Genomic DNA, 72089 nt, shown 5'->3' on the forward strand with positions numbered 1-72089 from the left:
TTTGTTTTCCCCTTCATTTCTGCTGTATTCTGGGTCAAGTACCATTACTCCTCTGTGCACTGTGACTCCAGCATCCAGATTTTGATGTCTGTTCTCCACACTTAATCCTTTTCTAAAATTATTTCAGATGCTAGCCCTCTTATTTTTCATGTGACATTTACTGACTTTTCCATGAAGATAAGTATCACCATCTAATATGTCATTTTCTTAACCTATTGCTCTTGTACTTTATTCACATGAGGACTTCCATCCGTTTTCCTTGTCATACCCCTCCACCTGCAAGATTAACCATTCCTTACCGTTCTCATTCCCCTTTGTCATACTAACACCTCTTCAGCTTTCTCTTCAGCTCTTCTACCTACTTAATTCTTTCTTCCTCAGAAAATGAGAAAAGAAACTCCATATGCTCTCTCCCAGGCTCTTTCTGTCTCTGGAATTAGCTTTCTATCTTGATATTTTCTTTCACTTCTAATTTACTGAGATGCTTATGATGTAAGTGAATGCCATGGTATCTGTTTTTAATGCATGTAAAATTTCCAGTTCATTCAGGCTATGAATTTTTTTTAAAGGAAATCTATGCTTAGGAATCCCTAAAAAATAAAATAAACAACCAAAGTAACAAGATACAAATAAATTATATTCCTTAGTGAGAGCCTACTTTAGATAGTCTGAAGTGGCAGTGTAATTATCAGGTGTAAATATACCCAAAAGAAAGAGAAATTAAGTAATAAGCACCACAACTGACATTGTTCTAAACAGTTATCAGTTTGACTCTGCACAAAATTTTCTACATTCAATGCTATGCTTAGTTCTTTCATTAGTGAAAAAATTGAACTTTTGCCCAGTAATCGTTGTTACACTCATAATCTTGTTATGGGCTAACTGGAGCAAACCATATACATATGAAACCAAGAAGAGGACTGATTAAAAATCTTTACAATCCAAACAAAACATAACAAACAGTTATTATTATCCTAGTTGCAATAACACTAATAATACTCTTGATTTAAATACGGAAAAGCCTCATTAATAGTAACACCTTTAAATTGTTTTACAAAAAAAAAAAAAAGATAGCTATTCCTTTTTCTCTAGTGTTATGTTCACCCTTCCAATGTTCCTCTGGGTCCTACGGTCAACGATAGATGTCTTTCCCAAGCAGAGAAGTGAGCGGGAGTCGTAGTGAGTCATCAGCATCTTGGGCTTTTCACCAGAAGGCATTTGATTCTCATGATGGGAGTCGCTAGCTCCTTGGCTCCAGGGTCCACTTGGGACTCTTTTTGTAATCTTTCTTACCACAGTCTGCTTTCTTTCATTCATCCCCAACTATAATTTGACTGTTGCACAATAACCTCCCCCAGCCCCAGTTAATATAAAAGGCTATTTCTTGTTATGCAAAACCTTTACCTTACTCCATAGTCACAGAGATTAAGGTCAGACAGTTTAATCTACAGTTGTTTGGTCATTAGGAAAATTTTAAAAGAAGCTAAAACCAGTTGTGGCCAAGGTAAGCCCAGATAAGTCCAGAGCCTCTGCGCTGTCAGGTCAGTGCACCACCTGTAGTCTTCTACTAGTAATGGCAAAATCGTGTGTTGTTAGCTTAACCAATAAGATTTTTAATACAGTTTACAATGCTGATTTGGTCTGTTCATCGCAAAGATCATCTTGAAAGTCCAGGGTGCAATGTCTGCCTGTGCAGAACCACTCTATCTGACATGCCCATTCAGGAAAACAAAGGCATACTCCCCAGCTATGCTGTAAACACAAAAAGAAATGATTCAGTACAGATTCATAAGCTGCTTATGGGGAGCGATTTTAGATCTAGGGCACTAAAGCAGTGAGTCAATGCTTAATGACTGTACTATTCACTTCATAGTGGGTCATCATACACTAGGGCCAGAACTTCAATTTGTATTTTCACACCTGCTCTCAGAATAGCAATGGAAGTCACTGATATCTCCAGCTTTGAAAATCAAGCTATCAGCTTAGATTCCCAGCTTTCCATTTAGGACCTTTATTTTATATTTCTAGGTTTAAAGGGTAAGTAAGTATTGGATAGTTTTCCCCTGGTTAGCCAATATTGTTAACTCCCAACACTGCTCTTGATTTTGTCTTCTAAAGGGCAAGATTAGCATACCTTCCTTGACACAGACAGATTTTACAATAAATGTATTCATCATAAAGCAGCTAAAACCATTAAACAATAAAGAAAATGAATAGTTTAATTTCATGAAATGTTCCAGGGAATGCCATTTTATTACTGGAATACTTTAAGAAGACGTAGAAGTAAAGAGCTGCTTTGTGAATCAAGCTGGCACAAAGTTGATTGCTACCTTAAGCTTTGTTTATTACATCTACAAAAAAGGAGTGGACCTGACATGTTTCTTTTTAAAGGAAAGCATTACAGATGCAGGCAGAAAAAAATGTAGCAGAAGTCAATTACAGTGATGGAGGATTAGAAATAAAATGGAAGCTTTTACTTTTATGAATGAGATAGATTGAAGAGGACGGATAACATTTGGATAACATTGATCCAATTAAACTGTGTTTGCAAAACCAAAAATCAAAGCAAAAAATAAAACAAATTGAAATAAAACCTGGAAGAATTGTGGTAATGTATAAGTAATAAATATTAAGAAAAGCCTTTATTCATTCAGAAAGCTGCAAAAAAACAGTGATTCTGAGCTATGATTATATATTTTATGTCAACACAGAGAAAGAAAAAATAAGGAGAAGAGAATGGACCAAATGAGGGGAAAAGCAAAAAGTGGACAAGATAAAGGAAGTCTGTAGGATTAGCAGATACAAGATATCTTTGTTAATGTCCTGTTTCTACAGACTTCATGTGTGGTCTTTTGCAAGACTCAGTTTCATAGTTTTAATATGTATATCCTCTATTTTCACATTACTGGGTAAATGATAAAATATATTCCTTTGTATCTGCACTACATTCAAATATTGTCCAGTGCTGCAGTCTCTGTAGGATACAACACTTGTTAAAAGTGTATTAGGTCAGTTTTTAAAAGCCTGCTGTTCACTTGCATTAGAGCCAAGAAGCTTAGACCTAACTGTAGGGCTATTATATAAAAATTAGTGAAGCAATTACAACGTGTTTTTTTAAAATATATTTTCCATTTTTGTTATTTAAACAAGGTCAAACAAAACTGTTCATTCAGCTAGACTTAAAATTTTCCTGTCATATATTCTATGAAGTGTCCTTTATGCAAAAAAAAATATTAATAAGCCTTCATTTCTTTCAGATGGCCGTACTGAGAAGTTAATTTTACAAAATATTTGTTAGAAAATATTGGCATTGTTTTTGTTAGGAAAAGAGAAAAAGAAAAGAGAATTCTGAGACCTCTGATTCCAAAAGAGCCTCAGTTCTATGCATATTTTGATGAATGACATGTCTTTTAAAGTCATCAGATTTAAGAATGCAATTGAAAGCTTGTTGAATCAAAAGAGTTTTCTGATTGTCCTCGATATACTGTAGCAACGTAGCCCAGTATTTACGATATTGTCATTTAGAGGCCAAAGACTTTATATTGACTTATGCAGGCCTCAGGACTTGTCAGATTTTCTTTGGATTTGCTTTGGAGCTTTGTTTAGCTTTAGCAACAAATGTCTAAGGCAGGGTGGATATTTCGTTGTGCAACTTTGTAATCTAATGCTTATTGTTAGTAATTCTGGTAAACAACAAGTAGTCATACTGTGTAGAACCTAGAATAGTGTTGCATGTAAAGGAGTATAGGAACGGGGTGGCAACAGAGACCTAGAAGATGCGGCCCAGATGATATCGGAGATGATACCAGAGGCTCCACAACTGTCAGTAACTCACCTGTGGTCAGTTATTGATAGGAAAGCAAACTTAGGAACTGAGGAAAAAAAATGGTTTTAGGGGCAACAGGAAACTAAGTTTCTAACATTTTAAAAACTTCATATATAGCAAAATCTGCAACGTGGAGTTGCAGACTAATAAAGAAAAAGCAAATTGTAAAGTGTATATGTATTTAAAAAAAGACTGCTAGTGGACTCTAGGTCAAGGATGATGAAACCATCAATGTCAAACTCATGGTCCTCCTGGCAAAGACAGAAAGAGACTAATCCTGGATACCGTTTGCATACATGTGAAGGACAGGAAGATGATTGGAAGTAGTCAGCATGAAAATTTTGTTTAACCAACTTAATAGCCCTCTGTGATGAGATGACTGGCTTGGTGGCTGAAGGGAGAGCAGCAGATGTTGTTTACCTTGACTTCAGTAAGGCTTTCAACACTGTCTTTCATAACATCCTCATCCTTCAAGCTGATGAAGTTACATGAGCAGACAGTGAAGTGAATTGAAAACTGGCTGAAATGCTCAGCTCAGAGGGTTGTAGTAGCAGGAAGTAGCAGGAAGAGTAGCAGGAAGTCCAGGTGGAGGCTAGCCACTAGTGGTGTCCCTCAGGGGTGCATACTGAGGCCGATACTGTTTAATATCTTCATTAATGACCTGCATGATGGGACCTACTGCATCCTCGGCAAATCTGCAGAAGACACAAAACGAGCAGAAGTGGATGAAACACCAGACAGTTGTGCTACCATTCAAAGGGACCTCAGCAGGCTGTAGAAATGGGCAGAGAGGAATCTCATGAAGTTCAACAAAGGGAAGTGCAGAGTCCTGGAGACTTTCTAGGGAAGGAATATTACTCTTGAAGAGGAATAACTGCCTGCATCAACACAGGCTGGGGGCTGACCAGCAGCAAAGCAGCTTTGCAGAGAAGGACCTGGGGTCCTGATGGACAACAAGTTGAGCACGAGACAGCAGCAATGCAGCCTGGTGGCTACTAAGACAACCAACATCATCCTGTGCTGCAGTAGGCAGAGTGTTGCCAGCAGGTTGAGGGAGGTGATCCTTCCCCTTTGCTCAGCACTGATGAGGCCACACTGGGAGTGCCATGTCCAGTGCAGGTCTCCCTAATACAAGAAAGACATGAATTTAGTGGAGTGAGCCCAGCAAAGGGCTGCTCAAATGATTAAGGAACTGGAGCATCTGTCGTATAAGGAGAGGCCAGGAGAGCTGGAACTGTTTAGCCTGGAGAAGAGAAGGCTCAAGGGAGATCTTATCAATATGTATAGCAATTTATATCTATGCAGCTGTTTGGGGGCATAAAGACGCAGTCAGGCTCTTCTCAGTGATGTCAGCTGAAAGGATAAGAGGCAATGACCAGAAATTGAAATACAGGGAGTTCCATTTGAACATAAAAAAACCACTATTTTACTGTGAGGGTGGCTGAATACTGGAGCAGGTTGCCCAGAGAGGTTGTGGAGCCTGACTTGACATGACCCTGAGAAATCTGTTCTAACTGACCCTGTTTTGAGACAGGATGGGGTAGAGGATGGTTGGACCAGGATCTCCAGAGGTGTCTTCCAATCTCAACCATTCTGTGATTCTGAGAAATATGAACAATATCCTTCCTCAGCCCTATGGGTACTGTAAGAGTCTATCAATGCTTAAAGTACAGTTGGTGACAACACTAGGTCCAATAACATGGCAGAGTTATTGTAACTAAATCAGAGAAGTAAACCAATAATTTACAAAAGAACATTTATTCAAAGCCATTTGATCCCCCCATGCCCTTGACCTTCACCCCCATATGTTTGCAGTCAAACTTGATACATGCCAAGTCGTACTTGGCAGTACTGTTGGTGCACATGTGGAAGAGCACTAGGATGTAACAGTCCAAGGACCAGACAAACCTCTGTGATCCCTCCACAATGTCCCTGATCTGAGCTACCAGCAAGCGGCAAAGCTCCCTGGACACCAGATTGGGCTGGGAGAGGGGGAAATCCATCCCCTACAGGGAAGAATCTACCACCATCATCACTCGCTACACACACATCAAGTCCTGTGTAAGCATAAATTAGACCTATATTGCTGACTCCCGTGTTATACTAATTTATGGCAGATTAAGATTTGATCCTTTCCCTTCAGTCCATATGTGCTTGTCTTTTCTAACTAATGTTCTAATAAGTGTTTTGGTAAAACAGATATCTTATCTTTAGAGTCCAGCTTCCAGCTCTTCAGGTCTCAGGGATCTCTTATGGCCGTGCAGATTTCTTTGTTGGAACAGCAATATTCTTTGAGAGCCATGACAGCACTGTAAGAAACACAGAGCAGACTATACTCTTGATCACACTCTTAGAGAAATACTGAGTCTGTATAGGTCTGGGTAATGCAGCTATCTCCAAATGGCTGAGACTGTATGTAAGGGTAAGGCGGTGGCACCACCTGGACTCACGGCAGGGACAGATACACAAACACAAGGCACACTAGGGTCGATACTGAGCATTTATTACCTCTGCTTCTGAGTGGGGGTTCCCCAGCGATTTCCCGATTGAGGCAATAATGGAGCAGTAGAGTCCCTGGCACCTCTGAGTGTCGGTCTATGGCAAGGAACGCTGTGGGAGGCACTATGGGAGCTTACTATGGACTACATACATGTGCAGTAAGCATATTGATCTCATCACTACTTCTGATTCAAAGCCCAGGTGCAGCACCAAACTGGCACAGGCTCAGCCATGTGACTGTGGATCAACACGTCCTGTTGACGCTCCTTTTCCCACAGAACAGTCTAGCTAGCTTGCATCACCTATCTCCTTGACGTTCTTCCTCATTTTCCCATACATTTTACTTCATATTTGTATAATTTGGTCAAATTATGTAAGAGGTTTAGGAGCTCTTCATCAAGGGTACACACCACTATTTGAAGTATTATGAAACAGCAAGTGAGCAACTGCATGAAAAAAAAAGACGATGTTAATGAGATGAAACTGCAGCACTGAAATACTAGACAAGAATGACAAATGAGAGAAGTATCCTCAAGAATTTGTGACGAACATCTGCAAGAGGCAGGTCTAATCTTACTCTCATTTATAAGAATGAATTAGCAACTTCTTAGGACTGACCTGTTTCATTGCTGCCATTTTTTTTTAGAAATTGCCTTTCCAAAAACATCCATATTGTGTGATGCTAAACCATAATTCGTTCTCTGCAGTAGCTTTGTCTCACAGTATAGCAAATATTTCCTTGTTTCGTGCATTCAATTATGTGTTATTTTGTGTCTTCTGACATTTCACTAATTCTTCTCCTTATGGTATCATTTGAAGAGAAGTTGTTTCTTGGTGTTTTTGCAAATGAATCCCCAAACAGATCGTTGCATGTATCTATAGCCTAAGGCAAAATTAACACTGCAGATAGTATATGAACCTTTTTGCCCTTTTCAGTATGTTATGCAACAAGATTGGAGGCTTCTGTGGTGATCCAGGGTAGATCTATGCCTTTTTCATATATTATTTTTTTTCTCTTAAATCTGCTGATTTTTACCTAGACATTTTGATTTTTTAAACCATTTCTTTCAATCTTTTTGGAAGTCTATTTGACTTTTAAAGTTGAATTCTTTACTCACTGTTTCCATCTTTTGAGTGTTTTATTTTGGTCTACATAAAATGTTGTAAATCTCCTTTTGTACTATCTATTCCCTGTTTAGCCTCACTTCATTGCATCTCCAGGAAGGGTTGCTTCAAGAGTCTTACCAGCTGCGGGCTGACTGCAGAAGCTGCTTGCCCAGTGATCCCCATGCTAAGCAGGGAGGAAGGCAGGAGAAACCAGTCCTCTCTTTCATAGCCTGTGGGGAAGAAACCTGAGTCACTGGTTCATTAAGGAGCTTAACTTGTGAACTCCAGGAGCTTAAATTGTGAACACTGCATTTTATTTAGTTCAGTATGTATAGTCATCAAAATATTAATAATGACAGCAGAACTTGCCCAATTGAATGCTATTGTTAATTTCAGGACAAGGATTTATTTTTTTTTTTTTTAAATAAAAGAAAATACAGTGTTACCTAGTTCAATTCGCTGACTCCTCATCACTATCTAAAAAATTCATCTTATTATCTTCCTTTTATCTTTTTACATTACCTTTCATATTTTCTTTTTTCCTGGCTTGCTTATGTAAATCTGCACAGGCAGGATCTGTCTGTTAAACCTGAGATAAACTACCAGAAATGTAGTCCTCCGCAGTGTTCATAACTACAGAAAAAAATTGAAGAAGTGAAAGACTCATTATCTACATTAAGAGAATAAAAATATTAATAAAAGTTTACAGAGTCAGAACACCTACTTCTTCTTCAGTCTCCACTGAAGAATTTTTTCTTCTCCCAGTAGCCATAATTCCTAGAATAGTATCCAGGAATGAAAATTTTATATTATGCTTGAGTAAAAAGAGAATTAAAACAGAACACTGCTTTCTCACTGCAAAATGCCCATCTTGAATACCCTAATTGTCTTATCTTGTGTTACATCTTCCTCTAATTCATTACCTTCTCTCTAATTACAAGTGGTCTGTTTAGATAATCATTTTCATAAGGATTATGTAAGGCAATAGAAACAGTAATATGTGAATAAATTGACTAGATATGCAGCTCCAATAAAATTATGTGACAGCTGAATGCTCCAGTTAAAGCCATCAAAAAAACACTTATTCAGCAGTCTATTGGATAAAATTTGTATAAGCTAAAGAGTTACTGGATAACTGATAAATACACTGATAAACCCCAAAACTTTTACTAATACTCAGACAACATAAAAGCTATAGGTGCTGTGAACACTAATTCTGAATTTTTCATTAAGAACTTGTAAAACTGTTGAAAGTTGAGTAATAAAGTTATGTGCAGAATTCAAGTAAAATCAGAGGCAAAGTGCTAGAGAAAAGTGAAACTCTTTTTTTGAGGAGGAAGGGGGCATTTAAATATTGTTATCCACCACCAGTTATAAGTTACTGGAAAGGTGACAGTACTCTGCAAGATTACAAAAAGGTCAAAAGTTTTGTTTAGGACTGGAAGAGCCAAAGGAAAAATGTTATACATGGTTCATTCTAAATACTTCCAGTCATTTTATATTACAAATCTCTTCCAGGAAAATACTATTATCTAGTTAATTATTCCAAGCTCAGAGAAGTGACAGCACATCAAAATTTAGAACGGAATGAAGATAGTGAGTCAAATTTTGATGAGGAATCCAAATCACGAAAACTGCCTGACAGAACTAAAGATGAGTTCTTGATCATCTACACAGAAGAAAGAAAATGAATTGATAAATATTCAAGGAACAGTGTTCAGGTAAACATATCAGGCCTTGCTCACCAGAAGAATACGGTGGACCAAATCCAACTTTCTTTCTCAAGGTGTTAATTCCACTGTAGTTAATTGAATGCTCCCTCAAATGCGATGACCACTTTTTGCCTCCTGTATTATTTGCTTTTCTTGACATCCCCATTTAGCCTCAAGGTGAGAGTATCTCTTAGAAAGGGCTGAAAATTCTTAGCTCCCTGCAAATATTCAGATAGCTGTGTTTTCTGTAAGGAAAGAGCAACATCTTGAAGCACTTCAACAACTGCAGGGCTAAGGTTTAGCTCTTAATATCAACAATACATTTAATAAGGATCCTAGCCATTGTGCACCAGAAGTCAATATAAACCATCTTGCCTTACTTCTTCGATCCTATAAAGAAAAAGTTTTATCTCCTAAAATGCCAGATAAAGGATCCATTCTATTTTTAACCTACTCAAGAAGCTATCACAAATTCAAGTAAGATAATGTGAGGGCAATTCTCAATGTTTTACATTCCTTATTCTCTCTTTTGCTGGTATACTTATACATTTTCTTCCGTTATATGCTATGAATTGGGATTTTTTGACATATTTCATGTGTACAGCTGCTGTGCTTTACTACGCTATAAATAAGTAATGATAGCAGTGAAACAGTACACATAAATGAGAGGCAAGTTTTAGTAAGGAAAGATAAATCTGTAGAATTTTATTATATAGGAACTCTTACAACCATATCTATTTAAGAAGTCATTTACTATCTTTGGATGCTTTTTCAGACTCTTGGAACAATTGTTTGTGAGCTGGATTAATGAACTGGCCACAGTATATATGCATTTACAGATTCACAGAATCACAGAATCGTTTAGGTTGGAAGGGACCTCTGGAGATCATCTAGGCCAACCTCCCTGCTCAAGCAGGGTCACCTAGAGCATATTGCCCAGGATCACATCCAGATGGGTTTTGAATATCTCCAGCGACGGAGACTCCACCACCTCTTTAGGCAACCTGTTCCAGTGCTCTGTCACCCTCACAGTGAAGAAGTTTTTCCTCAGGTTCAGATGGAACTTCCTGTGGTTAAGTTTCTGCCCGTTGCCTCTTGTCCTGTTGCTGGGCACCACGGAGAAGAGATTGGCCTCATCCTCTTGACACTCCCCCTTCAGATACTTGTACACGTTGATGAGATCCCCTCTCAATCTTCTCTTCTCCAGGCTGAACAGGCCCAGCTCTTGCAGATTATATTTATATGTATATATATAAATAAAACCTGAAAAAAAGCTATTTTTAATTTAATAGAGTACTGACACAGCTGAACAATGACAAGCTGTGCTGCAGAGGTAAGAGAGGAAGTAGTGCAAGAGAAGAGAATAATTTTCTTAAAGTAATATTCTTATAGAAGAGAGATCAAAAAATAATTACTCAGAAAGGAAAACGTTTCAATCTAATTTTTCACATTTTCATATCACTGAAGATTCAAGAGTTTGAAGTTTTATTGAGAAGTCTTTTATTCTCACTTTATGTTTATTTAGCCTAGATTCCTATGGAAAGGCAGCTTATACAATTGCTTAGTCTACCTTTGAGTCCAGGTGTTCTCCTGTCACATCCTCCCAGTAAGTTTTTAATTACTTGACAATTCCAGCCAACGGGCTAGAAGTTTCAAAAACTTCCTACAAATTTCATGAAAAATAGATGACCAAGGAAAACACAGTCTGGGATTCCAGCATTTACTAGCTTACTTCAGAAGTCTTTGATCCTGTCAACCAATTTCTAAATGTGATAAATTTGCACATTACTGCCAAACAAGGAAGGCTAAGGCCCAGTTGGAATTAAATCTGGCAAGGGATGTCAAGGACAACAAGAAGGCCTTCTTCAAATACATCAATAGCAAAAGGAAGACTAGGGAAAACGTGGGCCCGCTGCTGAATGGGGCAGGTGCCCTGGTGACAAAGGATACAGAGAAGGCAGAGTTATTGAATGCCTTCTTTGCTTCCGTCTTCACTGCTAAGGCCAGTCCTCAGGAATTCCAGACCCTGGGGACAAGGGAGGAAGGCTGGAGAAAGGAAGACTCTCCCTTGGTGGAGGAGGATCAGGTTAGAGATCTTTTGTCCAAACTTGACATCCATAAATCCATGGGCCCCAACGGGATGCACCCACGAGTGCTGAGGGAGCTGGCGGATGTTATTGCTAGGCCACTCTCCATCATCTTGGAAAGGTCCTGGAGATCAGGAGAGGTGCCTGAGGCCTGGAAGAAAGCCAGTGTCACCCCACTCTTCCAAAAGGGCAGGAAGGAGGAGCCAGGAAACTACAGGCCTGTCAGCCTCACCTCCATCCCGGGAAAGGTGATGGAACAGCTCCTCCTGGAGGTCCCCACTAAGCATGTGGAGGACAAGAAGGTGATCAGGAGTAGTCAGCATGGATTCCCCAAAGGGAAATCATGCTTGACCAATCTGATAGCCTTCTATGACGGAATGAGTGGCTGGGTAGATGAGGGGAGAGCAGTGGATGTTGTCTACCTGGACTTCAGCAAGGCTTTTGACGCTGTCTCCCATCACATCCTCCTAGGTAAGCTCAGGAAGTGTGGGCTAGACGAGTGGACAGTGAGGTGGATTGAGAACTGGCTGGATGGCCGAGCTCAGAGGGTTGTGGTCGGTGGTTTGGAGTCAAGTTGGAGGCCTGTGGCTAGTGGTGTCCCCCAGGGGTCAGTCCTGGGTCCAGTCTTGTTCAACGTAGTCATCAATGACCTGGAGGAAGGCACAGAGTGCACCCTCAGCAAGTTTGCTGATGATACTAAACTGGGGGGAGTGGCTAACACACCAGAAGACTGTGCTGCCATTCAGAGGGACCTGGACAGGCTGGAGAGCTGGGCGGAGAGGAACCTCATGATGTTCAACAAAGGCAAGGGCAGGGTCCTGCCCCTGGGGAGGAAGAACCCCATGCACCAGGACAGGCTGGGGGTTGACCTGTTGGAAAGTAGCTCTGCCAAGAAGGACCTGGGAGTGCTGGTGGACAACAAGTGAAGCATGAGGCAGCGGTGTGCCCTTGTGGCCAAGAAGGCCAATGGGATCCTGGGGTGCATTAGGCAGAGTGTTGCCAGCAGGTGGAGGGAGGTGATCCTGCCCCTCTCCTCAGCCCTGGGGAGGCCTCACCTGGAGTACTGTGTCCAGTTCTGGGCTCCCCAGTCCAAGAGAGACATGGCACTCCTGGAGAGAGTCCAGCGGAGGGCTACCAAGATGATTAGAGGGCTGGAGCATCTCTCCTATGAAGAAAGACTGCAAGAGCTGGGCCTGTTCAGCCTGGAGAAGAGAAGATTGAGAGGGGATCTCATCAACGTGTACAAGTATCTGAAGGGGGAGTGTCAAGAGGATGAGGCCAGCCTCTTCTCCGTGGTGCCCAGCAACAGGACAAGAGGCAATGGGCACAAACTGAACCACAGGAAGTTCCATCTGAACCTGAGGAAAAACTTCTTCACTGTGAGGGTGACAGAGCATTGGAACAGGTTGCCCAGAGAGGTGGTGGAGTCTCCTTCGCTGGAGATATTCAAAACCCGTCTGGATGTGATCCTGGGCAATATGCTGTAGAGGACCCTGCTTGAACAGGGAGGTTGGACTAGATGATCTCCAGAGGTCCCTTCCAACCTAAACGATTCTGTGATTCTGTGATTCTGTGAAATATGGACATATTACTGTTATGCTCAAAATCTTGTTTATGGGCAAAGAGGAAACACAGCTTAAATATATAAGTAAACCCAAGAATTTATTGTTAGTATAGTGGAACCCTTAACATGCTACTTCAAGAATCATCATTACCCTAAGTTGAATTATTATGGAAAAAGAAAGAATAATAATGCAGTTAAAGTACTTCTATGTAGAAAAAGTTGCAAGAATGATAATAATTAATTAAAATTATAGCACACACACTTCTTAATTTCTATCCCTTTTTCCTGGTGTTATGCTTACCCTTCCCTGTTCCTCTGGGTCCTAAGGTTGGTAGTTTCATTCAGGTGTAGGCAGTGGGGGTGGGGGGTGGGGAATGTTACGGTGAGTTATCAGCATCTGGTGACCTTTGTCAGGAGGAATATGATGTTCATACTGATGGCTTCTTCTTTTCTACCCAGGATCCACTTGGGGTGACTTTCGTGTTTTTGTTAACATGCTTCTACATCTTTTCTCTTCGTTGGTCTGCAGCTCCACATTACATCCAAATTTATTATATATGGTGCCTTTTATGTTGTTAGATTCTATTTTTTATTCTCTTTATTACCCCTAAAACCAGTTTTCTCCAGCTTCATGTCTGCATTTTTTAACTGACCATAGGTGAATTGTTTATAGCTGTGGAGTCTCCAGTGCCCAACCTGTGCCCCATCTCTTATCATCCCATGCCTGCACTCCTCTGCGCCACATCCTATTCTCCATTTCTTAAGGCCTCTGCTATTGTACCAAACCTCTGTATTTCTGTGCACTACATCATTATGTTAGAGCCATAAATATCTCATTCTACATGGAATAAGTAATTGTTGCTGCTGTTTATATAAAACTGCGGCCGTACCACACAAAGATAAACAAAAGTAAAACAAATTTACTACAGATACTTGGTCAGTTAGAGAAATGTCTGTCACAGCTAAACCAAGTAAAACGAATCTACAGGTTTGAAAAGTCAGACAGAGGTCAAGAAAAGTTCAGACAGAGGAAGCTTGATACACCTCAGTGCTGAGGCCTCACAGACTCATTACAAAGCTTTTGGCCTGTTACTAGCAAAGGATAGTATATTACAGAGCTACACTATTGCATTGCAGAATGCAGCTCATGCATAAAAATCACTAATCTGGCAAACTAAACATTATGTAGTGAGTCTTTAAAATATAGCAAGATGCAAAAGATGAAACTCCAGTCACAGTGAGGACTTCTTGAGTTCAAAGAATATACACCCTTGACAAAAGTCAGATAGTACCAATCACTGTAGTAAATGTTTATGTTTCTTCCTTCTATCTCAGAAAGAATGATTTTGCCAGAAGCCATGAGAAGGTAAATTAACTTGAATTTGCCAGAATTCAAGAGAAGATGAAGAGAATGATGAACGTATAATAGCCAGAGACCCTAAAATTTGGATTAATGTCCATAATCCTTAGTCTTCAGTACTATTCTGTTTTCAGAAAGTACTTGTGAAACAGACAAGAGAAACTTAAAAGCAGTTACCACTTACTGCATTAAATCAAGTGGCAGATGTTTGATGTGATAAAAGTTTCAAACTTGATGATGACTAATTGAGATGTCAATATAATATAACCAATAGGACTTTCTACTTTTCAAATGGCCTTAAAAACAGCGGTTGTCGCCCTGTAAATGTGATTTGCAGGCGGTAGGTTTTATATTGACCTGACAGCACGGGGCACATGCGGAATTGTTTGGGATTGCCTTGGCCTGAGATGATTTTGACTTGTTTTAGCCATGAGAGCAATTGTCTGACAGTCAGCTGGTTTCAGTTTGGCTTTAGTTTATAGATACGACTTTAGTTATTCTGTATTTCCACACCATGAACTATCTATGACAGTTAAATAAAATATGACGTGGAAGAGTGCAGACATAGGATTATACCATAGGCCCCAGATGGTCTCACAGATCACGATGGTCAATTACTGGTCACTACAGCAGTGCAACTTTGTAGTGAATCAGGTAAAATCAGTTTTATCAATAACCAAGAAAGCAGAAAAACTTGGTAATTAGGAACCAACAAACAGAATAAGAACAGAAACAGGCTGCATTAAGAATGCATGAAAATGAAACCAGACAACCCAAGACTGAGGAGGAAGAAAACCCTGCCATGAACATCCCTCCTGATTAAGAACTCATGACTTTGATGGCTCGCCATAAGTTACAGCTGGATAATGGAGAAAATTACTGTCTATAGGGATTCACTTTTTTTTTTTTGGTAGAACAAAGGATAGTCTCAGTTAAAGCGGACAAGGAAGTCTAAATCTTTATGAAAGTGTTACATCACTGAAATATGAAATATGGTAGCTGTTTAATGAGGCTTAAATAGACAACTAGGACTTCAGGTTCCATGTTCCTGTGATTACATTCCCAAAGAACTGGAAGAGATGAAAGATATCTCTTCCTTGGAATTCCCAGGAGAATGTTGCATAAGTCTCCTAAACCAACATTTCATACTTAACCTCCATTGCGAATCACACACTTCTTGGATGAGTGACTGTTTTAGAAAAGTGCTAGTCTTTCAAATAGTCAGATAAAATCCATGTGAATTAAAGAGTTCATGCTCCTAGTTTGTACCTGGAAAAGTATATCTGGAGTTAGGGTTTCAGAAATAGTAGAAACTTTGACAGTAATATTTGCATCTCTATTTCACATGCATAATATGGCAAAAGTATTGGTGCATCCAGCAGTGAGCTGGGTAATCATACACGCGGTTTGTGAAGCACTGTTATAATATGATGTGTGCAAGTTCGGTACTTTTGTGTATACTCACGTATGAACTCCACTCTGTTTAATTAACTCTTTGGACAATTTTAACAGTCCTCATAGATTAAAATCTCTGTTTTGCAGAATAAGAATAGACTTAAAATGAAATTGAAGCAAAGCCATCAAGCATCATCAACTGTATAGATGTACTCTACTAAGAAAGCGTATTGTTACCTTTGGTTGCTATATTATCTTGGAAGGTTTTTCTGTCAGTAATGCTCTGTCATTTCAACATGGTAAATCCAGGCAAAAGAACAAGAACCAAATCTCTGTCAAGCAGGGAAAAAAAACAGTCCTTTGTTCCACACTTGAACAAAATCTCAGTGTTTCATTGCAAAGCTTATATTTCTTATTGTACTTACAATGAAAGTTAAGTCAAATCAATGTAGATGACAGAATTAATCTTTAGCATAAGAAAGCACACTCACACATCAAGCATTCAGGAAGGCTCAGGAATCCAGCAGTTAGAGTGCAGAGCAGTACTGCAAGATAATTGGTAATACAAATTTAAATATAATTGAAAATAGTGGGATGAAAATGGCTTCAATGATAGAGAAATATTACATGCTCAGTTTCTCAGGGCACTTTAGAATGCATAGAAAAAATTGATACAGAAATTTCAGGAAGATAGACTGACTGACTAGAGCATCTCTCCTGTGAGGAAAGGCTGAGGGAGCTGCGCCTGTTCAGCCTGGAGAAGAGAAGACTGAAAGGGGATCTGATTAATGTGTATAAGATCTGAAAGGAAGGTGTCAAGAGGATGGGGTCAGACTATTCTCAGTGTTGCCTAGTGATAGGACAAGAGGCAACAGACACAAACTGAAACACAGGGAGCTCCATCTGAACATGAGGAAAACACTTTTTTATTATGAGGATGACCAAGTGCTGGAACAGGTTGCCCAGAGAGGCTGTGGAGTCTCCTTCCCTGGAGATATTCAAAAACTGTCTGGACAGGGTCCTGAGAAACGTGTTCTAGGTGATCCTGCTTGAGCAAGGGAGTTGGACTAGATGATCTCCAGAGGTCCCTTCCAACCTCAACCATTCTGTGATTCTGTGATTTTGTGAATGAAAAGTTAGAAATTTTTTTTGACATTTCTGACCTCTGTGAATTTCATACTCCTTAAATTTTTGAGTTAAAGAGCAAAAAATCATAATGATTTTCAATTCTTCAAATTTCCATGAGATACGAACCCTTGTAATATTATCTATAATAAATTTAACACAATTAGATAAATATTCCTGTATTTTCTCTTGTTCTTGAAGACCTTGATTTTCATCATCTATATCTATTTTACCCAGAGGAAGAGATTCCACTCAGTTCAAGTTTAAACCGCATAACTGCACTTTTGCTCAATTTTTTATTTATATAGACCACTATTTATTAATATTTAAGGAAGTAAAGGATACCAGTGGCATGTCATAATTTAGGAATCCTTATTTTACTCTACTTCATTTTAAAAATCAAATGAACATCAGCTTTATTTGCAAAAATAGCAAAAAAGAGCAGTGTATATAATATTAAAATATTCTAATATATCTTATGTCACTGCTGATAGAATCATGCTTCTGGCATATTTAAAATGAGCCATCAATCACATATGGAGACAATAACAAGCACTTTTGACAATTTTCTGACCCAGATAACCTTAGAATAAAATATTAAAATAAATAATGGAAAAATTTGCATAATCTAATCATTAAATGGCTTACCATAATGCCTAATATATTGACTGATGTCTAGTGATAACACATATATGAACATGTTTTCAGTCTTTGTATAACTAATGAAATGTATTATTTTTACAAAGGATGTGTTTCATTTTATTTCTTATTTCTTACGTTTTTGTAGTTATTTTTGATATATGTGGTCAAAGACACTATAACTAATGGAGAAATACTGTTTTAAGAGTTGTTCTTAAGTAGATATTTATCACTGCATTGTTCCTGTTGTTCCTGTGTTAGGATGGGTGTACACTCCTGTTATTACTGTTAGAATCTTGAGACATTTTTTTCTTTCTTTCTTTCTTGAATGCATGAAAGTAGTGTTGTGTTCATAATAGGATTTGATATCTTCCAGTTTGAAAGTCGGAGTACCACACATAGGACATAAAGTTTCTGTGTTCTACAAGCTAATGAAAAGGAAGCCTTTTTCATAGCCATGTCCGTAAAGGGACTACAGGACTCGTTGGCTATATATGCAAAGAGGATGCTGCATAAGAACTGAAGAAAACTGACATAATAGTGTCAGCCTGAGCTTGACAAACATTTTCTCTGTGAGTTTTAAAGCTGGGACAGTTCCTTTACATGTCAAAATGAACTATTGCATATTTAATCAAACTATGTAGGAAATGAGACTGCTGTTTAAGAACTTCATAAACTATTATGTAAGATTAATTAAAACAATAGAAAAAAAATTGGGAAACCTTAAAAATAGTGAGAGAGAAGTGTGACACTATGCACTGCAAAGATAGCACTGAGATTACAGATTACCTAGTCATTGCTTAAAAACTAAATAATTTGCTTCAGTTATCCACAAAGATGATAATTCTAACCAAAATTAGAATGGCTAATGGAAATCAAAGTATGGTTATGGAACTGTACTGCATTTGACTGTAGTTCAAACAGTTCAGCTTAATCTCCTTCCCTGAATACTGAGGTAAGTGTAATATAAAACTACTGAGGCTTTTAACAGGAGAGCATAATAAATCTATTGATTTGGGTATGGTATTATCACTCTGGAGAATTAACAATGTGGTAAACTCCTAAAGAGCCTGCCTTGGGACTGAACACATTAATGTTAAAATATTTGTTAGCCTTCTTGATGCAAAAAGTATGATAATGTACTTAATTTATAACATGAAACTAGAAGGCATCAGCAAGACATGAGAGAATTGGAATATTATCCATGAAAAATCTTTAGGGATGGAATAGTAAGAGATGAAATTCAATGGAACAATGCCCAGTCATTTACTTGATTAGTAACTGGTAAGAAACTGGGGACTCATCAGATGGAAACAGAAGATGGAAATAGAAGAGAAACAAGACCAGGATATATTAACTGATAATAAGGTGGTTGTAAACTACCAGCCTGATGAAGGTACGATAATAAATAAGTATGATACTGGAATATAGTAAACATGGTATATCCAATATATCCAATATATCCAATATATCCAATATACAATACACAATATACAATATACAATACAATATACAATATATCCAATATATACAATATATATGGAGAGAGTCCAGCGGAGGGCTACAAAGATGATTAGAGGGCTGGAGCACCTCTCCTAGGAAGAAAGACTGCAAGAGCTGGGCCTGTTCAGCCTGGAGAAGAGAAGATTGAGAGGGGATCTCATCAACGTGTACAAGTATCTGAAGGGGGAGTGTCAAGAGGATGAGGCCAGCCTCTTCTCCGTGGTGCCCAGCAACAGGACAAGAGGCAATGGGCAGAAACTGAACCACAGGCAGTTCCATCTGAACCTGAGGAAAAACTTCTTCACTGTGAGGGTGACAGAGCATTGGAACAGGTTGCCCAGAGAGGTGGTGGAGTCTCCTTTGCTGGAGATATTCAAAACCCGTCTGGATGTGATCCTGGGCAATATGCTCTAGGTGACCCTGCATGAGCAGGGAGGTTGGCCTAGATGATCTCCAGAGGTCCCTTCCAACCTAAACAATTCTGTTATTCTGTGATTCTGTGATCCTTATTACAGAAGGTAATATGAATGCCAATATACAAAGCATTGGTTAAACTTGCAGAGTGTGGACAGTTGTTTAACCAGTATTCAAGGAAAATTCATTTGACCTGGAATAAACACAGAAAAAAAACCTGTTAGAAAAAGCCAAAGAAAGGAATGATTCCTTAGAAGTAAAAAAAAAAAAAAAAAAAAAAAAAAAAAAAAGTGGGACTTATTTCGTCTTTCAAAGGTAAGGCTAAGAAAGAATGTTGTTATTTTCTATAAGTAAACCAGGAATATAAATAGAAGGGAGAGTGAACTATAACGTAAAGGAAAATAAAGGCAACAAAATAATATAACCTGACCATGGATAAACTCAAGTTTGCCTCTAAGAAAAGAAAAAGAACTAAGAAAAGAAAAGAAGCACAGAATTATGAACATCATCAAATCTGGCTGGTATAGTAAGAGAGGGAATTGGTAATCTCTCACCAGAATTCATATCTGCTGAACAAAACATACAGCTATGAAGTATTCCTACTGATGGTGATTCAAGACCACCAATTCCACAGGAGACTGGCAGAACATAGATGCTCTATGTCTCAAATTGGACACACTTATTTTATGAGTGGGGCTGAGCTTCTAAAAATTGCCTTTTTTTCCCTTCCAACTAAAATCCTGAAATCAATACTGACAACTATCTACTGATCTACACAAAGTGAGCTTGTTCGTCATAATACAATTCCCAGTGGAGAGCTGTTCGCCAGATTTTAAAATAAAGCCATCAACACAACCACGCTTTTATTTCCTTACTATCAGTCTCCAGGTTTGCTGCTCAGACACTTTCATGTGCACTAACAAACAAGTCATATCTTGTGATAGACAGCTGTACAAGCAATGAGCTGATCATACAAATTCCCTGGGGGACAGCTCTACTATCAAAGGAAATAGTAATCCAATTATTTTCTTCTTGTTTGTCCATGGTTTGCTTTTACTGCCAAAAAGAAGGAGCAAATAAGAACCTACTTGATAGTCAGGTTATTAAGGAAATCTTTTTAGGAACTTATTTTAGTGAAGGGATAGGATACTGCCTCTATGTGTACAGTATACTGTATGTATAACTTGCTTACAACATCCTCCTTCTATATATATCTATATGTATATATACAGTTGTTTATTAGATAGCTAACCTAAATAACTTAGAAATACCTAGTACTAGTATGATGTGTTTTGAAGCATTTTACCATTTTGGTTACATTAAATTATTGAAAAGATTTGATAACAGAAATAAGTATATGAAGTCTGTGTCTTGACTGGAATTATTGAGTAGAGTTCAGAATGAGATGTTATTTTTGTTTATTTAAAAAATAGTATGTAGGAAAGGAAGTCAGCTATTATTGCAAGATGTAATTCAATATTGATCTTGTCTCTTCTTGAGACAAGAAGAACACCTCATTAAAAAAATTTTAGACTGGAAAACTTTCAGTTATCACATACTATTCATGCTCACCTAAAAATTCTTTGCAGTATCATTTTCTAATATATCACTACTGGCAATCATACATGGAAAATTCAATCACATAAGCTAACATAAATGTAATATTGCTTAATCTAATTTTCCTGTAACAGTGTTCAGCATGGGTGTTAGCAAAATATATCTTCAATTCATCATTATTTTGGGGAGGAGGATGGAATGGGAGGATTTTTTTTTTTTTAAATAGATAATTTTGAGGTTGTAGAAGCTTTACTTTTAATCATAAAATTCAAAAAAAAAAAGTAGAAGAGAAGTACTATATCTTCTACTAATTATTTACTTAAACGTACCAGGGAGAAAAAAAACGAAACCTTTTCTCAGCACAAACTGAACTTCCATGCTTGAAGAATGTCCTTGTTTCAGATTTAAAAAAAACAGAGTAGAACAGCCCTGCACCACTTTGTTTAAATGTCAATGAAATGGGGCAACAATATTAAATTTAGTATGTACAGAATTGTCTTTGAGGATGAGGTACTCAAGCTTCACTGAATATGGCTGCATTTGATGGATATGCTGGCCTTCCTTTCACATGCCAGAACATTTCTATTCATAACTTCACTTTGCAGTTTTGCATAATGAGAGATTTGTCATGTTCCCTGTCCACTAGAGTGTTTCCATATTTGACATCTTGCTGCTATGAAAAATTTAAAATTTAATTCTCAAAATTTCTTACTTGTTTTATAGCATGAAAGATATGAATTCCTGTTTTCAACAAGATCCCTTACATTCTTTGAAAATGAAGATATCTTTAAAAAGGAAAATTGATCTTCTGAGTTGGCTTTGGTAATGAAATTACAGGGAAAAATAAATAGGATTCAAGGTGCAGTCACATCCTGTCCCATATTCAAACAATGGAGATGGAGATAGAACACAGACTTTAGAATATGACCTCAAGGATCATCCTACTGCATTATCTCTGGAAAAGAAACTTAAAAGTTAGAACAATCTAAAAACTGTATAAACTTTCACTGTAGGTCAAGTAACTTACTGCATGGTCCTAGAAAAAAAATGACTCACAAGGGTTGTTTAACTTCATTTTTCTCCTCTTTTTTCCTGGCTCACCCAGGCACAGAGATAGCACTTAAGAATTAGAGGCTACTATAATGTAATGGTTTTATTGATTATCCACAATAATATCATCTTAAAAGTTTAAGAATTTCCAAAGTCAGCTTGTCATTGGCCAAAAGAGTTTTACTCCTAACCTCTAATTTAAGGTCTTAATAAAAAAGAGTCACTTTAAATCGGGCCATTTACTTAAATTCTTTATTTAGAATGCTGAATATTTGCCATATAATTTTGATAAATGAAAGGTGAACTGCAGGCTGAAGTTAGATCACTGAAATACAGCGAATTAAATGAAATGGTATATTATGAAACCCACAAAGACTTGTGTTGATTTACCTAAATTCTATTATTTATGAGAAGGCTGATAAAGGAAGCTGTATATTCCTTGTCTGTGGTCTTAGCTTTTTAATTCATTGTGTCTGTTGATATAGTTTAACATTGAATGCCCCCATAAAAGCTCAAGACTACTTTGAAAGGGATTCATATCGACACCTTACTTTTAGGTCATTATATGAGTTGAAAATAATTCCCTCTCCCCCAAAGAAACTTACCTGTCAGTCACTATAAATTAATTTTGAATTGGACTTGGAACTCTGGAATCTAACTGGATTCTCTCTTGTTGTGTGTCGTTTAGTGTCTTTCACCTATAGGTCTAATGGGGAATGACATTTTTTCAGTTCTAGGGTACTTATCTGTTGGTTTATTTATTTGCTTTCCTAAGGAATTAATATTACACGAATGAAGTTGATGTGTAGTTTAAGATAGTGAATTTTCAGATAACACTAAAAGGGAAGACGTTTTCTGCAACATTTAAAATGGATGTCTCCTAAAAGCTTCTGTGAGATTTAAAATTTTAGAGACATTCCAGCATGTTCCCAGACATTTTAAGATAAGGCACAGCACCAAAAAAAAAAAAAAAAAAGAACTATCAATAAGACACACTTCTTTGCACCAGTTTGAATTATTTGTACCATTCTCTAGCTAATCCATTCCTAGTTTGAAATTCTGATGTGGGATAAATCTTGTTACCTTGTATAGAATAGCTATGCAAATTCAGGGATTTCTGTTGACCTAGGGCTAGATAAATACTTGTTCGGAGTACATGCACAAAATATTCACTGAAAAAAAAAGCCTCTTGACCGTAGGAAAACTGATGAACCACAGTATGATGATGGAAAATCACCTTAGCTGGAGAGTGAATTTGAAGCTTTGTAGATACTTCTTCCAAGATTAGGTAACATATGGGTGAGGATGTATAGATGAGAGTTTCTGGCCAAAATATAATTATTCAAGTCATTCAGTACATTAGATACTTACACTGCAAAAGAAAATCACTACAAAGAGAATAAGCCGAAATAAAGCTCATTTTCTGAAGAAAGAGTTCAAGATGGCCTCCTCTCAGAACAAGCTGGTTGATTCTCTTTAGCAGAAGGAGGATGATGCTATTGCCTTCTGCTCTCTTCAGTGAGCCTAAGCCATTGTATATGAATGGAAATTTACATGCTCTTCTCAGAAGAATAGGGCTTGTAAGGTCATGAGAGGAACATGAAAAAGACAATTTCATAATTTATAATTTATATTTAGTATTGCACTAGGAAGTGGCTAAAGAAGAATAAAGTAGAAAAATGTCCTATACAGTCCAAAAAATTCTGATCAACTCCTTTTGCATTTCTTTCTCATAGATTAGAAAAGGATTCCTATACTTGTAAGAATAACAAAAGAAATCTTCTTAGAGAGAAGAAATATAACTGCTTTGAGATTTATACCCTCTCACAGGCTGGGAAACATAGACTTATGTTTCCACTGCAAGATTTGAATGTCAAAAGTGACCATTCTTTACCTGGCAAACTCTAGACTTTTGATATGCATAACAATTATGTATTTATGTCTGTAATAGCCAAGTCTGCTTAGGAGTTCTATAAACAGCTTTTAAGTATTGTGCAGTTGGACTACCATAAGAAGGAGGAAAGTCATAAATGTAGAAATGAATTGTTATCAGATTTTTTATACTACAAATTGTCTGTGTTAGGATTGGAAAGTAGGAATTTTCATCTCTGAGTGTGCCTAATTGCTGAATTAAGTAAAAATTCATGTAGATGAGAAGTGAATGACAGTAAGCAATGTCATTTTTGCATATTGTTGATTTAAATATAACTTGAATTCCCCCCTCTCTCCTGATTATTCTTTTTTTCTTTATTTTTCCTGGGAAAATGTCACATCCCACAAGTTTACATCTATTCTGGTTGAATTTTGATAAAACTTTCTCATTTAATCAAAATTCCAGACTTCAAATGTATGTGGTGGTGAGCAGTCTTATAAATGTGTATTTAAAACTTTTAAGATTTGGAGTTCTTTATAAACAATTTTAATTTTCTTTACACCTGCTGTTTTACAGATAACAATGGCATAAATGAGCCTAGCCTATGCACAATTTCTATTTGTGTACTATATATGTGTGGTGTTTATCTTCTTTTTGGAGTCTAAAATTACTTAAAGAGCAATTTTGTCTTCAGCAAACATCACTTAAAAATCTCAGGATCTTGAGATAAGATGTATTAGAAAGACGGGGTAGCTGCATCATCTACAAGTGACTTCAAACTAATCACTAGAAAAGGAAGAATTTGGATAACATTTTCAGAAAAGAATGATTAGTTTAGTTTTTATTACTTATTAAGTGGAACACGGTGAAGATCAAGTCAAATTATTTCAAATTATTGCTGAAACAGTCATGTAGTCCATTTCTTTTCCTATATTTGTATCTGATCCACTGAATGTTTAGTCATTCTGTGGAAAATAGAATACCTCTCACCATCTTTCATAAGAATATTTTTAAAATAGCTTAATCTCACTATATTCTACAGTTTTCATAAGAACTGAACTAGGTTGCCCATTTCCAATTAAGTGGCCTAATCAGTGAGTGAAAGGAGAGTGAAACAACATTTTCCTCATATGTTTTGAATAGAACTCAGTATGGGATCTGGAAAGTTGCTTAGACTGTGATCCTAGCCAGACCTTCAACACTATTTAAATATCTAGCTTCTATTCAGTGGTAAGATTTAGATAACTGAATATTTTTAGAAAAAAAAGATGCTACCATCTATGATCTTCAAGCACTATAAAGATTTGATGCTAGAAGATTATCAGTAAGTTTTTTTTAGGATCTAATTTTCACACTTAGTGCCAAGATTCAAAGTTCTTAAATGACTTCAAGCAGTAGAGGCTCTAATGCTTTTACATGGTGGGTACCTCAACATGAAAATTTTGTAGTAGATTTTTGTATGCATGTGCATGTTTGTGCGTGTCTGGTATGTGTTCACATGTACCACAGCAGAGGTTTACAAGAGCAATGTGATACAAAACAAGAATAATAGAAATTATTCATTATCAAGATAATCCTAACAAGATAAGATTATTTATTAGAAACAAGAAAAGAAAAAAAGGCCATTATATTTTGAAGAACTTTGCAACCTTCGTCTATACGCTGCATCCCACACAGCCTGAGTGGCCACATATCTGTCTCTATGAACTTAGGGATATCCAGAAAGACTCTCGCTAAAGGCTATTGCGTGGGCACTCTGCAATGCATTTAACTAACTTTTTTCAACAAAAAATTTTTCTTCAAGTACATTGTAAAAAGGAGGACTGAAGCACACGCTCATGCAATAATGCTTATTACTCACCTCATGAACAGAATCAGCTCTCATCCTGAGTTGCCTTATGCCCATCTTTGTGACTCTGTGGACAGCCAGGGAAATCCCCACCTAAAGCTACTGTGCAGGAGCAGTGTGTTTTCTATTCTCTTCTAGGCTGCACTTCCTGATCTTGTGTGATGTCATGTCAGGCATGCAGCGAGCGTGTGTCACATTCATGCTTTGTGCAAAAAGGAATTAAAACTCAGGATTTACCAAGGGTTGTAAAGTTCTAGTGGGGATGGGTCTCATAGAGGTATCACAGAGATATCTCTGACTAAAGATATTGGAATGCAGAAAAAATCAGGCTCCTGAGGAGCTTACGTGTCTATCATGAGTAGATGCCTTACTAGTAGGGTGTATGCCACTGACGGAGAAAGTGGAGGAGTTTTTAGTGGTAACTGGTTGCAGGGCTGTTTCTGTATTTTTGGTAGATAATAATTGCATGAAATAAATATTTGGAGGCAAATTGATGGAAGTCTAACACTTTGCTAGATGTGCTTTAAACAAATCTTATGGATTGAATACTTCTTAGAACTAAGAAAAAATAGAGAGTAGACATATCTAAAGCTTAGTTCAGGTAATAATGAAGAATAGCAAGAGCTATGGACCTATTTTCTCAGGTGCTTTTGCAGCCACGCTTACTTTCAAGTGCTTAGGAAACTCTCAGGTTGAGTAAGAAAGCTGCCAAACATTTTTTTCATTTCTGGAGAAAGTGAAAACTGGATCAGTTACTTAGACATCTCATTAGAAATAAATATCAGCTTGGATAAAAAATAGCTGCTTTAGATGCTAAATACCTGCAAAGTAAGGAAAGTCCTTAGGTCATTTTTTTGATCTGTCCTACAGTAAGATCCAGAACCTTTTCAAATCCTGAAACCCCTGAAAATGATGATCCTTAGGGCCGGTTTGTAAAAAAAAAATGTCCAACAGAGTCCTGCAGCTCTGGCCACTTGTAAGCCTAGAGACCCTAAAACCTGCAGCCTAGACTGTTTCCTATGATGCTTGGCGTCTGAAAGCTCACAGCATTCATCTTCTGCTTGAAGTTTAGTTCATCCCTAAATCCCTGAGGAAACTCCATCTGGAGCGACTACTCCCAGAATTACTAAGCCTGTCACTGCAGATCACACTCTCAAATTCCTAGAAGCTCTTAGAATCTATAACTTCCTTTAAGTTCACAGAAACAGCCATAAACATGGGAATCTACCATAAAGCTAAATAAAATCAACATTGTCATCAGGTCCGCTAATGCTGTTAGCAGTGCTGGCATTGACAAGAAGGTCAATTTCACTAAACAGCTACTGGGAAGCTTCTAGTACACAGAATTGTTTTTTTAATGGATTTCATCTAATTTTGATCAAAGGCATATGGTGAAAAATGAAATTTTCCATAAACTTAATATCTTGCCTTATGGTCTTCTCTATCCTAAATGCTGAAGCCCTTGTGACATGATCTTGAACTCTAGAATGGAAACGTCCTCTCCTTATATACACACACACGCATGCACATGAACACACAAATGGACACACACATACACACACACACACAGAGTTTTGATGTAAATAAGCACAATATCCAATATCCGATCATCTGTTTGGCACCATATTTAATATAATGCAAAAATGATAGACTGGAATGCAGTAACTCATTAGAGACACCTGCACAAATAAAAGCAGATCTAATGGGTGAGAGAAACTCAATATAGCAATTTTACCTCTTAGTCAAAGGGATATCTTTTCCTTCAGTCTGCTTTCTTTATCAGCTTTCAATGACTTTTTAAACTTACATGGCAGAGCCCAAGGAAACTCTCGCGTTCTATCACTTCTGAAGCTGGTCTGTAGGTATGCCATTAACCACAGAGTCTTCCTCTCTTCATCCTGTCATTCTTCTGTCATTCTTTCAAGCTACTTAACTCTCTTTTGTTAACTATACTTAGACAATAAGCTGTTTTGGGACAGGAGTTGTCACTACCTGACTTTATATTTGTAATTTACTTAGTTCTTTATTCCTCTATGAGAACAACATTAATATAGATTTTAAAAGTTTCTCAGCTTTTATAATTCTCACTGAAATACATCTGAGAAAGATTTGTTACTCATCAGTAAACTCCACGGTTATGTATTATCCCATTTTTGTACTGTCTGGCAGCAGCTAATCATGGTTTTCTTTTCCAGATGAGTCCTACTTTTTTATGTCAGAAATGATATATCTCTGGAAATATCTATTAAAAAAAAAGAACTCTGAGAATAAATCCATTTTTCTTAATAAAATGATGTAAATTAGGAGTAACTCCACTGAAACGTTGTTACCTGAAAATACAGTTGCTAGGTTTTTAGTTTCCTCTCACGGTCAACAGAGAGGATTCAGCTTTCCTATCAACTTCGTCAGAAGAGAATGTTTGTCAGTAAAATAATCAAAACATGATCAGGCAACTGAATATTTGAGCCATGAGGCATAATAAAATCAAGTCTATTAAACAACGTCCTTACACCGCAATATAAAAGCACAACACAGAAACAAACCCATTTTGGCAAGGCCTGAAATACTCTTAAAACACTAGCAGCAATTTTTAATTTGGTGGGAACAAATATGATGCAGTCAAAAGCTTGATTAGCAATAACATATTGTGCTTCCTAAAGGTAATATCCTCAGTGGCAGTGAAAGTCTGGCAAGGTTTTCCTGCCGTCCGTGAACCTGTAGCTCACTCATAGTTCATATTTTGGCTATCCTTACTCTTTTTCATCTTTATAGTGGCATTGTGCCTGTAAAAGATGGGTTTTTTTCCATTTCAGTGGAAGATATTTGCCAAGACAATGTGCGCTTAGAGGGTCAGTACAAATTAGTTCAAAACCTCCCTCTCATTCTGCAGAAGCTCCATCCGCTGAGACATCATTGCCCCATCATTTCAAGCACATCTCTGCTGGACAATGTTTGATTTGCATATGTCAAAAAAAATTACCTGAACAAAGAAGAAGCAAAAAGATGGAGTTTACATGTCTGTGTGGCTGGCAGTAAGACAGAATGTATTCCACTGGGCACATGGGAAACCCATTAAGAACAGTTGTGATGTCAAAACCCATGCAGCTCAAGAGTGCAGTCAGACATTTCTTTTGAGGTTTGCAACTGGCAAACAGTGACATCAGTGGAAATTGCAATATGCAGAAATCAGAATGCATATAAGCACACACACATTTACTTGACATCTATGATGTGTGTTTAAATGCATAACCACAGATTATAGATTCCTTAGGTTTTAGTTTCCAAAAACAATTGTTGATTACTTTGAAGGTTGTGGAAGAACTTCAGACTGTAGAAGATAATTTATGGGAGTCAATGGTCTAGGGTTTGGAGTAAGAAAATACAATTTTAAACTCCTGAGTAAGATGTGCAAAAGGATCTGCTGAATCCTCAGTTTGGATTAGTTGTGACAGATTCAAATTTTAGCTAAACTGTGAAACAATTACTTGCATCCCACATCCTTGTCCGTAGACTTTTACACTTCTCTGATCCTGCTTTCAGCCTTATCCAAAACCTCTCTTCATCTTTGATTTAATTTGTTACATAGGGATGATTAGACTGCACAGGTCTTTCCTAGTGTAGCTGAGTAGATGTAATTATTGTCGCATTCTTAGAAAGTGTCCCAGGTGTTGCACTGACTTGTCCACACAAGGTCTAATGACTTCTCGTAAGCTGCTTTTACCTGGTTTGAGCTGTGATGACAGCTTTGTCATGGTCAAGTGGCTATTGTCTACCTCGTCTGCAGTTGACTCTGGCACTGCCACATATGGTGAAAGATTAGCAATGCTAGGCAGCCACAGTACAACCCACACTAGCCGTTTATGTGAAGTAGGGCTGGGTAAGGCTATGATGCAGCTTTCAAAATGCAACAAAAATAAAGCAGGCTGTGATAGGAAAACCTCTAAAAAGAGACCTAAGCAGACCCCAGGACTGTGAAGAAAGTCAGCCCCACCATGAACTTCATTCTACTCCTGGTGAAGGACTCAGGACTCTGATGACCCAGCCTGACACCCCTCAGCTTGCTGCTCGAAAAATGCTATCAACATTAGGACTCAGAAGGAGATTAGACAGGTGAGCATAACACCAGAGTAAAAGGGAAGAAACTAGGATGTTTTATATATTTTTATACACACACACACACACACACACACACACACACACACACACACACACACACATATAATATTATATATTTATATATACATACACACACATATATAATGTGTGTATATATAGGTGGATGTATATAGATATATATGGATGTAACAGTTTTAACTATATTATTAAAGAAGCTTTTCTGTATTAGTTTAGACTAGGGGTATTAGTATTGTTGGAATTGGGCATTAGTTGCATTTTTAGCATTATTAACTGTTGTACTTTGACTAGATTGTTAAGACTTTAACTAAACTTTACATTAGTAAATTAGTACACATATGAACTGGCTTTGCCTAAAACAAGTTTGCTACATTGGCCATACTTCTCCATATTTCGGTCAAATAATGTATCCTGGGTGGTCTCCAATTTTGACATGGACTCTGGATAAACATGATAATCTAGGTTTTCATAGTGCAAGGACTGCATCCCTATAAATGAGTTGTTTGCAGAATAATAGTTCAAAATGTTCATTTTGGAAAAAAAAAATAGTAGCATGTCAAAAAGTTTTCTATAACAGACAGGAAAAAATGCTGAAACACTTGATTCTAAACATTTATAGACTGGCATTTGGAGTGTCTTCCATAAACTGAATCAGTTGGCACAGCATATAGCCACTATCAACCAATAGTTCAAATCTTAAAGTTGGTTCCTTCACAAACTTCTCCCCTGACTGAACAACTTATTTACCCCAGTTTACTAAATAGAATTATTAATATGCACTTATCCTTCAAAATACATCCATGTTAACTCAGGCTGATATAACACTTCATCATATAACATTATTATAATTATATTTTAGTTAGTTATATCTCTCTGGAAATCATGTAGTCAGCTAGCTCAGTGCAAAATGTTCTTCAGATGCCATTTTGGTAATTCAGCATTACTGTAAACTGATGATATTATTTTGACCTTTAGTGTACATGTACACACCTGTGCAGCTCCACCAATTTATCCATAACAAACTGCAGGCATCATCTGATAATCTAAAGATTTCATTTTCAGCTGTATATGATCCAAACATATACTCAAAATGGACCTGGGTGTAAGTCAGATTTGAATAATAACTCTACAAGAAACTAATAGAAAGCTGATATTAAAATAATCTGAATCATGCCTTTAAATTTTAGAGAGACTTTCTCACATCAAAACCTATTCTCCTTTAGGTGCTGAATTGGTCAGTCAGTACAAGTTCAGTTCATTAGTGAGTTTTACAGTTATTGCAATTTCAATAGCCAAGAATTAGGAAGAAGAGTAAATTTTGCATTCTGTTACACAAATAGAAATTTCCAGCAGCTGCTATTTAAAGTGGAGAGGCAGAAGGTGGAAAAATTACATTTAAGCTTCCATTGAAAAGAGTGTAGGTTGTATAACCAAAGTTGTAGAACTTGTGTTTTGCTGATTATGTGCTCAGTTACTCAGAACACTCAGAGCTTAGTTTTCCTGGGGAATTATACCTATTTAGGGTTGAGGGTGAGAAAATGAAAAGTCAAGCACATCTATATCATCTTAAAACGCAATTAACAGAGAAAATGAGTTTTCTTTCTTTTTTTTTTTTTTTTTTGCTTTAAAAATATATGTGGCACCACCATTTTGTAATTGCACGATTTGTAGGAGATTGCAATTCAATCCTAGAATCTCAGAAGGTAATATCTTAATGTTGATCAAGCCATACTACCAGCATTTGAAAAATCATCATTGTTTCCCACTACATCCACATTTCCTGTATAAGTTAGCACCTAGCTTTGAATGTAAATAGATTCAGTTCGTGCCCAGTTAACCGCACATGCAAAGTATTTCTTCTTATTTATCCTAGCATTCTCTCATATATCCTAATATCCTAGTAGAATTTGATCTGCAACCTATGTGATGGACCATGAGACTTTGTTTTAAATGATAGAAATATGCAAAATCAAATGAAATCCTATCCAAATGAAATGTCATCAACAGTTGAGCACAATAGCGTTAATTCAATTTTGTTGTAATTAATAGTGTGTTTGCTTTGTTTCTTTTGTTACAGTGTTTAATACAATTAAACTCTTCATTTACATCTAGAATCTCCTGCTAAAATCTGGCAGAAAATTAGATGAAATGAAGAACGCTCTCACAAGATAGAGGTATAAAGGCAATTCGTATTAAGAAGTTTAATATGTTTGAATTTCATAAAGTGAGGATTCTCAAGTGAAATGAGAAATTACAGAAGCCATATGTCAGTGTCAACTTCCATTAGGAAAACAAAGAACTTTGTGTAAAATTATTTTTACTTATACATTGAGATATATTTATTCCTATTGTTGCTATTATTATGAGCAGCAAAAAACCTAGCACCAAAATATTGATGTTCACAGAAAGCTTTTACTACAAGCAGTCTGGGGGCATATAGATTTTCTTTGCAGACAAGAAAATTGTCTTGAAAATTTTGCTTTTCCTAGTGATAAAGATTTATTTCTTATCTTTCAAAATTAAATAATTATTTACAGTGCCTATCTAATCTGAAAAACATCATTTCAATATAGCATTTTAAAACTTTTTTTTTTTCTCTCTTCCATATGAAATGTGCTCATTTTTTCAAAATATGATTTTGATTCTACTTGGTAGCTTTCTATTTCTATCCATAAAAGTTTATGGAATTAATATTATACATGCAGACTCTAATAACTGAACTACTTTACGGTTTTGTAAGCAACTGAGAGCAGTCAGTTGTTGATGAGAGGACTGGAACACAGACAGTAGTCAGACTTCCAGAGTAGTTTCCAGCACAGGATGCTGAAGAGTTTAGCAGTCAGTGGCTATGAAGATATTCTTTAAATTTGAAGATACAAGAAACATTTCTGGGAGGAAAAATAATCAAGAAGTAAGAAATCAACTCTGGGAAAAAAGTATAAATAGAATGTTTCGTCTGTTTTCAGATATAAAATTTATATTGAAATTCTGCATTAAGATATGCATCAGAAAAAGGATTGGTAGCATATAAAAGAAATGCTAGTAGGCTTACCATCAAACAGTTTTTATTTTAAAACTTATTCACACTATTTTATATGACAGAAAATACCTGAAAAATATAAAAAATATTTGCTATATATGTAGTTTATTTCTATATATATATATATATATATATATTTTTTTTTTTTCCTAATGGGAAATTATACAGTAGTTACTTTGAAAGGCAGCAGGGAACATGCTTATAATTGCCCTGAGGTCTGATTCCTTTATATCACATTCTGAAAAGTCAGCATGTTGATCTGAGCTTCTGCAAACTGATCCTATCCACGCCTAAGTCTTGCCAAAAGAACAGAGTTTCATCTTCTGCAATATTCAGCCCTCTCATCACCAAAGAGTTTGAAAAATCTAGGTTTCTGCATTCGTAAAGCCTAACTGTGCAGAAGGCTTCACTAGTTTATTTGAAAACTATTTGAAAAGTACGATAAATAATATGCAGTGCTGAAATCAAGAGAAAGATTAATAAAATAATGGCTACTGAGGGTTACAATTTCCCTCATAAGCTTAATTGCACAAAGATTTCTTGCTGACAAGTAAGCTCTGGGTGGATTAAAGAGATCTCTATACATTGGGAAACTAGATTTGAAACAGATATTTTTACCTATTTTAGCATTGACTTCTGTATATGATCACATGGTGGTGCAATATTACCAAATAATGCTGCTCTTATAGAGGAATAACTCACACCCTTCTTGTTTATGGCTGAAGGTAGCTGGATATTGATTGTGTGCATTGAGGAGTGTCAAGCTGAAGCACAATATTTGTCAAGTAAATGGCAGATGGCAAATGCAGTCATTCAAAGGATTCATGTAGTACCCCCACATGCTGACACAGCTAACTTGGTAAGAAGATAATTATGTGTCCTGATTTTGGCATCTGTTTTCTTCGAGTATTGGTGTTAGGTCACTCTAATGCAGGTCGCAGCATGACCAGATGCATGCCTTGGGCATCATTCATTAAAAGAAACATTCAATACTTGGTTAGCAAAGCCTTGTGAAGATGGACGATACCTGGCCCTGCCCAGCTGTCCTGCGGCTGTGTCTCACCCTGGTTACCTTCATCAGGTCTGATCCCAAGCCCAGCTTGTGGGTAACTGCCTGGTAGCGGTGCCCAATACTGGGGCTGGGGCTGCCCCAGCTGCTCCTGAATCCCTGCTTCCTCGGGGTGGTGGGACAGGTCCTGGCAGCCAGACCAAGTCCTGCCCCACTGGGACCTCCCCCGACACTAGGCAGCCCCCTGCCTGCACAGCACCCTGGCACAGCCAGGTTGCCCACCCATATTCAGGGGAGTATCTGAATCAAGAAATGAAGTGCTTGGGTGATGAAGTAGACATCTTCAGCAAAAAAAGCTTATTTCTGAAGATAGACGAAAGGTCACCAGTGTGGGAATTAAACAATTTGTATCCCTGCACACTGTTCTTCTGGGCGGCAGTAGTGGGCAAATAGGAAGGAACATCAAGGAGACACTGCATACGGCCTCTGTAGTGTTGGAAGGCTACCTTTTTAAAAATATTCCGAATTCAGATAAACCTTATATTGATTCTGCCAGTGGAAACCTATTTATGTTACTTCCATTCATTTTTCTGTTCCTATGAGATGTCTGAACTATCTACTGCATAAATATATAGCTGCCTTCATGAGATTATGCTAAAAGTCCTTTTCAGTGTTAACTGAAAGTCAAGATGCCTAATGAAGAGACCATTATCCAGAGATATTTAATCTTAAAACACAGGGAATTCTGTTATGCCAGTCATCTTTTTTTTTTTCTTTCTTTCTTTCTTTCCATTCCATAGATCTATCTTTGCACTGGCAGAACAGAAAGCTGTAAAAGGCATGAAATTTACCCATGCTACACAGAATAAACAGTGGGTTAGTCAAGATGTGGCTAGTTCTAGATAATTTTAAAAAATCTTGCCAGTGGAGCTGGCACCACTCATAAGGAGACTCCTGTTGGAAACAGGACTGAAGACTATCAGCTCCTCTAAGCTTGTTCTAAAGTAAAAATTTGGAGATTCATTCAGAAAAAATTTCAATATGTAGCCTTCAGTAAAGACTCCTGGGAAAGGAGTTTTGCATAGAACAGGCAGCATCTATATTACAGATGCCCAATATATTTTAAATTGTAAAAATGGTATGAACAGAACTAATTTTTTTCCTATAGACTCTGAATTAGTAACTCTACACTTCTCAAATAACATTACAAACTTTCATTTGTGTATAAATCTCTAGTTATAGCCTACTATGAGCCTCCTAGTCTGTATAAACATATCATTAGAACAGAATTAAGCTGGAGTTACAAATCCGAAAGTATACACACTGCTGGGATTCAGCTGGTACTGAAACTTGAAAAACCAGATGCGTCCACCTTGATTAATTCAACAAAAAATGCCAAAGCAATTATAGAAATAGTCAGAGCCATCTACTATAGCGTTTTAAATAAGTCACTATGGATTGCTTCATGGGGTGCCCTCAAACTGAAGTAAATTTTAGATAGATTCATGATATGCAGCTAAGAGTATGAACCTACTCACTTGTGCCAGGCAAAAGTCCTACCGGGACAGTCCCTACAGCTTTATCTAGCAAAGGGTTTTCATGAAAATTCACATGAATAAGTAACTGCTAGTGCTAAAACATTCTTAACAACACGCAAACATTTGTAGATAGTATGAGACCTCTATCTCTGAGGTTAAATATTACCACTGAATAATTTCACTGAAATCACTAGATGTGAATGTATTTCACCTTGTCATCTGTCCTTATGCTTTCAATTTATGTACAGCAAAGTCAGAATTTCACCAGGTATCACTACTACCGTTCAAGTCATTAGTACAATTCCCATGGGTTTGATGGTAGAACAACAAGTCCATTACCTCACTGACTACAGCTGTCTAAAAGGAAGGTGCCAAATGTAGTCATTCCATTACTAGTTAATGGGAAGAAAGAGAGATCTGCAGTGATTTTTTTGTCTTATCTGTCTTAGCTACACATGTTAAGCTGGGATAAGTCTTCCTTTTGTAACAGAATCTAAGTGTTTAGCTTACAACTGATGTGCAACTTTTAGCCATTTAAAGTCACGTGGAATTCATTTCATTTGTCTGTATAATGTAATCTAACAACCTGACTGGGGTAAGCAATAAAATAACATCAAGTCTAATGCTAACAATGGCTGATATCAAACTCTATAAAGTAGATGCGGGCAATATTTCGATATAGAATTTTTAAAGGAACAAAAACAGAAAATAGTCCACTTTAAGGAACAAATAAGCACAGACGGAATTTCATATAATTTCATTTTAAATACTGGAATGTATTTGGTATTAAGGGAACAATGAACATTCAAAGTAGAAATAAGTCACATATTTTTGAGAAAAAAATGAAAATACTTATTTTAACGAGCGGTACTTAAAGTTCGGGCTCAGAAAGGAGCATGTAGGTACTTTTGAATTAAATAAGCAAGATCGGCATTTTTCCATAATGTAGTGAAAATCATGTGTATGAAACACAGTTCAGTCAGTATATCTCTTGTGCCCAGAGAAAGAATTACACCAGAACTGTGTCTTGTGTTTGGTTCCTACAAGAAGCATGAGATAGCAAATAAACAAATTTTATATAGCAAATAATGCTTCCTATGCTGAGGCACAGAAGGTACAGTAATGTAGAGAAATACAGGAGTGTCATACATATGAACTAGGGTGTTTATGCAATTCTTTATTCCATATAAATATTTTTTTAAGGGTGATTAAACCTCCCCAGACACAATCACTACTTATTTTTGGATTCCTCAACATATTTCACCAGGAAAATATACTGTAGTATAGTATATACTACAATACATACTACAACATATAGTAAAGTATCTTTGCTGATATTATAATTTAAATAACATGCCACATCTTTGCACTTTGCCAAAGTGGCCAACAGCTTATTTCTCATTGAAGTACACACATGTTTTGGAGGTGTCTGATAGGCTTACAGACCTTATTATTTCCTATGTAGGAAGGAATCAGGTAATTTTTTGGATAAGTTTTTATGCCCCATTTAATTCTGTGCTGTGTATCTGTAATTGGATGTTTCGTCTCTTAGTCACACTGAAATCACTGCAGCAGATCCTGGAGGAGGCAGTTTCTGCCTTGTCCGTCACTGTGCAGAGACATAAACTGAAATTTTCAAAGCTCCTGACTGAGGCCAAAGGCAAGAGATGTTCTATCACAGTGTTTGAAGTCTGTTACACTCCTTTGGAAAGTAGCAAATGAAAAGTACTTCGCACCAACGTGGCAAACCAACAATTCAGAAAATCTTTTGAATTACTAATATTTAAACAAAAAATGTTTAGAGTGCGCATGATTCTTACATTAGATATAACATATAAAAAAGAGAACAAGGTAGAGAATGCATTCACATAATAAAAAATTGCAGCTGACTATTAAAAATGAGGAGAAACTCTTTTGATTTGTATATGTAGCCCAGGCAGTATAGAAAATAACCATTGAGAAAAGTCAGCTCTTTCCCTGTGGCAATGACTAGTTGTTAGTATCTATAATATATGAGAAAATAAAATTTGCTCCAAAAAACAGACAATGAAAACTTCAATATCATAAGTGAAATAATCTGTACAATGTAAAGCTTAGCAAGAAAATGTTGCTGACATATAACTTAAAAACTGCAATATTTGTAATGAATATTTTGTCAGTCAGTCTCAACTACATTAGAGCTTATTTAGTGAGCTTTTTGAATACCCATACCCAGTCTGTGTTCTATACCGCGGCAGCTTCTTGATACCTTAGTCGTGCAAACTATGCTACCATATTCTAGCTGACTGAGTAGCCTGATATTGATTATTACATATGACATAAAGGGCAATTATAAAATTTGGGGCTTGATTTATAAAGCATAATAACGTTGCTGATGGTGCACTGTTCGAATATTGAGTTCCTGCATAAAATTGGTGTCAAACGTATCCATAAGATTACTTTATTCATTCAATAATTCAATGCAGTCTGCTTATGAGCTATATTTTAACTGAAGTTTTTGGATTTCTGATCCTTCCTCAGATACAAGAGTTTCATTTTCACTTCTTAGTTATCAATCATATATTTGTCAAAACCTGGAATTTTATTGGAAGCTTCACAAACTGTGCTCTTCTATAACTCAAAGTTTTTCACAATTGACTCTAACTTTGCTTTAATTTGAGATCTCATGATCTTTTCAAATATCTTTCAGTCCCTCTGTCTATATTTCTATTCTTTGATGTGAACCTATTATACAAGCAAATACTTGAAACTATCTACGTATAGCAGCTGATTAGCTGGGTGAAGATTTGCACTGAAAGTATATAAATAAGGTTTGCCTCTCAGAGGTATGCATAGCATTTTAAAAGCTTTGGGGGTGTCTTTAAACAAAAACAGATCTATTCCAGGTGCAAAAAACCTTTAGGCCGAGCAGAGGAGACGTGTCACAATGAGCTTTTGTTTCTATGTTGCTGCTTTTTTCTCTGAGTCACAATAAGCTGACTGGATTTTGAGCTTTACTCCATCCAAATGTCTTCGGCTACCATGTCAATTAGCTTTATATGTAGCAGCGAGAATATTTTTCTCTTTCGGTCAGAAGGAAGGCACACAAGTGTTTGATGTGGTGGAGTCTATTCACAGTATCCAATGTACTTGTACTTTGTTTTCTATTTTTGTATGCAGAACTGAACAACCAGATCCTATTCTACTTTCTTTATCTTTGTTTCTCTGCCCCTCACACATAGTTTATGCTTTTACACAACACTTTAAATAATTAATTGCTCTTCTTCATCCTTCTCTTTGATGACTGTTTTTCTGCTTGCTCAGTAAGTTTAACTGTCTTCCAGAGATTGCGGAGAGAATCAAAGGATTATCATTCTTACCCTCCACAAATATGAGTGGAGTAGGAATTTTGACACTGAAATTTCGACTTCCTAATACTTTCTGGCAATAAAAAACTAGAAGTACTTTGTAGATTAATTTTTAGATTAATCTGATCTCTGCCATATCTGATCAGAGCCAAAAGGTTATGCATCTAAGATGGTCAGATTTTGTCCAGTGCTAAGGACAACTGAAACTTTCAAATTCACCAGCCTAAATGAGAACAACAGAGTCCATACCATTTTCTACTTCTTTTTTCTTTTTTTTTTTTTTTAAGTTTTAAAAACCTTGGAAAAACCTTTTAGTTGAACTGCAAGACCTTGTCTTCATTTTATGCTTACTGAAGTTATAATAGTAGTAAGACTAATGTGCTGACTCTTCAGATCTCATATCATAAGATTTTAATGGCAGCTTGGCATATAAATCGTACAACCAAACACAGTAAATCATAGTTATATCCTAATCACCCATGGTGAAGGACAGTTCTCATCCATGGTTAATTCAGATGTCTTTCAATATTTTTAAACTGAGACTCGTTATGGCATAATTGAGCTTTATGCTTATAGTATTTCAGGTGAAAATACATCAGCAAAGTAGCCCGATTAACCAATGAGCTCTGTCTGTAATAAACAAAAAGAGGAAATGGAAAGGAACGCAGGCAGAATCCACCATGGAAGATGCTCTGTGTAACCTTTACAATAAATTAGAAAAAGATGGAAAATGCTCAGGAAAACAGCCTTTTCCTTATTTTGATAATGGGCCAAGTTCTGTAACTGAGGATATAGACCATTTCAGTTGCCTATCAGTTTTGCAGAAAATAAAAGCGCATGGCATTCAGAGAAGGTAGAAGTCCTGTTTAGAGGCATTGTAATTTTTCTATTTTATGTATCCAGCTGAACATGTCCAGATTAATTACGCTTCCCTATAAACTCTCATATTGGATGGTATAATACTCTTACCCCATTAGTCAATATAATATTATTCAAACACTATTTAGCACAGTTTTGTTGCAATTTGATATTACCAATTCCCCACGTGATGCTTATTCCAGTCGGTCTAATCTCTTGATATTATTTCTTCCTAAGACCATCATACCTTGTGACCTGGTTTGAAAGGGATTCACCAGGCATGAACCAGCTCCACTATGCTTACAAAGGCTGGGCTCCTGATATTACATTTTCTTCTTTCCTGCAAGTCTTGGAGTTCTTGCCGTACTTTCCTCTTCCTGAAAGACTGAAGTTCGTTAGAGAAGTTAATGAGAGAATGGGAAATTGAGATGGGAAGAATAAGTAGGCCGGTGAGCAAGTCCTAGGAAAATTGTATCTTCCAGGAGCATTTACTTTCTCAGTCTACTCTGGAGATTACTCTAGAAAGTCCAGTGTTCCACTTCACATAGTAGAAAATCAAAGCCAGTAAAATTCTGTGACAAATCACTTGCATCTTATTCTCTTGGTTTTCCCTGCAGAGTACCAAGCCAATTCCTGATTCCTCAGTATCGAAGAATATCATGGATTAGTATTCCCAAGGTAAAGCAGGTTTTTTGTTAGGTTGTTTTTATTTTTCTTCCTGCATGGAATCCCATACACCTCTTTCCCATCCCAATTTTTAACCTTGCTGATGCCCTCTCTCTTGGCTCCTTTTGTCTGTGAGATAAACAATGATTTTCGGTAATATGCTCTTATTGTCTCCTTCCAGAACATTATTATAAGTACAAGAGCAGCTATTATTGACCATAGAATGTTTGCTTGTCATTTCTTTTCCATTCTTTAGTTTTTGATACTTTACCACATCAAAATATCATGTGTGAAGTATTCAGGTGTTTTTTGTTTCCAAATCAGTTCCAAAGCTGTCACAAATATTAACATCTAAATTTATTGCCTGTATGTTATTTCATATGCTAGTTGATTACAAATTGTTGAAAAAAAGAAGTGGAATTTGTTTGGAAATATTTTCTATACATTTATGATGTATGTTCCTGCTGTCTTTAACATTCAGACATTCTTTCCTTTCTTAATGCTAGTAATGTTTTACTGTGGCTTCAGAAAGAACTTACAAAATGTCATGCAAACCATTGAGCCTTTCATGAGTTCCTGCCACCTCAAGTTTATTTTGCTGTTTTGAAAGATAAGTAGCATATTTTCTTATCTCTCAACACCAGGAGAGTCTTTTCAAGATTTCAAGTGCTTTCTCAGAACATGATTAGTGACTTAATTTGCTAATTCCATCTAGACATGTTATCCATATAAACTGAACTCTTTCATATCCCTTACAGCATTTATACATAAATTCTCGTTCTCATTTTTGTTTTTTTCACTTTCAATATCATTAAGAGATATTAAAAATAGCTTTTTAGAAAAACTGATAAGTACCCATATAATATGATAATTTCATAAAACTAACATAATTTCCAAAATAAATGACTACTCATCTTACTAATATATTTATTTCCCTTCACTTCTGATATTTGCCTTGAACAAATGTGATTAGTTCCATCTGGTATTTTCTTTTGGTATTTTCCTCCTCTTCTGTGCATGATTTTAACAAACAATGTTCTGTTTAATGATCTATTCATAAAGGCCTATGTCCCTTGTAAAATCACTATAATATCTTCTTTTCTTTTGTCCTTTTCCTTTTATGTCCCCTTTCCAGTGTCAGTCTTGTTCTACTACATACTTTGTGCTGTGGCGCCTTAACTTAATGCATCTTTTCACCTGTCACCTTCTACTGATGAACGTTAACACTTTTTTTTTATCATACTTTCTTTAGTAGGTGCCTGCAGTTCTTACTCAAGCAGAATCCCCAGCGAAAGTTAGTGTCGTTACTCTCAATTTGGATTCTAAAGTTCCTGGATTCATTTATTTGCTTCCAGAGTCATGACATAAACTGGATTATTTTGTCAATGAGTCATAATGCTTTCAAATCCTCCACAGATCAGAAAATAAGGGAGGTGTACACACACAAAACGGTGAGTTATATTTATTCAAGTAGTGACTTTAAATTCAAATCCTGGATGTATTACTTTCCTGAAATCTAACATCTAGTGAGAAGCATGCAAGTAAATATGTTTTGAAAAACAGAGGATCATCTCTTTTTTTCTTTTTTAGTTTTCTGTATTTTATTTGCTTAATTTTATAATGTATTGGAACTTCATAACTTCTCTAAGTTGTGTGGACTGTGCCACCATTGTGTAGCTTTAATTTTATGCCAGTATAACTCCATCCATAGACAATGATCTAAAAGTGGAGTTAAGCTTTGGCAGGCTAGCCTTAAATTTTTCTAAGTACCTCCAGAGCAAGTTTTACAGCTATTTAATGATTGCTTATCCCCCCTAAAATGTCTGTTTTCCCTCTCAACAATTCAGTATCAAAATCCAGGTTAGATTTGTTAATAGCTAGGACTAGCTTGTGAACCTTTATGTTGTTATAATGAATCCCAATGACTCATCATTAGGAAAAAAAGTCCTAGATTTATTATTTTCTGTAAATCTAGTATCCAGAAGTGACTGAAAGGACAAATACATCCAGTCAAGGATAACCTAGGCTATTACTGAAGTTCACACTGTTATTTTCACTGTCATTTACCACTCCCTTTCAAGCATGTTTGAAGCAACCATACATCCATATTTTCCCAGACAAGTCTTTCAGAAAATGCAATTCACATAGATTTTTATGAATTTCTACAATTATTAATGATTTCTTTTCACAATAATTTGGACTAAGCATACCCAGCATTTCTAGTCATGCTACTGTGCGTGTGGATATCTCAGAAGTGACTTCGGCATGGGTGGCTGAACAGCTATACTCGGTGTTTTTTGTCCAGGTAGTATCAATACATGCCACTTACTGTTCACAAGCAGTATTTTGACATATCTTTAAGCCAATTAACTGCATGTAAGCTACTCAAAGTAAACTGAGTGTACAGTAAAACTTTCTAGGTCATTATGCCAGTACTACATGATAATTTGTGCCTATTTCCGTCAGGGAAATCACAGCCAGAAACGTGCAGGCCCTGAAGCTGATTGATTGATTTTCACTGTTAACACCCAAAGAGACTGGAAGTATTTGATATTTAAAAGGCCACGTATGTAGAATAGTCTGTGTTTTTCAGTACATTGGAAGGTAGCGAATTCAGATTTCTCCCTATACCTGGTGGGCTGAAATGACTGCTTGCCATTGTTCATATTCCGCTTATGTGTTGAGTGAAAGGCAGCAGGATGAGAATTACATGCAAAAATCTAATGAACATAAATTAAGTGGAAACAGAACACAGAGGCATAGCAGGGAAAAATGGAAGGAAAACAGGAAGAAGAAAATATAGCTGTGCCTGGAAACACTACTTAACTATAATCCAGCTAAATATCTACCAAATAGAACGCTGGATAGTCAGTCACTGAATCATTTATAATTGAATTGGCCAAAATGCTTGAGAATATACGGCATGCAGCAATTCTTCATTGGTGAGTGAGGGAGTAAATGACCTACAAGAATTTGTTGGTGTTCTTCCTCACCGTTGATTTATACAACTGAAGAATGAACCCTTACTGAAGCTGTTACCAATGTCATTAACAGAATGAATTTTGTAACCTAATGTGCTTGTTAGATAAAAAAGAAAAACTTTCCATTAACATTAAATAACAAATCAATCCTAGGCTTTGTGTAATAAGGTTTTCTGAAAGAGAAAGCTATTAATAAAAAATTAGAATTTATACATAGAAGTACATTATAGTGTATTACGCTGCCAACATATGATTTCATTTCTTGCATTAATTGAAAGTCAAATATATAAAAGGGTTACAAGGCATAATCAAATCTGTTCTGTATTTTGGAGAAAGATAAATTGTTCAGCCTCAAGTTCATATGCAACCACATTCATTTTCTTTAAGGAAGGCTTTTTTTTTTTTTTTCCTGAGATTCAGAGAGATAAATACATGAAATAAAATTAAAATCAGATAAGATGCACATGTGCTGTACAACACCTGAGGAACTTTTAGCTAAGGGAAAAAAAAAAAAAAACAAGCAAAACACAAGAAATCAAAGGAGAAGCTGGCTAGCTGGACTAATCAGAGCAGGAAATAAAAGTCATGGAGAGGCTAAGAGGCTATGAGGAGAAAAGATTAAACATGCTTTCTATTTTCTCTTATCCAGGGAGATTCCCAGATGAAACTTGACTCAGTGACATTAAAGTCTGGGAAACGGCTTATTTCTATTACAGGCATTTTTGGACAGAAGATCTGTGTTAAGATGCCATACGTTTATTTCCTTAACTGAAGTAAGCCTGCCTGTGTATGCCAGGCAGCCATCTCTGAATCCAGCTGAGAAAAATCTTGTTCTTATTTCTCTGTGAAATAGCTAAAGCACATCAGAATAGTGTCTAGAAGGAAATTAAAGAGGATCAGAAATCAAAGGACACCTTCCACAATCCTTTGCTGTCATTTCTGCTGGCTGTCCAGCTACGATCCTGCACATAAGTGGGAAAGAAGTGATAAACTGCAATGTTACTACAACAGCAACTGTAGGCTGAATGTTTTCGTGGGAAGAGGCATCACTGTGCACTGGCCACCTAAGAACCACATCTTGCAGTCTGAAAAAAATAGTCTAAGAATGGGACAGTATTAACCTATGGAAAAAGCTAATGTAATCTGGCATTGACAAGAGCAATGCTTGAAAGTTGTATACAGTTAGGCATGCAGAAACAGATGAGACTACCAAGGTCACTGAGTCCAGAATCTTGCAATTCAAGGTGCTTTGTAATTGAAGTGTAGACCTGAAGAGACACACAGAATATCACAGTCCACATGTATTCACAAAACACAGAATGTTTCCCAGCCCTCTATCACAAAGCTAAGACCTTTAATACTTCAGACACAAAAACTCTAAAGCACTGGAGAGAGGGAGCAGGAGACATCAAAGGCAACATTATAAAGGGCATAAGAAAACCTCGGAAAAGTCTCAGAAAACTGCCTCTAGAGTATTCTGAAGCCTGATTAATACACTTTCTAATAAGAAATGCAAGGAAATGAGTATATACACTTTGTTGCAAAGAAGATTATTGCGAGAGGCAACTTGATCACAATCCTGTTTGATGTTATTCTATAAATGAGTTATTTAATATAGCAAACAAAAGTATAATAGGATCCAATTATCAGGAATTAGAAATTTCAACTTGAAATAAGCTTCAGATTTTTAAAAGTTAATGTTAATTGTGAATACCCAAAGATATACTGAAAAGTTTAGCTTCCTTTATTTCCAAGATCAAAATTAGCTTTCTAAAAAAACCCAGAACCTTAGTGGAATCAGCACTTTTGCTCATTGTTGAAGCTGCAAACAGCAATATATAGCAAAGCTAGTATAAGAGCTCGGTAAGTTGTGTATGATTCTTCTGTTCTCAACATCCCTGAGGGAACCGCAGAAGCCTGTTGGAAGCTACATATGGTTTTAATTTGTTCAGAATTGCCACAGTGTAATATGAATATGTCCGGACACACACTTCAATGGTAAGACCAGCAGATGGAGACATGCTAGCCTCATGCCATAATCCCAGCTCACTACTGGACTCTGGGTGGAGCTTTTATCCATGCTGAGTCAAAGGGAAATGAACTGTGAACATGAGAGCTCCGTGGAGCCACTCAAGATGAAAAGCAGAGATGAGAGGGATACCAGGGGAATAAAACGCAGTGATTTGGAGTAGAGGAATAGACTGGGATAGTGATTAGAAACAGAATGGAGACACACACTGAGTCTTTGTTATGAATCGTGAGGGAGGAGAGTGATTACCAGAGGGCAGAGGAGACAGTACTGGACAGCAGAATATCTTTTACAGTATATTTAAGAGAGCAGCACTGTTGCAGGGCAGAAGAAGGGCACAATGGATTCCCACTGAGTGTGGAAGGAGTCATCTAATAACCCAGACGAAGCATGGCTAGAGAACAGTAAGAATGGGGTAGCCATTAACTCTCAAAAGAGATATTCAAGCAAAAGATGACCTTAAGTCGCAGAGAGTTTTAGAGAGATATGTATGACTTCAAAAACTAGTATATTGAAGAAAGTTAAAACAAGAGATTACACAGAAAAAAAAATCTTCTGCTTTGCTTAATTTCAAATATTTCAAACAGCTTACTTAATTGCATCAGCAGCCTGCAGTTTGGCACTTGATATGCTCAATGAAAGCTTTTTGTCTGCAAAAAATGAATTTTCAGCTAAGTAATTTCTTCCAGAAAGAAAATTAAATCCCACATTTCTTATATTTTTTTTTTTTTTTGTGCTTCACAAGAGCTGGTTCTTACTAGCTGGAAAAATCTTAGCCTGAAAAAAAATATTAAATGAGGTTTGAAGTAATTTTATATCATACTATTGGCAGATACTTTTCATCCTTTTCTTTGTCTCTCTTTTACATGGCTTCTTTTTCTAAATTTTATGAAGAAAGCTAATGCTAGCCACCTATTTCTGTAATTAAAAAATGAGCAAACTAGATGTCATTACCAAGACACTACAGTCATCTTCCAAGTATTTATAAATGTTCCTTGCAGAAATAACTAATTTGTTACTATTCAGGTATACATAGCTGCTTCTTTTTTCTAGCTACCAGAAGAAATCTGGTACTAGTAGGTTCTAACCCATGAAAGGTTACATCAAATTTGATTGTGAGACTCTCAAGTAATTCTTTTCTATTGTTTCTGAGAAATAATTTCCTTTTGGTTTGGTTCATCTTTTTAAAGTAATAAAAATGCTACCTAATCATAAAAAGAAAAATGAAATTGTTTTGATCTAATATGAACAAAAAGTAATGGAAGGACTATGAGGACAATAGCATGACTTTTTTCTGCTTATATCGTAAGTGTTCTCTCTTTGATAATATTATGTTTTTTCCTTCAGAAATAAATATATACCACTAGAGAAAAATACATTGAAAAAAAAATCAGAACTGTTAACCAATATCTTTACACTGTTACCAGCAAAAATTCTAATTAATAGTTTGATTCCATCACTTTGTTCTGTATGACTTAATTTAAAACAGATTGTGACTTTTTAACATACTGAAGTATTATGATTACAGAGTGGCCTAAATATTTTTGTTAAATAGTTATTCACCAAAAATGCAGTTTTATGGAACATGAAACTGTTCACATGTTAATGTAATAAATTTGTGTAAGAAAAAAATAAATAGAAGAAGAAAGAAAGAAATGAAAATGTCACAGAATCACAGAATCACAGAGTGGTTGAGGTTGGAAGGGGTCTCTGGAGATCATCTAGTCCAACCTCCCTGCTCAAGCAGGGTCACCTAGAGCATATTGCCCAGGATCACATCCAGATGGGCTTTTGAATATCTCCAACGAAGGAGACTCCACTACCTCTCTGGGCAACCTGGTCCAATGCTCTGTCACCCTCACAGTCAAGAAGTTTTTTCTCAGGTTTAGGTGGAACTGCCTGTGGTTCAGTATCTGCCCATTGCCTCTTGTCCTGTTGCTGGGCACCACGGAGAAGAGGCTGGCCCCGTCCTCTTGACACCCTCCCTTCAGATACTTGTGCACATTGATCAGATCACCTCTCAGTCTTGTGTTCTCCAGGCTGAACAGGCCCAGCTCTTGCAGTCTTTCTTCATAGAAGAGGTGCTCCCAATGTCAGAATGTTTTATTTCCATCCTTCTTAAACTTTCTAATATTTCAAGATAAATTCAAAGCAATAATTTAAGCATCAGTCACAAAATCCAGGAAGTTGCAGTATCTTAGATCTTCGTTATGCTAACCTAGTGCTTAGGACATTAATTTAAAATAGGAGACAATTTCAGATCTCTTTTTGCCTCATTTATAAGGTTACCTTGAACTTCTGTTTGCTATTTCTTTAGTGATAACCCTACCCACTATGTAGCAAGTCATATTCAGCATTCCTCTTCTGTTTTTTCTCTCTTTCACCTAAAATATAACTATTCCTCCAAATTAGTAGAGTTCAAGTAAGATAAAGTTAAAGAAACACACACCAACTTCCTATGCTTGGTGGCTGCTGGAAGTGGGTTTAAATTCTCTCAGGCAATGAAGGGAAACTCAGCAGAGTTTCCACTTCCTGAACAAGTGCTCTAACAATCTGGCTATGCAGAAACGAGGTGCATGTCTGCTAGGAGAGAAGAACTACTTCTTCTTCCAGGAAAAACTGCAGAATCAAATGAAATAAGATGTTTCTCTACAGTTCAGAGTAAGGCAGGCATTTAAGTAACAGAGGCGGATTAGCTATAATCTCTGCCCTTTCCTTTGGTCTTTCCTCTTGATTAGTTTAAGCAACCCTCAATTTACTGCCTGACTTTTATGAATCCATTCTTAGCATGGGCCTGTATCTCTATATAGCATATATAGCATATCTATATAAGCATATATCAGCACATCTGTATAAGAAGTCTAATGCTATACTAGTAAAGTAAAAAGGTCTAGTACCATTTCAGAACAGTTCATACTATTTACTTGCTAGAGTGATCCATGAAATGGTTTTGACGGCAATCAGCTAGCACTCTTCCAGATGATGTTCAAGCACCCGGGAGGACTGGGCCTTCCAGGGGTTGCTGCCCGTAGGCAGCGTGGGTGAGAGGTCCCTATTTGCAGCAGGGTGAAAGTTCAGCCAGATGACTACAAGCCATGTCACAGCTTCTGCCCTCAAGTCCTGAAAATGATCCATGCTCCATTTTATTTTCTAGCATAGACCATGCTATCTGCCTAAGGATTTTGGATTTCTGCCCGTGCCTGAGTGTCATGTACTTGGTCCTTTCCCAGAGCTATCCCTTAGTGTTTTTCAAGATGTTCTGAACATTTTTCAGGCCAAATACGCATACGTGTACTCTTTGACGAAGGCTGGGCTAGACTCCAGGAAGAGTACAGAAGAGAAAACAGGAACTGAATTACTCTCATAGCCTCACACTTAATATCTACACTTGAACTTTTTCAGTCCTCCAATTCATCTGATTGCATAGTCCTCTAAGACATACCTATTATCAACAATGGATAATAAATGATTCTCACTTACCCAAAGAGAGAAAATTAAACTAAAGAGGTGAGTGATGAAATAATTAAGACTTAGAGCAAAGCAACAGATGTTCCTCTTTATGGGACAATTCAGAAAGATATTTAATCATATGCTCAACATTAAGCATATACTTCAATTTCATCAAAGTCAATTGGACTTAGGCATGTGTATTAAATGAATAAAGATGGATCTATACACAGATTCAGACTTTGTAAAATAAAGCTTGCACTACCATTCCAGATGACATTAGACTAAAGCATATTATTAACAATATCCTGAAGAAGAAAATTTCGGGATCTAGTAAAAGTGTTATACATTTTGTTCCAGAAAAGTAAAATAATAATGTATTTACTTGAGGGGAAAAGTATAGAAAAAAATGTAGCTAGTTAGTACAATAAATATATAAGCTGATTTTTCATTGTCTGGTAGTTCTAAAGTGATCTCATTGTATAAGCTTTCACTATATTCATGCAATTTTATAAAAACTTTTCAAGTCCAATTTCACATTTCTTTCTCCTCGGTATTTCCTGTAGTTCACTCTCTCGTAAATAAGTAACCTGTTTACATTTTTTCCACCTTTAACATTCATTATAAATATTTTAACAATATTTGTGGAATGCAATAGCTGTACATATTTTTACAATTTTGAATATATTACCTGATCTTACCCTGGCAGCTTAGAAATCAAGAGATATAAGACGCAATAGACAAAAAAAAAAAACAAAAAAACATGCTTTAACAATACAAAAAGTTATCTTTTGTTCAGCTGGCTTTTAATCTCAAGATTTTGGAAGGCATAGTAGATTAAATCCTCATTTTTTAATTCTTTGGAATGACAATCATGATGGTTGTCTTAAAATTACTGTATTACTGTAAAATTATTGTTTAATACCCTTCTCAAAGGATTAAAAAAGCTTATCCCTTCACAGGTGTGGTTAGCAAGTTGCTGAAAGATTTTAACGGGTAGGCTTACAGAGTTCTGTGGATTTTTGCAGTCTGCCTCAATGGTTTATTAAGCTTCTTGAGGCTTCTCAGATTCTGAGCTGAATGCGTTCACCTCACTCTTCAGCTGAGTGCATTGTATATCTTCCCCTTGGAGATATGTTATGAGAAAGATAAAGATAGAGCTCAGCTATAGAACGAATCGAACTGAGAGACTAACTCTCAAAGGAGAAAAATAAAGCCCCTTGGCCTTAACCTGTATCAGCAGAAGACGCATGCACCCAAAGTTAGAGATGGCTTCACTTTTGTTCTTGTCACCTCTTTCTTGCAAAACGTAATCAGTGTGTAGAGTAGTACAGATAAATTAGTGATCAGAAGATTTAGATAAAGTTTTTGCTCTGACTGAAACTAAAATTTACAGCAAGTCCAACTGGAAATTACACATTTATAAAGCATAATTTCTGTGTTTTTAACTGCAAAATTGTGCAATCTAACAATATGACTCCAGGAATGCTACCCTTCTGATATACTAGTAAAGAAATGGCATTGTAGATCAGATCAACTGCAGAACAAGGATGAGAAAAGAATTCTCTTGTTTCCCAGTTCAGCATCTTGCTGAACCGTAGGACCATAAGGCTTTCCTTCAAGCCAAATACTGATACTGTTTGTGTGGCAATCCGTTCAGTCTCTCTTGAGTGACTCTAGTGGCAGCAGAAGGGAAGTTTGGCTCTAAGGATTTGATACAAATTTAATACACTTTAGGTCAAAGAACATATGCCTTTCATTCGGTTTAAAAAAAACAACAAACACCCACATTTGCAATACAGTATGGTATACAGGAGTGGTATACACATTATGTTATGTCAGAGTAGTGCTGATCTGTTTGCACTGCTGATGTATTCATTTTAATAGAAGGTCTATCTTGGTACTGCATTATTTTATTAGTCAGAGAGGAGATTAGCACCAGATGGTGTTTTGCTTCCCCTATCAAGCAGAAAAAAAAAAAAAAAAAAAAAAAAAGAACCAATATATTTTCTAGCAGAGTGTGAATGTGTGTGTACTTTCTCATTTGAAATGTAAGGAAGCAGATGATGACACTGACAGTATGCCACCATGACATAACAGTAGAGTTATGATTATCTGGAGATTATGGGAGACACCTGAAGTCTTTGGATGATCAGAGGAAATAGTCTGCAGCTTCACTCATGCGCTGCTATGTTCTCTTCTTCCAAATGCTTTGCTTACACACTAACCTCTCCTCAGACTGACATGAAGATGACAAGTCCTTGAAGACATAACCAACCATTCACAGATACAAAGCTTCACTAAGAAACTTTGTTGTATACTAAAATCATTGATTATTTACTTATCCATAGAATAAAACAATAATAGTCTTGTCAGTATTAAAATAGCTGAAAAAAGGGCAAAATCATTGTAGAAGTTACATGAAATAATAGTAAAAAAACAGTGGTCAATACTAAAGTACAAAATTCCATAACAGTTTGTCAAATGGTTTCTACAAATGAAATCAGTCCTTGGAGCTAACAGGAACAGTTTTCTCAGACATTGGCTATTTAAAAGATTATTATATATTTTACTAATTTACTTTGTCTGGAGGAAGATGATTTATAATTTAGTAAGGATAGGACATTATTTCATTTCTATTTATTCTCAACAAATATACCCTCAATTCTTGTCTTATTTTCCTCCTTTTGATTTCATAGAGTTGTGTCATAATGCAGAAATTCATATAATCATAATTATCTTTTTTTAAAATTGGCATTTTAAAGATATATGTGCAAAGCTTAACAGGTCAGTGGTACCCATTAACCAGCTTCAGAAATTGTGCATAATTCACATGTTGTTCTCCAGGGCACTCTATCCATCACCAGAAAAAGAATGACCTTTGAAGAGGTGAGTAGTGAGATTCACAAAGACGGAAAAGCTGCAGAACTTAAGCTACCAAAATACATGAAGACTAAATATAAGTGATGAAAGTTGGCTTTATCACATAAGAAACCTACACTATTTTTCAAAAATAATGTCTCATTTCACCCTTCAAATGACACTAAAAAAAAGATGCTATGTTTTACATTTTAAAAAAGCATTCTCTGTTTTATTTTTCTTCTTCTGATATCCACCTTGATGGTCACTTTCTCCTACTCTCCAACTCTGTATAATGACAATGTATTTTCACCCTCATCGCTTACCTCACAAGCACACTCTATCTGAAACAGTAATTGACTTGGGCATGTCCAGTACATATATAGTTTTGTTACAGAATCACAGAATGGTTGAAATTGGAAAGGACTTCTGGAGTTCATCTAGCCTAGACCCTGCTCAAGTAGGGTCACCTAGAGCACATTGCCCAGGAGGATGTCCAGGCAGCTTTTGAATATCTCCAAGGATGGAGACTGTAAAACCTCTCTTGGCAACTTGTTCCAGTATTCAACCACCCTTACAGTAAAAGAGTGTTTTCTTAGGTTCTGATGGAACTTCCTGTGTTTCAGTTTGTGCCTATTACCTCGTCTTGTCACTAGGTACCACTGAAAAGAACATGACACTGTCTTATTTACAGAAACTTATACACTTTGATGTATAAGTGTAAGCTCCTCCCTGAGCTTTTTCTTCTCCAGGTTGAACAGTCCCAGCTCCCTCAGCCTGTCCTCATATGACAGATGCTCCAGTCCCTTCATCATCTGAGTGGCCCTTTGCTGGAATCACTCCACTAAATGCATGTCTTTCTTGTACTGGGGAGACCAGCACTGGAAACAGTGCTCCAAATGTGACCTCACTAGGGCTGGGTAGAAGGGGAAGACTTCCATCAACCTGCAGGTAACACTTCCTCATGAAGACAAGGATACTGTTGGCCATCTTTGCTGCAAGAGCACATTGCTGGCTCATGTCCAACTTGCTGTCCACTGGGACTGAGGTCCTTTTCCTCCTATATACTGGTGCAGAAGGTTATTCCTCCCTAGGTGCAGGACCCTGCACTTGCCTTTGTCGAACTTCATGAGATTCATCTCTGCCCAGCTCTCCAGCCTGTCCAGGTCCCTCTGAATGGCAGCACAGCCCTCTGGGGCATCAGTTACTCTTCCCAGTTTTGCATCATCAACAAAGCTTTCTGAGGAGGCGCTCTGTCCCTTCATTCAGGTCACTGATGAATAAGTTGAACAAGACTGGACCCAGTACTGTCCCCTGGGGGAGGGCACCACTAGATATAAGCCTCCAGCCAGGCTCCATGCCACTGATCACAACCCTCTGAGCTCTGCCGTCCACCCAATTCTCCATCCACCTCACCATCTACTCCTCCATCCTGTGCTTCGTGAGCTTGCCCATGAGGATATTACAGGAGACGGTGTTGCAAGCCTAACTGAAGTCAAGATAGACAACAATCACTTACCTTGCAGACTAATCATTTCATTGCAGAAGGCTATCAAGTAGGTTAAGCATGATTTCCCCTTTGTGAATCTATGCTGACTACTCTCAATTCGCTTCTTGTCCTTCATGTGCCTGGAAATGGTTTCCAGGATTAGTTGTTCCGTCCATACACTGCATATCATTATGCCAAAGGGTAATCTATGGAAACTTCAAGTCCAGCCAAATAACGTACTAAGGCTATTCATATACTAGTAAAATAAATATTGTCAGAAAACATGCTCTGGAACTATTTAATTTAAAAATGCAGTCTTAGCCTAAATTTCACCCCAGGCATCAGGATGCTTTCCTCAAATACCGATTGAATTTGATTTTCTTAGAAATACTTGAATCTTAGAAACCAGTTATCATAAACAATACACATATAGTGACCCTCTTTTTTGCCCAAATATGGTGAGCTTCTGCATGCATGAGCACTTTGACTGCTGGCTGATTTGCTGTTATATTTCCTGGTGCATCCAACCATGGAGTGATCTTTACCCTGTAACTGAAACACAGTAATATGCTGATCCTAGCAACCTTTTACTTTCAGGAACTTTATAACATTATGAGGAGCGTAAGAGCAGATGGGAAAAATTATACACAGATTCCAAAAATGATATGTACAAGGCCAATATGATGTATGGGTAGATAAAATAAATATTCTCTATATATTCTACAATGCCTCCTCAATAGACAGTATATTTGATGCTTTGGAAAATGCAAGAAAGTATCTTTCTTCAAGCCAGCCAGACATGCTGTTTTATGGTCAGTGTCAATGTGGAATATGCTGCAGCTTTCATTGGAAGGTAAATCTCCTGTCAGATATGATCCTTTAATAATAGACAGCAGCCCTTCTGGAGAGTCCAAAGAGGTTAAAAGAAGATCACAACACAGTTAATTCTATGATCAAGATGGTAATATCCCTCAGAAACACACAGAGCATTCCCTCTTAAGATGGAACTTTCTTGTCACGTAAGATAATAACATTAGCTTCAATGGGTTCATATTCACTTCAGAAAAACCGGCACCATGCTAGCGGAGGGCTGAAGTCAGAAGGATTTAGGTGGCAGTCATCCTTTCAGGCTACAGATAAGATGTTCACTATCTATTCAATATTTGAAATCACAGAGTATACAGCAGTATAATATTTGTGAGGGAGTAGCAGCTTCCTAAAAATTAACAAGCTATATGGACATAAATAGAAATCCTCCCTTCTCACAAGCACACATAAAGACAAGGTCATTGTGAATAAGGTTGACTACAAAATATGGACAAGTACAATTTGGCAACAACAGCAACTCAAGGAAAGAATTATGAAATTCGATATGATAACAAAAAACAGATTGACTTGTACTTTGAGACTAGGACATTCTGTTATAACACAGGCACTCTTAAATTTCTTTATACTTTCACAGAATGATCTGTAGTCTGACTGAAAATGTGTATTGAGAACTAAAACTTGACCTTGCCCAGAAAAGATAGACCACTTAGTTAGAAGATAGGAAAAGAAATTTTAATTGAGTTAATGCCCAAACTTTATTCTAAGAAATTTAACATAGAAAAAGAAGGATCTACTTTTTGGATATGACAACTCTCTCCATCACAAACGGGAATCAGAAACATGAGGAATAAACCTTTCTAAAAAAGTGGAGCATACCTGCATTTGAGCTGTTCAAATGAAAGATTCTTTAATAAATCTGAAAGACAAAGATAGAGAGAAGAGGATTTATGCCATATTAAAATGAAAATAAATATAGAATAGATAAACCATTAACCTGTGTTTTCCTGGAGACAACTGGAAACTAATATGTTAACTATCTTGGAAACATGACAGATAAAGAATCAGATAAAGAAATCAAAAGATATTAGGCAGAGAAGTATCAACTATTTTCATATTACAGGAATGGATTTTTTCATATTTTCTATAGCTGTCTCTCTTTTTCTCAAATTTTTGTAATTTTTTTCCAGTTTTGTAGTATGGCAATTTTTAACAACAGTAATATTACCCATTCAATATAATTTTATTCATAGAAACTCAATGGCCTTTTACAGGCTAATTATTTTCTTACCTGTAGTTGAGTCACTCCTTTTCGTTTTCTATCAGTGTTTTAATCAAATACTGTCTTAAATTGCTAATAACATTCTTAAAACTATTGAACACATTAAAAAATTAGGTAGTTTTGTAGCATTGTTCTACTTGTTACGTGAATTTCTAGAAAACAAAAATTAATGAAAAATGAATGTACTATTATAAGGAGAAAAAAAAGGAATAGAGATGTGTGTTGTTACATGTGTTATGACCTTCATCATTTGTTCATATTAAAATCATATCCATCTTTACCTCATAAATTATCATTTGCCAGAAGATAAACCTTATATCTTACTCCATCTCAGATATATTACACACAATAGGATAAAAATTTGAGAAGACTAGCCTAAATTAACATGCATAATAAGGGTGCCAAGGATGAGATAATAGGTACCATTCAAATGGTGTGGCTGTTAGCACTAATGTTTATATATTTTTAACTGAGGAGGGTAGAGAAAAGTTAAAAGTCCTGCTTTATTACTACATCTTTTTGCCTCTTACTCCGTTGTTCATTGCCAGGGCCTGCTGGAAGCCAGATATTTCTTGCTGCATAAAAAGGAACGTCTCAGCCATGGAAAAGCTGACCCTGACTTCATGTCAGTGAATATATATTAAAAAGGAAAAGTGTTAGGTACATAACAAAAAATGAGAAGGTGATTCTGGACTATGCAGAAAAAGCTGGCTAGTGCTTCACAATATTACTTTAAACTTACACAGCATTTAAAGATGCAACTTCAACACCTCTCATTCCTGTGCCGTAGGATCACAGGATAATTCGGGTTGGAAAGGACATCAGGTGGTCTCTAGTTCACCTCCTGCTCAAAGCAGGGTCAGACCAGGTTACTCAGGGCTTCACTCAGTCGGGTCTGGAAAACCTCCAATGATGGAGACTGCGCAACCTCTTTGGGTAACCTATCTCAGCGCTTGATGTTCTACATGGGGAAAGTGTTCAACCTTTGCTCGTTGTTGCTCATCCTCCTGTCACGCACCACTGTGAAGAGCCTGCCTCCTTCTTATCCATAATCTCCTGGTAGGCATGGGCAGGCTACTGTAAAGTCCTCTAAAGCCACCTCTTCTCCAGGCTGAGCCAAGCTCCCTCAAGCACTACTCACAGAGCAGGTCCAGCCCCAATCGTCTTGGTGGCCCTCGTCTGAGTTCACTACAGTTTATTGACGTCTTTCCTGTACTGGGAGCCTGGAACTGGACACAGTGTTCTAGATGTGGTCTGACGAGTGCTACGTATATGAGGACAATCACTTCTCTCAATGTACTAGCTATGTTTGTGCCTCTAATTAATATGAATCCTGACCATGTGCATACACCAGCCATTTTGCTTCCAGAGTTTGAACAGCTCATTTATTAGGGACATGTATAATATGATATTTTTAAAAGGCTTGAATTTTAACCCTGAAAATATAGAAAATTGTTGTTACCGTACAAAAAAAACTCAAAAAACATGAGATTTCTCAAAATGTTATTGATTTACTGTAACACTTTAGATCGCAGTTTACCTTTTGTCTTTCTCTTTTTCTATCATTTTTTTTTCCCTCTGAGAATTTTCTGTTCCTGTTGCCTTTAACTTTACTTTTATTTATCCCAAGAAAATGATTTCCTTGGAACATGAATACCCCTGTCCTGAATAGTTGGAAAGAACCTAGCACACCCATTGAAATGAATATTTAATAATAGTATTTATCACTACTTATTACTTTTTTATGGGAATGCATAGAGGTGCAGAAACAAATATTAAATAAAAACACAACCAAAGCTGAGGGAAATAAACAGGTTCATTTTGTTTAAACGGGAGAGAATACTTGCAGTCGTTCAAATATTAGCCTGCGTTGGCTGAGATTTGTGTTCAGTGCTGCAGGGGGAGTTGCCAGGCGGAGCTCTTCTGCATGTATCTGAGCAGGTGGAGCAGCTGCCAAACCTGGATCTCCCACTACCAGGGAGGTTAAAACGATAAGATGGCAGATGGAGCTCTGAGGAAAAGGGCACTTTAAACATGTTACTTTAAACATGTTTTTCTTCTTCCGACCTATCTTAATTGCCTACCCAGAGGGTGTTTGCTTACATTGCTGCCAGCTCGCAGTATGGCATTGTCTGTTTTTCTGATATTTTGAATTTTCTGTTTTTCTCCAAATGGCCCAGCTCCTGGAATTAAGGGATTACAGGAAGAGCTCAGATTTTGTTAAGAATGAGAATTAAAAAAAGAAAAGAGAAAGAAAAAAAAGAGAGTGAGAGAGAGAGAGAGAGAGAGAGAGATATTTCATGCTAACGTTTCCAGGAATAAAAAAGAAAAAGAAAAAAAAAGAAAAAACAACATTATCTATAAATAAAAAAGGTAGCATACAAAATGTATCAGTTAAAAAAAGTCATGAATGATAGTCTTGATTTTAAACTAATTTAGCTTAATAATGTTAGAAGTTCCAATAGAGAGAGGGAAAGGTAGGAAAGGCAGGAAAAAAAAAAAAAAGAGTCTGAATTAGAACAAAAGAGGTTAAAAGTAAATTGCAAAATAATTAAGGCTATACATATGAATTAAAATATAGATATAAATTTCTTGACATGGGAGAAAACAGGAAGGAGGATAGGAAGTATAGATGTTTTTCCCCTTAATGTAACAGTGCTCAATTTTCATTCTATAAAAGGATATGAGAGGGCTAATATATCCCTAACATAGCCATTTTCTATCATTGAGGTATCTTTATTCAGCCTAGCATGTATCACTCAATATTGATGTTATTAGGCTTAAAGTACATGTTTATCATAAAAGTAACACCACAGGTGCTCAGATGATGAAAAGAAAATCTAAACACATTTCTTGTTAAATAAATAAAAAGCAAAATGAAAAATAGCAACGCAAAAATCTTATATAATTAGGAATTAGAATAGACAGCTCAAAAGAAACATACCCAATGATTCATCAAAAACACTTTGTGAATAAGATGCCTTTTTTGTTGTTGTTACTATGTAACTATGTAAGAGAGACATGGTGCTACCGGAGAAAGTCCAGCGGAGGGCTAAAAAGATGATGAGGGGACTGGAGCATTTCTCCTGTGAAGAAAGGCTGCGAGAGCTGGGCCTGTTTAGCCTGGAGAAGACAAGACTGAGAGGTGTTCTGATCAACGTGTAGAAGTGTCTGAAGGGAGGGTGTCAAGAGGATGGGGCCAGTCTCTTCTCCGTGGTGCCCAGTGACAGGACAAGAGGCAATGGGCAGAAACTCAACCACAGGAAGTTCCACCTAAACCTGAGAGAAAACTTCTTCACTGTGAGGGTGACAGAGCACTGGCACAGGTTGCCCAGAGAGGTAGTGGAGTCTCCTTCGCTGGAGATATTCAAAACCCGTCTGGATGTGATCCTGGGCAATATGCTCTAGAGGTCCCTGCTTGAGCAGGGAGGTTGGCCTAGATGATCTCCAGAGGTCCCTTCCAACCTAAACGATTCTGTGATTCTGTACCTCCATCTTTTCATCAAGCTCATATAATCACGGCTAAATCACAGCTAGTAGGTCAAAAGCAAGCAAACACTGGGATGCATTACAGTATATCCCTGGTGGCAAATGTGGATGTTTCTTCTAAAGTGGTTGTATTTAACTTGGAATATATAGAGCAGAAATGAAACTAAGTTGTATACTCCGTTTGCACTGGTTGATAATGTAAAAACAGGTACATAATTGTTTGATCCGGTCAAATTATATTCATATAAACAGAAGTCAGACTGAAAATGTAGCTTTTAAAAGTTCTTTTATGGCAATAAACTGTTATTAGAACACTTTGGAAACCATTTTAGTCTCCTTCATGGAATCTCTCACGTACCTCTTCCTGTCTGAACTTTTCTTGACCAGCCTGCAGCTTTATTTTACTCGGGTTAGTTGTGACAGCACTTTCTCTAATTGATCAAGTGTCTGTGACTAATCGGTTCTACTTTTGCTTATCGTAGTGTAGTACAACCACAGTTTAGTATAGACTGCTCTAACACACGCTTATTCCATGTAGAATGAGATATTTACAGCTCTAACAAAATGGTGTAGTGTAGAGATAAACAGTCCTGGAGTGATAGCAGAGGCCTTGAGAAGTGGGGACACAGGGAGCAGGAGGAGTGTAGCATGGGATCATAAGAGATGGGGCACAGGCTCGGCGCTGGAGACCTCATGACTATAAGCAGCTCGTTTATGGTCAGTGAAATATAGATGTAGAACTGCAGAAAATTAGTTTTAGGGACAACAAAGAAAACATAAAAAACGAGTATCTAAAATATGTAAAAGGTATATATACATATATATACAGTAAATTCGGAAGTGATGGGGAGCTGCAGACCAGTGAAGAAGGAGAAGTATAAAATGACCCCAGGTGGATCCTGGAATGAGGAAGAAGAAATTACCAACATGAACATCACATTGCTCTTGGGGAAGGTCTGTAGATGCTGAAAACTCCTTGTAACACCTCATCACCAACACCACCATGAGTGAGACTACCAGTCTTAGGACCCAGAGGAGCAGGGAAAGGGTAAGCATGACACCAGGAAAAAGGGTAGAAATACGTGTCTGTAACAATTTTAACCTCATTATTATTCTTTCTTTTCCTTTCTTTTCCTGATAGAATTGTTATTCTATCTGCACTAATAATAAAGATTAGATGCTTAGGATTTCAGTTATACTAATATTAATTTCTTGGCTTTATATATTTAAGATGTGCATCCTCATTGCTCCTAAACAATATTTTCAGCATAACACGTCCTAGCCCGCTGAAACAGTGGGTGAATTTTCAAGGCCTCAGTGACAACTGGTTCAGCCATACCTGTTACACAGCTGCTATTTAATTGTTCATAGAGGTCAGACTGGCAGACACTGGCTTCTTATTGTGGGCTATCTCAATTTTATCTTGTAAACCCACTTCTGGTAAAAGCAACTTTGATCAGCTGTACTCACTGCTGTTGCTTTGGTTGCACCTTCCAACCAACTGGAAGGGTACCAAATTGCTTTGTGGAGCAATTTGAGACAGTACAGAGGACTTCCTCTTTATGACACAAAATTTATTTCATAAGTAACTGGCAACACCATAAGACTTTATTTCCAGACTAAATCTAGACTAAATTGTTCATGTCTATAAGATTGTCTTGGAAGACAAAAAAATATCTGCACTTCCCCAGAAGTAAATAGAGAGGTGAATTCAGTCTGGGTATAGGCTAAAAAAGAAGGGACTTCTTGCAATGCAACATGTGGAATGACTTAAGCAGGAAGTTCTGAAAGCAATAGGAAGACCCATAAGCTTCAATGGTTGTTTGGTCACTTTCTAACCAGTCTGACCAATTTTACTTCAGACATATCATTTACTGTTAGAGCTACTATATATACGCAGCCTTGTAGGTGCATGTTTATGAGAAGTCCTTTCTATATAAATATTTTAGAGGTATCTGCCATAAATTAGTACAGTCTTATAAGTTGCTATCAATTGCATGTAGGGTAACAAACAGAGAAAAGCCCAAATTTTTGAAGAAGTCAAGTGACTTAACTGCATCTTTGCTCACCTCCTTCCAGCGACCCACTATCCTGCAACTCCTGAGAAAGCTCTGCTGTTTTGATCACTTTCAAAGCCTCCTCTGAGCTATCTGTCAGAAGAAAAGATTCATATCCTTCAAAATAAGGTCATGGAGACCTGCTTGTGGTAGGAGTAGTGGCATGTATAAGTTCTCCAGTAGCCAGTGAAAGGGGTGAGACTAGAAGTCACAGCCAGCTCATAGACCTTACTGTCACTTTTTCATTTTTGACTCTGGTGGGGCTGCAGGAACTCCTGCAGTTGCCCTTAGCTCCGTGCCCAGGTTCCAGATCCAATCTCTATCTCTATGCCTTGGCACATTCTCAGTGAGACTGGCACTTTTTGAAGGAGCTGTTTGATGCTGGAATTGGCAATGACATTTGGAGCGCTTTGGGGAACATGAAAGTGCTGAGAAAATTTGACAAGCTTAGAAAGTGCAGCAAAACCCAGAGAAGCCCTTCTCAGCAAACATGAGATTTTTAGAGGCTTATGAGCCCAGTCAGATGATGTCAACTTTTCAAGAGGACCTCAAAAGACATATCTCAGATCAAGGTCTCCTAAATTTGCACCCCAGCTATAGACATGATACAGCTATTCAAATATAAACAAGAAAAAGCTTTTTAACACGACCAAAAATACATATTTCCCTCAGAAGTAACAACAGCTGAACTACTTAACATGAAAATTTAACAAAATTTCAGACATAGATCCAGAATGAAAGACGTTTGTTGCAATATTTAGACACAGAAGATAAAATCTTTAAATAAGAATCCCTCTCTTTAAAAACATATTTCCAGTTACTAAAAACAGGGAAAAATAATATTGTAGGAGTATATAATTACAAATTTCAAAACTATTTCAGTTAGATCTGAAATATCTTAGTCCACCTTGAAGTCAGAAACAGGGTTGTTGTGCTCCTCTGTGAAGAGAAAAAAATCACATAAAGTGCATATAGCCAAATCAACTATAAAACAACTTTGAGAGTTTCAAGTGGAATGTACGATATAATCTATCTTACTAACTAACTATAAGGTGACAACTATTTTTAATGTATATCCAGACGCACCTGAATTGTCCTATGTAGTTCACTCCATCTGTAATTAGTGGATGAGACTAGTGCTTGTAAAGGCTTACAGAGGAGATCCAATTTAGCTAACTTATCTTTCTCCATTGTCTATTTAAGGAATACAGACACTTACCTAAGATGAATGTTTCACTACGCATCGTAAAATTCAATCACAACTTTAATAGAATTCCACCCTACTTGATTATAAAACCCATATGTATCTCCAAAAAGATTGAATCCATCTCCAAATAACCATTGTACAGTTTCACAGATGTCTAGCTCACTCATTCCTTCACATACCACAGTAAAAAATACTATTTAACCTTAGACAATAATATTAAGAAGGCCATGCCTTCTTTTGAAGCATTGGGATAACTAAAAGTCTAGTCTGATTTGTGCTGAACAAACTGCTACAATCACTGCTTTGATCACTCACTGCTAAAATGTTCGGAGATGATCAACAAGTGTTCACATTCAGGTTTTCTGAACTTCAGTTTATAAAAAAAAAAGCAGCAAAGACATCAGATAAATGTATCCTATAAAGTTGTACTACATTTAAAAATGATCTATTTGCTTATTTTCTCTTATCCAAATAATTCCTTATCAAATTGCTGATTTATTTGAATTTCAGATTAGTTAGTGGACAAACTGAAGCTAGCTATTCAGCCGGCAGATTAGAAGAGGAAAATCTACTTTGCATATGAATAAATGTAATTACCAATTTTCATCCAAATCTAAATTTATTATCTGAATTCTAACCAGCTTTAATATCTGTGCATTACTTTTTGGTTTCTGATGTCACTATAATTTCATTTCTCTTCCTTCCCATCTAAAAATATTCTATAGTCATTTTATGAGGAGGATATAAGTCTTTTAGAGTAGCAAAATATATGACCTCATTACAGGTCCCACAAGGTAAAAATCATATATTATCAATTTGGGAGATGATGTTAGCTGAAGTCTGACTCTCTCTGGCATGTGCTCAGAGAGTCAGAAAGCTGATTTAACAGGATACGTGGGTTTTTTTTTTCTTGTGCATGAAGTATAGTCAGATGTTTCCTGCTTTCAGGCCATCCTTACTGCTACCTGGATAAGCTGATGTCAATTGTTTAAGCTTTTAGATAGCTAGAAAAGTTTCTTGACAGCTGTGTGCCACATGGTGCTAAAAGTGCTTTCATTTTATGCCTACACTTTTCTTAGTCCTGCACTTTTCTTAGTCCTAGGCCAAGAATAGCTTAGCTGCATTGGTGAAGGTGACTAATTGCTACTGAGTGATGAAAATAGATGAAGACCATTTCTAGTATAACATAAATTTATTTAATCTCTAGTATTTCTTCTTCAAGGCAGTAATGAAGTCCCTGCTAGGAACCAATTACCTGTTTTTTATAAAACATAATTCTTCAATTGCTTTACTGAGAAATGAAGGGAGGTGTAGTATTTCTTTCTCCATTTGATTCCAAGATCTTGAGTAATATGACAAGTGATAAATGGGACAATCTGCATTCATTGTGGGCACCAGGCCTGACAAGCAGAATAGATGATTACACCTTAGAGAGATACCTTCTGTGTGCTAATGATATTTCAGTTTCCCTGATGTAAGATAGACTTTGTTTAAGTTGCACTCCAGAATATGTACTTCTCCCGGGACCCATTTTAAATTTGGAACTGCTTCACTATCAATATGTGAGAAATGAGGACAAGATTGAAGCTCTTAAGGTACATTATTTTTGGATTTGTCCTACTCTGCAACTATTCTTGTCACAAATACATGTGTGTATCTTCTGAAAATGTTTAGTGTTCACTGTTTTTTGAGACCCCATATTTTTGCTTGGAGGAATAGAGTAATTGTATATCTTCTACCACAAAGAGCCAATTTTACTCTCCTTAGTTTCCTTTTTAGTATTAATGTATTCATATGAAAGGAATGGATAAGTTCAAATGCTCTCAACTGATTGCTACACATAGTATGCTTTTTTTATATTTTACTTTTAGTCCTACCCTTTCTGGTCCTACCCTAGATACTGGTTCTCAAAAGCTCTGTAGCATATATTCTGCAGCTTCAGAGGCTTCTCATTATTATAAAGGAGCTCTTTAATTATTTTCAGCTCTTTCATAATAGGCAATTTGACTATTGCCGCCTAGAAGATGCTCAAGCAGGGGAGTGGGAAGACCCAAAAGAGGGGGAAGACCCAAAAAGAGGACACTGCAGCATAATAGAAGAGTTAGGCCTTTTGCTCCCACTGTCACTTTGGGATAGGCAGAGACACAGACATAACCACTGCCACCTTTCCATCATACTGGTAGCTGAAAAGGGATAAACTTCACTTTCAATTTAACATTTGTTTACAGTTGTTCTCCATGCCTTCTGGCTGGTCTCTACTCTCAGCCTGATGCACTTCACGACATTTCTAACTCTCCTACCCCCCTTTCTGAGGCCACAGAGATCCGTTGTGATATTATCCCACCCTGTAGCCTAATCTCCATTCTCTGGCAGTTGATCCAAAATGCAGGTCTTTAGAAACAGTCATTTAGGATTCCAAGAAATGACTCTTGGTTAAACTACCAAGAGGGCTGCTGACATTAGGCACAGCATAATCCCGCCACCGTCTGCATGTAATAATATGACATATGAATAATGGGAACATTCAATCTGAGTAATATGTTAATATTAATTTTTGGTAAAAGAAAGCTCTCTCTCTATATTTTGTCACCAAAAATGCATAATTTATCTCTGTGGCAGTGACAAGTATATTTTTCTGTATTTTTAGGAGCTTTTTTTTTCTCTTCTCACCTAAAAATTCTCTCTGGGAATGAGCTCTTGAATTCCATGTTGTAATTTTTTATGTCAGTTTCCCATCATACTTATCATCACATGACTCATTGGAAAAATAAATTTTCTACTTAAATATAAAGCAACTAAAAATGCAACACTACAGAAACATTTTGTCAGCTTATTTTGGTGAATTGAGTCCACCTAGTCAAAATGAAATGTATGAAGTAAAAGACTAAATTTTTCTTCCTCTGGAAGCTAGGCATGTTTGAATTTTGCAATTGACTATTTAACATGCTAATTAGATTTAAAAATGCAGCTTAAATGTGCTGAATTTATCAGAATCTCTAAATAATTCTGTAAAATAGCCTATGAAAAATATATATAAAGTTGGTGGCTGTGAAAAGATTCCATGAAGTTAACTTTCCACTCCAGATCTCATGAACCTTTTATTTTTTAGAGATAATTGCTGTATATCATGTAGAACTTATTATCAACAGAAATTGCGTTAATGTTAAATAAATAGAGACCTAACTGACATTTCATACTCTTTAGAATGTCTGAAGTGTCAAAATCTGTGCATGCATCTATTTAGTTGATCCATTTTGTACAAGCTTATTATGGTCCACTGATAAGAAAATCCAAAAGGTCATAGCTCCATTCAGCCCAGTGAACTAACCTCATTCATTTGTGCCTGAAATGGTATGGAAACGTAAGTGTAAGAATATTAGCTCTTTCTCAGGTAAGAAGGTCAAAGCTGATTTTGAAGGCTCTGTTGTGTGACATGTCAAATGTGAGTTACACAAAATATCTGTACAAAAAGCCATAATTATGCTTGCAAGTCAGATAACTGCATGCAAATGTCAGCACATTTCTACGTGTAGCTACTCAGCTTATGGTTGCAGTTACAATGGCTGACAAATAGTGGGATTTGAACAGTATTCACGATAAAGTTTTATAATCTGCTCTTAATAGGAAGGAACACAGAGTAATTACTCTTCTTATCTTTTCTTTATACTTTATTTTAGCACCTGGAGGTATTGCTGAAGACAGAGCTAGACTTGCGCGCTGTACGAAGTGACATGCTCAGTATTTTTCCTAGCTGCCTTCCAAAGCTTTCCAAAGCTTGCCCAAGCTTTGAGGCTCCAATACGATTGACCTTGACTCATTTCCTCTTTTGGTGTTGATCTATTGTGCGACTTACTCTATTCTTGCTCTTCCATGCTTCAGTATTTATTATTTCCAAATCAGTATTTATTATTTCCAAATAAGAATGCAATTAAAGCTGTATGAGTATTCATGGCTATTGTGCCTTTCATAAGAACTTAATCTTTAAATTGTTAAATGGGAATCACTATTAAGAGCAAAAGGCCTGCAGTGTCTTGAAATGTTACATCCTAAACGTATACTAATATGCCAAATTCAGTTATGATAACTATCCTCCTCATAGGGCTGTTTTTTTTATGTCATTTGCATAGAAAAGCTGAGGGTGGAGGAGAGAGAAGCATATAAACAGCACTCTTCTCCTTTGCAGAGTTTTAAGAAGCATCAAGCATCTTGCCCTGTATTTTGGAAGGGTCAAAGGGTGCTTCTTGCTTGCTTTCTGTGTCTTTGGTGATGGAAAATCATCAGGCAGACTCACCAGTCTAGTTAGCTGTCAGGGAAAAGGCATCCAAGGGCTTCAAAAGGCACATATCTTGTCTGGGGGAAGATTATATCTAGTCACATGATTAGCGTAGAAGGGCATCCTGTGGCCAACACAACACTGCGAGTGTGCGTGCCAGGTAGTAACAGGGCCTGTCAGAAAGCATAATTCCATGAATAAATATAGTCTCAGCAGTAGCACAACACTTCTATCACATAATCCCACACTCCAGTTACGAAGCAGCATAAAGAGCTATAAATGTGGGCATTACTGGGGCTGAGCAAGTTTCATGCTCCCAGCAGAAGCTCATGAAATCCATAAAGGTTTGCAATCCAGAGTGTAACAGGAAACACAACAAAGCTTAGTGCTGCTTTCTCAGCAATTTTTAGCAATATTTTTAGCTCTTTCCTAAAGCTTAAAATCTCAGCTTCTCAAAATACACGGGATATGCTATTTACTGTGTAATGACACTCATCTGTGTTCACACAGAGTAATTTAGACATATATCACAAATATTTTGTTTCAGGGTCAGGCTGACTGATAGTGATGTCAAAGGCAATCTATAATAATGCACACATGTAGTCAGCCTATAAAATATCAATGGCTTTCCTAGGAATGTGGAAATATTTAAAAAAAAAAAAAGATTGTGGAAAGTCTGGGAGCATATGCAGCTCACTGTGAGCTCAGTTACTGTCCCTTCCACTGCTGCTTTTTTTCCCTTGCATAGCAGAATACCTCTTTTCCTTTCGTTCTATTTATTTTTCGGAAACAGTTCATCATGATGTCATCTGAGTGTCACATCATTTCCACAGTATATAACTCGCAAGCATTAACACCAGGCTAGAACAAAACTGGTAAGAGTAAATCAACACTTTCAAATTCTCCATGTAATTTCTGGCTGCCAGGCTTGTCTCCACAGTGCTCTGATTCTGATCAAGCAATTACAGCATAACGCAAGTGATAGCTAAGCTTGCACTAGGCCAAGTTAATGACATAAAGTCTGAGACAACAAAGGATTCCATTGCAAGCTTGAAAAGAAGTTAACAAACAAGAAAGTTGCATAGGGTGGCCGCAGCAGTTGTGGCTTAGATCATCAGAAATACTTGGGGCAGAGGCGGGGAGGGGGGTGTGGGTTTGTTCTTTTAGGCCATTAAATCCACCGGAAAATACAGTGGAGACATTCAGCTGCTACTGTCATGGAGCAGCTCCTCAAGGGAAGGTGAGCTGAGGATGACAAAGGCAGGGGCTGTGTTCTTACAGAGCAGGATGCAGCCCCACAGCTCCTGAGCAGGAAGAGCAGAGTGGGATAGACCAGGGTCAGCCAACAGACCAGATCACCAGCCAAGTCCCGGTTGAACAGTCAGGTCCAAGTTCAATCCAGGAAGTTAAGTCAGCAAGGGAAGGTCAGGAACAGAAAACAAGGTCAGGATCAGCAGCAAGGTACAAGGCAGGACACAGGCATACCTGCAGCATGGCTGAGACAAGGACCAAGGACAAGGGCTTGAGCTTAAATGAAGTTCCTATGTCAGTGGATAGAGGTCACAGGAGAGTTTTTCACAGCAGTCTGATCCAAGGTTATACAGCTGTGCCATGTCAGAGCTAGCCAAGGAGACAGGGAAAGAAGCTGCAGAGCCTCATGGTGCCCTCACGGTGCTGACAGCTATGCAACACCTTAGGAACACATATCATTAAGGTACTCATTTTAACTTTTGTAAGCTGCTGAAGTATAGACTTTGTATGATGGCCCCATAACGAGCAAGCTGCCTCAACAAAAAACAAAGTCAAAAGTCAAGGCTTTGTTCTTAAAAGTAACTTTCCTGCATTAAGAGAAGAAACACCCATCTTATTAGCAGGTTGCAATTCCATGATTGAGTTAGCTTTTTCAGGCCACCCAAAGGAGAAGGAGAAAAACTGAGAACCATAGCATAAGTGCAAGTGCAGTTTGTAAATAATAATTAAATCAGCTTATGTACTTAGTTTTTTAGAAGGATTCAAAGCTAAGGGCACTAACTGGAAAGGAGTCAACCATCCCAACATTACACCATTGTCTGAGCTTATCCATGGGTCTAGGTCCAAATTATGTGAACCATCCACTTAAATACCCTTATCTTGGACAATCCAGGGTTTGATCTGAACTAACACTGATCTGTCTAATAGGTGCTATCTCAGAACAATATCAGTGCTAAAGTAGGATATCACATGGTATAGGAGCCACAAATACAAGAATATGCTTACGAATGGAGAGCCTGAGGGGTATGTTCTCAAAAATATTTAAGCTCTGTAAAATCAAAATTAAAATAACATACTAGTGGAATCTCAGGACCAGATTGAGATTCTCTCTATCCTCTACCTAGTACATGAGAAACTAAGAATATATTTAAAATACTAAATGAGTCAAATGTAATTAGTATCATTATATAGCTCTGAGACTAATTGGACCAGAATGGCTCACATCTATACTACTAAATTATCTTTCTCTCTCAGATACACAAGCTATGTAAGTACAAACTAGTCCTCCAGCCCAGCAACATGGTCTTACCTTTGCTAGTAAAAGGCCACAGGCTTTGTATTGAGTTTAAATGGTCTCAGAACTGAGGCTTGTCAAGCTTACTCTGTCTAAACTTTTCTTGACCTGCCTAGAGCTTTTATTTTTATTTGGTTCATCTGTAACACCGCTTTTTCTTCTAACTAGGTAGCTACAGCTAATTTGTTTTACTTTTGCTTGTCTTTCTGTGGTAGAACAATAGTGTTTAGAGACAGTAGTAGCAAGAGCCGGAGCACAAGACAGAACATGCCTGCCAGAGGGCTGTACTGAGATGTATCTGAGAACAGGCAGAAGCAGCTAGTCACTTTGGACATCTGTGCTCAGCTTCGGTGCACACACATCTGCATGTTTTTAATACCTAAAGTATTAAAGCTAAATAGCTAAAGTTTGCACTGGAAAGCTACACAAGAAAGGGTCTCTTCTGAGACTAGCACCTGGGGAAGACTTGAGATTTTCTCTCTAGTGAGGTTTCAACTGAAATTTGTATCATCTTGGTACCTTTAAACACCTTGGTTCACATTCACTAAAAAAATAGATATCTATTGAGTTAGTGATAACTAACACATTTTGAAAGATGTCACAGGTACCTGAGTAGTGCATTTAGGCACCTAATGAAGCAGAAGGACTAATTACCTTGCATGATCTGGGATGAAATGACAAGCTTAATGCTACAGTCTTTTAAAGTCTGTCTTAAATTATCAGCCTGGAGAATATAGTATTGCATTATTATTGAATAATACAAATCAATAAATCACTTTCTTTACATATTCAGGCCTAGGGTGATAGGATTAAGTAAATATAATATATTTTCTAGGATATTTTTTCTCATATAAATGATTACATTATTGTAATGTTTATTCCTCCTCTGGGGCTATTTCACTTGCTTACCAGGGCTATAAACATCTCCCTTGCCTTTTTTTTTTTTTTTTTTTTCTTCCCTGTAAACGTGGAGCAGCAAACACTCTCAGCTTAGACAGCTATTTAAGAAGACTGTATTGACTCTATCCGGACACTGTTGATCACAAATAAATGTTTTCATCACAAGACGAAAAATTGCATAGATATTTTTCCCCATTTTTGACAACAGCACACACCCTGAACTGGAAATCGAATAACAACAACAATAAAGTTATTTCCTAATTATAATGTAGAGATTTTCCTTGTGATTTACATCTAAGTGGTAAGCATGTTTTTTAGATAAGTGAAATACAATTTATAATCTGGACAATATGACTCATCATCTCTGTTCTGAAAAATCTATAAAGCTGCACCAAATCAAAGCACCGAAGCTTAAGTAAGTAAGTAAAATTTATTAATAAATCTCACTCTTACAGATATCAGCTTGGAAAAAATAGGCCACAGAAGAGCTTTTGATTTTGTTTCTTCAGTTTCCATAGCTCTTATAACACTAACATTTCACTAGTTTAAATTACAGTGAGTTTTTATTTGTGAGAATTATTATTTTTGTAGACAATGATTTTCAAAAAGAGTTTCATAATTTTAATTTCATTATTTTCTTAATAGATAATTGGCTAAATTATACTTAAAGAGTTAAAGATGCCTGAGTGGTGGCTTTAAAGACATCTGTGGCATAAAGTAGGCATGGAAAACAACCTGACACACCTTTTACAAAATACTATTATGTTGAATGAATGGATTATCTAAGCTGATTTTATCTTGTAAGCATCTAAACCTGTAGGTTTCTGTTTTCAGTGGCCATTATTTGAAAATATATCTAAATTCTTACCTTATAGCTAATGAAAGAATCAAAGACCTAAAGACCCTGAAAGAAGAGTCTCAAACTGATGTTTCTCCTCTCTATTTCACCAGTTTAGTCTGCAAAGCACATGCAGATGCGCTTTGAGCATGCTCACGTCAGTTGGAACCTGAATAAAGCACAGCTGGGCAGGGGTGAAAGCACCAGCCCCATACAGCTATTAGCACAGCAGCTTATATATGGCTCCAGCAGCTCTTGGCACTGGTCGGATTAGGATTTTTCTTTGCTGTTGCGTTCCACTCCTGAGTAGTGAATGGGGACTACAGATTTCTTAGAATTAAATTTAAGTCTTTCAATCCCACGGAGAAACAAGGCATTTTGTGTTTAACAGCGTGATGTATCTCTGAGGACCTTGTGTTAATTATTTTCCAAATATTAAAAATAAAATCCTGCTGGAAATACCTTGTTTCTGTTTAGCGGAGCTGGTGTCTTTAGGACTTAAAAGTGTTAGAGTTTCTTTACAACAAATTAATAATCAAAATTAATCTATTCTCTACTCTCTGCCTTCTCTGTGCAATGTGTCCCATTCCTGCATCCTTCAGCAAAACAGCTGTGAAATTCCAACTAGTGCTCTCCCCTTTCTTTCTTTTCCTTTCCAAATACCTCTCAAAGCAGTCAAAATAGGGAACAGTGAAATGTCTGTAGTTTTAACTGGATTTTTTCTACTTTGTGCTGATGATTTGTTACTGCTTTCTCCCTTCTTCTCCCCTCATAGTGTATTATCTTTTTCCTTGTCCTTTTCCTGGCACACCCATTCTTTTTGACATCTATTCTCCTTTCACCCTTCTTTTGATTCAGCTGATTCCCTTTGAAGTGAGGCACTCTTTGACCAATTTTAGAACTGCTAAGAAACCTTCTACCATTACACTTTTTGCTGTCTTTGTGCATAGAATCCTTTCCTCTCCATCCAGGATAGGTTTTCTTTCTTTATATAATGAGTTTATGGGAACAAGTGTCATCTACTAATCTGCACAGGAGCAATTTAGACAATCTGGTAGAGTAGAGAGAGCAGCCAGCAGTCCTACTTGTACTTGCACTCCTTGCCTGGCACTGCATTTGCATTTTCTCATCAGAGAGAAAGGTGGCCCCAAAGCTCCATCCACACCTCTGCTTTATCCAGGCTTTATTTATTTGTACAGTACCTAGCATAATGTAGCTCCATTCTCAGTTGCACTTCACCAACATAACAAACAATAAATAAATGTGGTCATATTCTTCTATATGTACATATTTGCCTGAAGTACTTTTAGCAATTAAATATATTTTTGGAATTATTATTTATTGTTTGCATTATGGCAGGAGCAAGGAGTATCCATCATGCGGCAGAACTCCGAGGTGAAGAGCAATCTACAAATAACAAACAATGCTGGACATGAGGAAATTTTTTGAGGCTTTAGAATAAGTGGAAGAGAGAAACATAAAGTAAAGCTATAATCAGGTTATCCAGTGGAAAAAATACTGTTATTGGTGACAAATTATGTCTTGTTAGGTATAGCCAGACATTGTTAGAATGAGTTTTCAAGCGGATTTTAAGCTCCTGTGCTATGTATTTGCAGAAAGCAAATGTAGAATGATGTATTTTGATTATGATAATCAGATTTCCCACCGCGTTCATTAGTCATAAAGTCAGCTCATCAGAGAACAACAAAAAAAAAA

This window comes from Struthio camelus, chromosome 2 (genome assembly GCF_040807025.1).
Source record: "Struthio camelus isolate bStrCam1 chromosome 2, bStrCam1.hap1, whole genome shotgun sequence".
In the NCBI taxonomy this organism is placed as follows: Eukaryota; Metazoa; Chordata; class Aves; order Struthioniformes; family Struthionidae; genus Struthio; species Struthio camelus.